The following is a 70147-nucleotide window of genomic DNA, read 5'->3' as shown; positions in this document are numbered from 1 at the left end:
TGTTCGAGATCAGGACAATGATTACCCACAGGTAGCGGAGGTGACGGGAGTTCTGGGAAAGTCGTCTGGGGGTCTCGATGGTGGTTACACACACGGGAAAGTCCACTGAGCTGTGAACCTATGTTGTGTGTACTTTCCCGTTTGTGTGTATTTCACTAGGAAGAAAAGACATGAGACGATGAGATGCATGAATAAGGATAGATATTAACCACATTAGTGGGGGGTGAGGTGAGACGTGGGTAGAATGGATGTGGGGAGCCAGGATGGAGGCAGAAAATGAAACAAAATTCCCTGAGCATCTTGAAGGGGCTGATGGCAATTTCATCCCAAGAACCGGGAAGCGTGACTAGCTAATATGCTACCCCGGAGTTTGAAGACGAAAGGAAAGATATCACCTGCGTGTCCCTCCTCAACCGGCAAGCGATCTTGGCGACCGGCCCTGTTTGGCACAAAAGGCCCGAGGCCTGGCTTGGGTAAGGCGGCCCAGGCGGCCCGACTCCTTGCCCAGTTCTGTCTCCTCCACAGCCTACTGACCACCACCCACCGGTTTCTCCAGGGGGCTCGCCTCCTCCCCGGCCACCTCCCACCTCCAGGGCTCCGCAGGCCAGGGCCCGTGAGGCAGAAGTCTGGGGCCAGCTGCAGAAGTCAAAGCTCACCCGCCCAGCTCCCTGGCCTGTGGACTCACCTCGCAGAGACCCCAGCCGGGCCGGCCCCGGGCGGGCTGGCTGAGGTGCCTCTCGGCCCTGGCGGGCCACAGGCTCAGAGCGGCAGGCGGCGGCGGCCACTTGGGGCAGAGGGGTTGTTTGGGGTGGTGTGGGGTGTCTGGCCCCAGTACAGCTGCCAGCAGGCTCTGTGAGCTGCAGCTGGGGGGCTGGCCCTCTCCGTTTCCAAACCGAGGGCCTCCCCAGTGGCTCACGTGAGGACAGTGTGGAGCGGGGTGTGAGCTCACTGGGGTCAGCGGAAGAGACGCTGTCCATTCCCAGGTCCCAATTCAAGCCTGTCCGAACAGGCGCTGGATTCGAGTCTCAGAGGAGGCACCTGAGGATGGAAAACACTTTCCTGACCGATTCCCTCGTGGGTTACTTCTGCAACTGAAATGGATGGAAAGAAATCCTGCCACCCCATTGTTTCTTGTTTAGTCGCTAAGTCATAGCCAGCATTTTTTGTGACCCCACGGGCAGTAGCCCCGCCAGGCTCCTCTGTCCATAGGACTTCCCAGGCAAGAATACTGGAGTGGGTTGCCATTTCCTTCTCCAGGGGATCTTCCTGTCTCAGGGACTGAACCTGTATCTCCAGCATTAGCAGGGATTCTTTACCACTGAACCACTTAAGAAGCCCCACAATTCAGGAAAGTGCAGTTTATTCTATTCCAGTTATAAACCAATAAAGCTGTTAAGACAGAAAATGGTTCCACATAAAAATCTGGATTGCCCATTTCTTTGGGAAAATCAGCCAGTGCTATATTGACACAACCATCTCCCACTTTCCATGCCTTGGTAGGGTCAAACTTGCCGCAGCAGCACCTAAAACTAGAGAACAATTAAGACCATGCCTACCCTAACACTGGCTGGGCCACAAGACCTATCCAAGACTACAGAGAATCCACCACATTGCATGGAAATTATTCTTTCTAAGCAAAGAGCAACCTCCTCGCGTTGAGCTCATGTGCAGTAGGACATTCTCAGACAAGGAAGCACCGGGGCATCACTAAGAAATGCAGGTCACAAAACAGCCCACACAGGTTGATTCCGTTTGGGCAAATGTATCAGTTAGAAATAGATCCAGCTGCTGGTAATGGGAAGCCAAAATGTCAAGGACCTCAATAAGCACAGATTTATTTTCCAATCATGTAAACAAGTCCAGAGCGAGGCAGGCAAGGACTGGTGTGGTTGTTGCATTACAATCAAGAACCCAGATGCCATTTATCTTTTGGTTTCACCACTCTAAGCATGTGTCTTCCAGGCTTCAATGTTTGCCTCATGTTCAAAGTGGTCCTTGAAGCTCCAGCCATCACATCTGAGCAGAAAGAAATGGGAGTTGGAGGCAAAAGGGAAGATGTCTCACAGCTGAGTCAGCCCACTTTAAGTCTTCCTGGAAACCTCACCCACAATCTCTGTTTATATCTTATTGGTCATCCCTAACTGCAAAAGAAGCTGGGAAATGTAGTCTTAGTAAGGCCACTTGCCCCTAGCAATAGAGAGGTCCCACTGTTAGGGAAGAAAGGGAGGTGGTGTGCATCAAACAGACATTTGCTATATTGAAGAAAAAATACACACAGAACAAAAATTCTGGAAGAAAATAACTCCTGCTTACAGAAGTCTCTATCTACTATCACCCTGCACAAATGAACCTGTTAAAACTTAAAATGCTATAAAGAATATTATCCTCTTGTGACAGATGGGGAAACAGACACAGCGAGATACAGTCACTTGCTCCAAGTCACACAACCAGGAAATGGTGATTTTGGAACTAGAATTTTGTTGTTGTTCAGTCACAAAGTCACATCCGACTCTGTGACCTCATAGACTGCAGCACGCCAGGTCCTCTGTCCTCCACTATCTCCCACAGCTTGCTCAGATTCATGTCCATTGAGTCAGTGATGCCATCCAACCATCTCATCCTCTGCCACCCCCTTCTCCTTTTGCCTCCAGTTTTTTCCAGCATCAGGGTCTTTTCCAGTGAGTTGACTCTTGGTCTCAGATGGCCAAAGTATTGGAGCTTCAGCTTCAGCATCCGTCCTTCCAATGAATATTCAGGGTTGATTTCCTTTAAGATTGACTGGTTAGTCAATTAATTGACTCCTTGCAGCCCAAGGGACTCTTAAGAGTCTTCTCCAGCACCACAGTTTGAAAGCATTAATTCTTCAGTGCTCAGCCTTCTTTATGGTCCAAATCTCACATCCATACATGACAACTGGAAAAACCATAGCTTGACTAGACAGATGTTTGTCAGCAAAGTAACGTCTCTGCTTTTTTAATAAGCTGTCTAGGTTCGTTATAGCGTTTCTTCCAAGGAGCAAGCGTCTTTTAATTTCATGGCTGCAGTCACCATCCACAGTGATTTTGGAGCCCTAGAAAATAAAGCCTGTCACTGCTTCCACTTTTCCCCTTCTATTTGCCATGAAATGATGGGACCAGATGCCATGACCTTAGGTTTCTTAATGCTGAATTTCAAGCCAGCTTTTTCACTCTTCTCTTTCACCCTCATCAAGAGGCTCTTTAGTTCCTCTTCACTTTCTGCCATAAGAGTGGTGTCATCTGCATACCTGATGTTGTTGATATTTCTCCCCACCATCTTGATTCCAGCTGTGATTCATCCAGTCTGGCATTTTGCATGATATAGTCTGCATATAAGTTAAATGAGCAGGGTGACAAGATACAGCCTTGTCATACTCCTTCCCCGATCTCCAACCAGTCAGTTGTTCCATGTCCAGTTCTAACCTCTGCTTCTTGACCTGCACACATGCTTTTCAGGAGACAGGTCAGGGGGTCTGGGATTCCCTGGTGGCTCAGGCGGTAAAGCGTCTGCCTGCAATGCAGGAGACCTGGGTTCAAGCCCTGGGTCAGGAAGATCCCCTGGAGAAAGGAAATGGCACCCCACTCCAGTCAATACTCTTGCCTGGAAAATCCCATGGACAGAGGAGCCTGGCAGGCTGCAGTTCATGAGGTTGCAAAGAGTTGGACATGACTAAGGGACTTCACAAGGGGTCTGGTACTCCGAACTAGTATATAGGGGCCAAATTCTAGCATCTAGGCTCTTCACCCACCGAGACAGTAATGATGTTATAAATCATTGTTATTGTTAGTGATGATGGCTATTTCTGACTGCGTGCTGGTACTGTTCTAAATATGCTGCGTGGATTAACTCATTTAACTCTCACAACAACTTTACGTGACAGGTACTATTATTATTCTGTTCTATAAACAAGAAAACAGAGGCTCGGAGAGGTAAACTAAATTCCCCAAGGCCACACAGCAAGTGTTAAGAGGGTCTGTATTTCTGAGTAGGAGAATGACAGGTGCTTTGTATTCCCTTCTCCTATTGATACCCTGTGTGCTCCAACCCTCCTACCACGACCGTACGCTATTTAGGAAATCAAGTAAGAAAACACTCCTCCTGGAGTCCAGCTCTCGCCTCCCCTCCAACCGCCTACTGCCCCCCCGGGCTGCTGGGAGGCCTGCCCACCCCCCATCAGCGCCCTCTGCCCTGCTCCCACTGCTTCCCAGAGAACTCTCCCTCTCTTGGCTGCCTGCCTCCACTCCTCCCAAGCCCCACTCCTGGCATGGCCTTCCCCTCATTCCTGCCTGCTGAACAGCTCCCCGTGGCTTCAGGCCCTGGGTCAGAGGCTCCGCACCAGCAAGGTCTCCCGGGCCCCGGCACACAGCCTCTGTGTGCCCTTCACCCACTGAACGTTGCCTCACTGAGAGGCCGAGGGACATGTCTCATCCCACCAACAAACTTGTCAAGAGCTTTCCAGGTGCCAGGCCCTGATGGGAACATCTAGCCGTTCATCCCCAGACAAGCCCTCTGAGCCTCACTCCACAGCGCTGCGTGAGGGACCCAGCCACCCCCGTCTTCCTCCCCCACCACACCGCTGGCTGCCTCGACGCCAGCCATACAGGCTGGTCACTGTTTCCCTAGCACACTGAGCTCAGGGCCTTTGCACCTGTGCTCCTTCTGCCTGGAATCCCCTGTAAACACTCTCCCCAGTCACCTTCTACCACTTTCCCCCAGGTCTTCATCATGCTCTGAAATTAGCCCGCTAATCCATCAACCAACTCCCCCAGCAGAAGATCAGCCCCAGGGGCACAGGGCCTGCCTTGGGCTCACTGGGGGCCAGCTAAGTAGGTGAACCACGCTGGTACTACTCTATGTTCATGGGGGAGGAGGCCCCAGCCCGCAATGGTTGAGGATCTTGCAGGAGGTCATCCAGAAAATAAGGGACAAAACTCGGAGGCTTTTTCCTCCCCCTGCCTCTTACTCAAAGATGGGCTAAAGAGTGCAAAACCAAGGTCTGTCCATCTGTTCCCCCACATGCAGCAACTAACTCACCACAAAGTGGCTTAGCCTGGGTCTCAGACATGGATTCAAACTCTAACTTTGCTGCTTTCTGGGCAAGTGATGTCCCTTCTCAAAGCGTCAGCTCCCCAGTCTTTGACATAGGACTCCTACCTCTTGGCCTCAGTGGGCACCTGGGAGGGGCTCAAACTGCAGCAGGCTGGAGCCCCCGGAACCTCCCGATTCCCCAGCCCTCTCTAGCCTCCGTCACCCCACTATACATGGCTGTGGTCAGTACAAGGTTGAAAACCCCTAAGGAGGGGCAGCTAGCAAGCTAGCCAGCTGGGACCACTGGGACTCCACCACTGGTCATCCAGGTGGTCAGCCAGGCTGAGAGAGGACTAAGTTTGTGGCGACGGGGCGGGTGTCAGAAGAAAAGAGCAGAGGAAAGGTTTGGGGCAGGGAGACAGAAGCAGGAGAAGGCTTCGTGCTATCACTCCCCAGCCACGGGGCCAGTGCCTTCGCCTCTCTGGGCCTGTTTGTCCAACTAGGGAAGGGGGTGTTAAACAGCACCCAAGTCGTTGGATTATCGCAGATAAAAGGCACACGTGGTGACATAGGGCGAGGGCTCTGAAAACCGAGGCTCTTCCCGGCCCCCATGCCTCACCTGACCCTGGCCTCTGCGGATGCCTCCTCCTAGGAGAGGCCTTCCCGGATGCCCCCACGCCGCCCTGCCCTACCTGCCTTCCCTCCGAGCCCTTGTCCCCATCTGTCATTATCTTGTCCTCACTGTCTGCTGCCTGTCCCCAAAACTCATCATCTCTGTTTTGGGAATGTGTCCCCAGCACCCAGCATAGGGCCTGGCACAGAGCAGGTGCTCAATAAATGCTTAAGGAATAAGTGAAAACAAAAAACAAACAAAAAAAAACAACACCTGGTATCTCAGAAACAGGGACAAAACAGTCCCAGAGAGATCTAGATAGGATTTAGGGAGAGGACCCATTCCTTAGGTGTTTAGATGGGGAAGTCCCCCTTCTCTTTCTCATCCTGAATGTCACGACCCTTAGCTGCGCAACCTGGGACAGGTCGCCTCCCCTCTCTGAGCCGGCTTGATTGGCAGGAAAATGCCAATAACAAAAGCCAGGGTCTCTGAGAGGCTGATAAGCCAGTACGTGGTGAGCACAGGGTCTGGCCCCCAGCAGTGTCTCCAGCTTCAATTTCTGACACTCACTTCTATCCCTGATAAAAATCGCCAGGCTGTGAGGCAACTGCCTAAGATTATGAGGTGTCAGTGTGTTCTGTCAACTCTCCTGTCCCAAGCAAACATTGGTCAGGGTTCCCAGCTAGCCTCACTGGTCAACCCCACTAAATGGGTCGGTGGTTAACATGACCAGGCAGCTGGGAGAGACCAGCAAATCCATCTGTGCGAAGGTCTTGCTCACTGTAAGTGCTGAGTGTGCATCCACCGTGATTCCCGCTCTTTGAGGCACACCCCTGGCCTCCTCCTGCTTCACCCCATCCTGTTCTCTCTCTCTCTCTCTCTCTCTCTCTCTCTCTCTCTCTCTCTCTCTCTCTCGTTTCCCAGCTTTTGAACAGACCCTCCCTCTTCCCTGCGAGCCTGCAGCCTGCCGATGCATATGCCTACAGTGGGTGTCCCGCCATTTATGACATCTCCCCAAGTCCTCTGGGCACAGCTCTGTCCACAGTGCCTCCACATGCCGCCTGGAGCACCATCAGAGCCCTCAACCTGTTAACTATTTCTCCAAGCCCTCTTCAGGGGCCATCAGATGGGCTCAGGCTTAAATTCCTTTAATGCTGCTTCCAAACTGTGAAACCATAAGCATGTCACTTAACTCCGAGGTGCCTGAGCTGGGGGGCAAGGATTCCTCCAGGCAGGGCCCAGGACGTGGGTGAGGGCTGGGGTTACCAATCAGGCTTTCAGCACCAAGCTTTCCCCAGAGACTTCAGAGCCGAACTTGGCTAACTGGCTCCACCCTTGTTCTTCCTGAGCAGTAACCCCGCTATCGTGGGCCTCAGTTTACTTTTGTCAAACCGGTGTAGCCCCTTCCCTGGGTGCCTATGTCGATTACAGGAGGGTCTGAGCGTGTGAACAGTGACGCTCCACACTCACTGTGCAGCAGCGCTCAGGAAACAGGAGCTTAGGGCCACTCTCTGCCCAGACTTCTCGCCTCTCACCTCCTTTGCATCCTCTGGTGACAAAAAGTGGGTGAGAAGCGGCAGTCACCAGCCAACTCTTCACGACTGAAGGAGCAGGGACTGGGGAGGTTCCCTCCTAAATGGCGACTCCCTCCCCCCACCCCCTGACCCAAAGACTGAGCTACCTCACTCCCGAGGTCAGCCCCCCACCCACTCTGCCCCTCAGCAGGTAAATCCCAGAGGCACTTGAGCTGATGCGCTGGTGCTGGTACTGAACGGACTTTGACATTGCAGCTTCCCATCAGTCTTCCGACCACCCAGGGCCCAGGTTATGTGTGCCCAGGGCCCAGGCCACAAATGGGGTTAGGGAGGTGGCATTTGCCTTGGTCCTCAGCTCCGTAACGGTGGGGGCTGAGTGTCTGTTTCCCACAGGCTTCCACGGGGCGGGGGTCAGAGGGGGGCGGGGAACATCCAGGCACCCAAAGGGCAAGGGAGAGGAAGCACACTGCCCCTTCTCAAACCACAGTATCAGCAACCGCTCCCAAGATCCCAGGCCATCCCAGGTCCTCAGCAAACGCATCTACGAAGCCCCCTATTCCACCCTCCCTCCATCCCTGAATTCCTAAAGCAGGGCTCCCCCTACAAACATAGTTCTCACTCTTAAGGGTGCGACAGCCAAAAGCAGATTCACAGCTCTCCAAGCAGGCCACGTAATGGCAGCAGCCTCTTTGAAGGTGGTTGAGATTTAGATGAGATGGGCAGGTCCAGGGCTTACTGGACACTGGCCCCTGGCGAGCGCTGGCCACACTCGCGCTGCGCTGGAGATTCAAGTGCCAAATGCCAGGAGCCTCCCAGCGAAAAATAATAACAAGAGCAAACGCTTATATAACACCTCCTGCGTGCCAGGCACCGTGGGACGCTGTACGGGTATCCACAAACCCCTCCGTCTACATCCTCAACTCTCAGGAATGCCGTCCAGGGCTGGAACGGGGGTGGAGGAGCCATGCAAAGGGGCAGGCAGGAGTGTAGCAGGGGACGGGGAACACGCAGCCTTGCCCGGGGCCACTTCTGTCACAGGGAGTCAGGGATGGCAGGCCCGGGTTCACACCTGGGCTCAGCGTCCTTGAGCAGGTGAGCCTGGGCCTCAGTGTCCACAGTAGGTACAAGCAGGACAAGTGGTACTAGGAAAGGAGTGAACGTATAGGAACCCTTCCCCCGCCTCCCCAACCGAGCCCAGATTCTGGATTCTCCCCTCCCTCTGGCCAGAACACACAAACACAAGCTCACCCACACACCCAGGCTACTCTCTTAAAAATACACATACACACACACACTATTTTCTAAACACCATGCCCTGCTTCACTTTTCAAAACAGTCTGCTCCGATTTGGGCTCAGTAGGACCAAGACCTGTACCCCTTCTTTTTCAGAGTCACAGTCCCATGGGCTGGGTCCCCACGCGCTGTGCAGAGATCAGAACCCGCAAAGCCCCTCCAAACCCAAGCCCCGGACTCAGGACCAGCCAGAGGCCCTGCAGGCCCTCCCCAAGCAGGGCTCCTAGTCACTCCTCCCCAGCACTCAGCCGCACTGAGTCACCCTCAAAGCCTGACCCAGCACTCCTCTGCCCCTCCCCCGCGCCAGGCCTGATACCCCCATCTCCAAGCACAGGCCCTGGGGGTGGGGTTGAGGGGGGGAGTAGCAGAGGAGAATAAGCAGCTGCAACACCCCCACCCAACCACCTAAAATGCCAAAAATAACAGCAGCTCTCACTCACACACACACACACAACAACAACCCCCCACACACCAGAAAGGCAAATATAAATCCAAAATAAAGGGGAAGAAAAAAAAATCAAAGCCAACTACTGCCCCCAAAAGGCTTTTTAAACATTCTCAAAAAAAAAAAAAAGTTTATTAAAAGTGTTCTTAATGCTCGAAACGGAAAAGATTCCCAAATATACAGATGCCTCTTTTTTCATAGAAATAGATTTTTTTTTATAATACAAAAAAAAAAGGCCAAAAAAAAAAAAACACCAACAAAAACAAAAAACAACATCAACAGCAACAACCCCGTAGGAACATCTTTAAGCGATTACTCAGGGCCCGGCTGACAGTTACACGTGGGTTGCGTCAGTCCCGTGTACACACGCGTTCAGCCATGTTTAAACCGATTGCATCAACTTCGAAACCGGCCCGCCCGCCGGCGCCCAGAGAGGGGGGGTGGGCAGAATGAGAGGCAAGAGTTTATCATTCATCTGTACACATAGACATCTCTTCTTTAAATAACACCACGGGCGGGCGCCCCGTCTGCACGTGCGGCTGGTGTGGACAAAAATATAGATAGATATATATAATAAAATATTAAAATTACCGACGCGCTCCCCGCGCTGCCCAGTGCCCCAGTGCCAAAGTTCTGCCGGCGCCGCCAGGGGCGCGGGCGGGCGCGCGGGCGCTCCCCGGAGTCTCGGCGGCCGCGGCGCGCCCGGCAGCGCGGGGGCCGGCCGGCCGGCCGCGGGGGACGCGCACGGGGGCCGCGCTAGCAGTGGCCGGAGGAGGCGAGCAGGGGCTCGGGCAGCTGCTTGAACAAGTTCCGCAGGGTGCTGAGCTCGCGCGACAGCTGCTCCACCTTCTTCTGGAGCCGCTCGTTCTCGGCCGTGAGCTCCAGGACCTTGTGCTGCGTCTCCAGGTTGCGCATCTTGGCCTTGTCGCGGCTTTTGCGCACCGCGATGTTGTTGCGCTCCCGCCGGATCTTGTACTCGTCGCTGTGCTTGTCCACCGTCTTCTTGGCCTTGCTCTTGACCTGCGAGGGCGCCGGCGCCGCCCCCGCGTAGCAGGCGGCGGCGGCCGGGGGTGCCTTGGCGTCGGCGGGGCTCGGCGTGCCGGGCGGGCTGGACGACGAGGACGTGGACAGGCTCCCGCTGCTGCCGCTCGGCACCGCCTGGTAGCCGAGGTAGGCGCGCAGCGCGTACGGGAAGCCGGCCGCCATGCCCGCGGCGCCGCCGCCCGGAGCTCCGGCCTCCTCCTTCCGCTTGCAGTCCGCGGGCTCGAAGCCCGGCTCCGCCTTGAGCTCCGCCGGCGGCGGCGGCGGCGGCGGCGGCGGTGGCGGGTGCAGGGGTGCGAAGCAGCCCGGGTGCAGCGCGCCCTTGGCGGCCCCCAGGCGGCCCAGGCTCACGTAGCCGTACTCGGCCGCCTTCTTGCAGTTCTTGCCCCCGTAGTCGTCGGAGAAGAGGTCGGAGAGGAAGTCGTGGTGCTGCCCGGAGGAGGCGGGCGCGGGGGCGGGCGCGGGCGGAGCCGCCTCGAAGGTGTCCGTGGCCGTGGTGGGTGCCGGGGCCTGCGGCGCGCCCAGCGGCTCCAGGTAGGGGCTGAAGTCGATGGCGCGCTCGTGCTCTCCGATGCTACCCAGCTCGCCGGCGGGGGGGCGCGGCCCGGGTCTGGCCGCCGGGGGCGCCGCGGGGGCCGCCTTGCCGCCGTACGCAGCAGCCAAGCAGTCCGCCTCGTAGTAGAAGTTGGCCACTTCCATGGATTTAAAGGCGGGCGGCGGCGGCGGCAGGGGGAGACATGCTGGGTCCCAGGCCACCAGGCGTTGCATGAACGCGGGTGCCCGGGGAGGGGGCCTGGGGCTGCCCGCGCCGGCCGGCCCGCAGGTGGCGCGGCCTCCCGGCTCCGAACAGTCGCTGCTGTGTCGCCGCCGCTGCTGCTGCTGCTGCCGCCGCCGCTGCTCCGGGGTGGCCGCTATCAGTGCGGGGGGCTGCCGGCCGGACCCTCGGGTGGGTCCCCTTCCCGGTCCCGTGCGCGGCTCTGACTCGCTAAAGTTTCTCCCGAGCCCGTTTATTTATAAAGGCGGGCCATAGCAACGGCTGCGTCACGCCCGGCGGCGGCCCCTCCCTCCCCGGGCACGCAGAGGACACGCCGCGGCCGCCCGGGACCCCCGGCCGGGCGCCGGCGGGCCGGCCTGGAGACCCGGAGCGCGCCCCCGGGGGTCCCCCGGCCTGCGGGGCCGGGGTGGGGGGCGGCCTCGGGCCCCCGCCCTGTCCACTCCCACCCGGCGGCCCCGAGATGGCGAGCGCGGAGAGGCGCGAGCCCGCCCCCGGACCGCCCCCTCTGGGCCGGCCGGCGGACGAGAAGGGAGGGGGAACCCGGGGAGGGGGCCGGGCGGCCGTCTGCTCCCACCCTGAACGCGGCCGCCGCCCGCCCCCTGCTGGAGGAGGCGCTGGCCTTCGGGAGCCGCGGCCGCCGGACCTGGCTCTCCAGGGAGGGGGCGCGCCCCTCTCCCCCCAGCCAGGGATGCTGGAGACCCCAACCCCCTCCAGCTCGGACTCCCGGAGGGGTGAGCCGCCTCCACAGCCCTCCCCCGAGTGCGGCCTCGCCGCTAAACTGGCACCCCTCCCCAGATCTGGACAGGAGGGACTCACACCTGCGGTGACTCCCCTTCTGAAATAGGAAGACCTGGGGTTGGGGGCTTGGGGAGGTGCAAACAAGGGGGCGAGCGCCCCTCCCCCGGCCCCGCCCCCCGCACCTGCCTGCTCCCTCCCCCTCGGACCACACCTGGGTCTTCTCCAGCCCCACCCCGCCCTGACCTGGGGCCCCCTCCCCGGAGGGTGGAACGGGGGTGGGGTGCCCCCCGACCACACGCTGTGTGACCTTGGACTAGTCACTTGGCTTCTCCAAGTTTAAGTCTGCGAGGGTGTCCTTACTGTTATCTTTATTAGTTGTATTAACTGTCTCCAACGCAGACTCCCAAACGCTCACCGCTCTGGGACACACATCAGAAAGAAGGGCCTCTTCCCAGTACAAAGAGGCCCAGAGGCCCACAGCACACCCAAGATCACACAGCTTCATGTTCCCCACTGTTCTCAAAAGAAAAGCCCTTATCCAGGCACCCTCAGAGCTGTTCGTCATCCCCCTCCCAAAGCACCTGTATCTGAGGCTGGTGGGTGGGGGTCCAGGCAGGACCCAGGGGGCCATGCAGAAGGGAGGAAGGAGTTCTCCTCTTTTAGCAGGCCCCTGCTGTGTGGTGAGAGGGGTCTGGACCCAGAGCTTGCTTTTTCACCCTGCCAGGAGGATGCCCTCGCGGCCCTTGGTTCACAGAGAGGGAGACGAGATGGCCCACCAGGATGGGAACGCCGGCCCCAGGCCCTCCCTGCTGAGTGGGTGCCAGCCGCCCTGGCCCTCTCCTGCACCATTCCAAGGCCATTTCGGCAGCCCCTTGGGCCTACCCTTCTGCCACTCCCAGACCCCGGCACCCCAGGCAGGAGCTCCCAGCCTGCCTGGTGCTGACCCCCGACCCACTGACCCCAGCCCTGGCCCTGGCGGGCAGGCGGGCATTGCTCAACCTTCAGCGTTATCTGCTGAGCTGGGGTGACCTCCGCTCCGGAGAGCTGGAGAAATGACATCTCTGAGTGCCCTTGGGGGTGGGGGGCAGGGAGGGACAGAGTGAAACACTGGCCCAGCCTGCTGGCTTTCTGGGCCTTCCCAGCAGCCTCTGGGCCAGGGAGGGACCTAAGGCCCTGGGGCCACGCAGCCAGGACTCCCAAGCTGCAAAATGGGACACTCAGGGCTGAGCTGAAGCGCCACTGCCCCCAGAGGCCCTCCCAGCCCCACCTGCTGGCAAACTTCCTTCCTAGCCCTTATCTCCAGCCACCAAGATCCTCGTCTTGTCTGCCTCAGTCCCCCTCCAGACTACCCGCTCTCAAATATGGGAAATCGTGGGTCAAGCATGCTCAAAATGTACTGGGGAACAGGATGCATTTGCACCTCTGGACCAAGAACAGGCTTTCCCCAGCCCTGCCCAAGGCAGCTAGCTCTGCAGGGCTCAGCCCACAGGTGGCCTCCTCTGAAAGCCCTCCCTGACTTCCGGGAGGGATTGCTCTGTTTTGCTCACTGCTGTTCCCCCAGTGCCTGGAATAGTGCCTGGCACAGGAAGGGCTCAATAAATGAAGATGGAGGAGATGGTGAGGTTCCCCCCACACCCCATTAACTGGACTGTGTGACCTCTCTGAGACTCAGCACCCGCCCCGGCCTCTCGGGGTTCTGGGGAGATGCAGTGAGATGTGGGGAGTCTGCAGCTAATCGAAGGATTCGTGTGTGATCTCCAGTCAGTCTTTCACCCTCCCTGAACCGTATTTTAAGCCCTTTGCATCTACTAGTCCGACACAACTGAGCGACTGAACTGAACTGAACTGAACTCATTTCATCCTCCTAATCATTGGTAAGAAGCAGGTCCTATTATCATCCCCACTTTACAGATGAGGAAACTGAGGCCACGCAGAGCTCAGGGTGTCTGTTCAAGGTCACATCCCTGGGGATGGGAAAGATTAATGTCTTCCCAGCCCAGCCTTCCCTTTTGGGTTTGTAATAAATCATAATGGGTCTGATGTGAGCCCCATTTTTCGAGTGGAAAAACTGAGGCTCAGAAAAGGGCAGCTGGGGGTTACACAATGAGCCAAGGGGCCACCCAGGCCCTCAGGACCAGCCCCCAAGGACAGATTCAGTCCCATCGGGGTCTTGCCGTCACCTACCAAACACTGAGCCCCTGGCTTCCCACCCTGCCACCCCCGACGCTGGAGTCAGTGGCGATTCCCACCCCAGCGCCTCCGCAGGTGTCCTGCAGGGAGGCTGCCTGCCCGGGTGACGTAAGCCCTTGTTTTCACAAGGCTGGTTGCTCAACAGGCCCTGCCTGCTGCCCTGCCACTAGCGCTCAGCCTTTCCCCGAGGAGGGGGGTGATGTGACCGAACCACTATGGTCCAGAGCGCCGGAGCACGCCCCAGCGGCCCTGCAGGCGGCGAGGGCTCAGAAAGCGGGGCCCACCTGTCACCTCCCGCGGCGACCTCTCCCAGGTACCGGTGGCGTAGGTGTCCCTAGGAACCCAGGGCGCGGAAGGGTCTCAAGGCGGCAGCCGGCGCCCAGATCCAACCTAGAGACGCGGTCGGTTTGACCCCCGCCCCAGTGATTCGCTTCAGATTTTTTTCTGTCTCGTTTTTTAATGACTGTGTTGCCAACATTTCACAAAATCAAGACATGTCACATCAAAATTCGAAATTCTAGCTTCACTTTTAAAACCGGAAGCTGAGGGCTGGGCCCGTGTGGCTGCGAATGGTGGGCAGGAGCCAGTGGGCGACTGGGGAAGAACAGGCCCTTTCCTGCCTCGGTCCGTGCCCTCCTCTGCCCCCAGACTGCTTTCAGGATTCCTTCTCCCGGTCTCTGCCGCTTTTCTTTAGCCCTGTTTCCAGGAAGAGGAAACCAAAGGTGTCCATTGTTGCTTCTTTGACAGACAGTGGTCAAGGAGTTCTCAGCAGAGCTCAGAAGTCAGCCAGCAGGTCGAAAAATAAGGCTGAAGGAGGAAGCATCAGAGAGGTTCCGGAGAGACGGTCTCTGGAGGCTTTGGACCTGGGATGCTGTGGGGCTGGCCTTCTGTTCCTGCTCTTACCCTCCAGGCCATGGCACTCTGGGGTCCCCTCTAGACCTCAGTCCCTCATCTGGTCAACTGGGGAAACGCCACTCCCTCTCTCGTGGGCATTCTGGGCCTACGGCACCCCCTCACACAGGCCCACCTCAGCACATGAGAGTGAAGGGCCTCCCCTGAGCCCTGCAAAGCACCTGACCCTGCATGTCCCGGAAACCTCCCAAAGCAGGCAGGCCTGCAGGCCTAGGGCTGGTTAGGACTGCGCCTGGCAACACAGGGAACTTGGTGCAAAAGCCAGATCGGTCCTGATTCCTGTGTCCGACGTCTGCCCCCACCACTCCTCCTCTGCCAGGCCTCACTTTCCCCATCTGCCTAGATTAGATCCCAGACAGCTTCCAGGTCCAATGTCCCAGGATCCGCAATTTTGGAATTGGTGGGAGACCCTCGGGGCTGCTAGTGAAACTTGCCTGAGCGCATGCTGCCACCACGTGGCCAGCTCTGGAAATGCAGTCAGTTCAGTTCAGTTGCTCAGTTGTGTCTGACTTTGCAACCCCATGAACCGCAGCACGCCAGGCCTCCCTGTCCATCACCAACTCTCGGAGTCCACCCAAACCCATGTCCATCGAGTCGATGATGCCATCCAACCATCTCATCCTCTGTCGTCCCCTTCTCCTCTTGCCTTCAATCTTTCCCAGCATCAGGGTCTTTTCCAGTGAGTTAGTTCTGGAAATGCAAGAGTGATTTAAATGAATCTTTGATGAAGGATCTACTGGGTACTTGGGCTTATGGGCACTGTGGATACTAATAGATGTTCACATGGCATGAGCAAGCCACCACTGAAAGAAGTAAAAATGTCCAACAAGCAGACAAAGGGTACTTTCCTTTAGTCCTCCATCAGATTTTTTTTTTTTTTTTTTGGAACCTACCATGTCTCATGTCCTAGAGATGTATTCACGAACAAGACAGAAGTGATCCCTGTTCCCATGAAGCTGATATTCCTTTTGGGGAAGATAAACAGTAAACAAGGTAAATGAGTTAAGCATACAGTGTGTTATATTCTGGGAAGTTCCATGGAGAAGAATACAGCAGAGGATGGGGATGGGGAGTGCTGGGGGATTTTACTTTAACTTGAGAGTGGTCAAATAACGGTGCCACATACCCAGTTGTGTCCAACTCTTTGCAACCCCGTGACTGTAGCCCGCCAGGCTCCTCTGTCCATGGAGTTTTCCTGGCAAGAATGGGTTGCCATTTCCTTCTCCAGGGGATCTTTCTAACCCAAGGATCGAACCCATGTCTCCTACGGGTCCTGCATTTGGATTCTTCACCTGCTGAGCCACTGGGGAAGCCCGTTACAGTTACTAAGTTTTTAGAATGGCCAGGGGAGGCCTCATTGAGGTGACAGGTGAGCAAAAACAGGAATGCAGTGAGGGAGTGGGCCGTGCAGACAGCAGCAAGGAAAACGGTGCACACAAAGGCCCTGAGTAGGAGCATACCTGGCTCATGTAAGCAGCAGGAAATGATCTTGTAGAAATAGTGGGGGCCGTGTCTCATAAGGCTTTGGAGCTCCCCTGCTGGCTCAGTGGTCAAGAACTCGCCTCCAGTGCAGGAGATGCAGGAGACACGGGTTCAATCCCTGGGCTAGAAAGATCCCCTGGAGAAGGAAATGGCAACCCACTCCGAATATTGCCGGGAAAATCCCATGGAGCCTGGCAGGCTACAGTCCATAGGGCAGCACAGAGTCAGACCTGACTGAGCATGTAACGACTTTGGCTTTTACTTGGGATTAGGGGGAGCAAAGGTGAGTTCTGAGCAGGGGAGGGACAGGAGCTGACTTAGGTTCTGATAGAATCCGTGGGCTGCCTATGGGGAATGGACTGTCCTGGAGGTAAGGGAGGAAGCAGGGAGCCCAGCGAGGAGGTGAGCAGAGTCACGCAGCCAGCTAGCCGTGGACTCCACCAAGCCATGGAGGCTGCGAGAAAGAGAGAGTGAATCCACTTTCAGGATTTGCTGACAGATCCAGTTACAAAACAACCACACAATGACCCATTCTATAGCCATTTAAAGGGACAAGGTGAAGTGAAGTGAGGTCGCTCAGTCGTGTCCGACTCTTTGCGACCCCATGGACCGTAGCCTACAAGGCTCCTCTTTCCATGGAATTTTCCAGGCAAGAGTACTGGAGTAGGTTGCCATTTCCTTCTCCAAAAGGGACAAGGTATATGACATCAAAAGCCCTAGCAACCAACAGGGAAAAAAGTAGATATATTTGATGCATCAAAATTTAAAACTTCTGGGCAGTAAAGGACCAAATCAACAGAGTAGAATGATGGTGTACAAGACAGGAGACAATATTTGCAGGTCACATTTCTGGTATTGAAGCTGAATCTCCAATACTGACCACCTGATGCGAAGAGCCAACTCATTGGAAAAGACCCTGATTCTGGGAAAGACTGAAGGCAGGAGGAGAAGGGGACGACAGAGGAAGAGACGGTTGGATGGCATCACCGACTCAATGGACATGAGTTTGAGCAAGCTCCAGGAGATGGTGAAAGAGAGAAGCCTGGCATGCTGCATTCTATGGGGTCGCAAAGAGTCAGACACGACTTAGTGACTGAATAGCATCTGAAAAGAGGTTAATATCCAGAAAATATAAAGAACTACAACTGAACAGAAAAGTTACTCAATTAAAAACAAGCAGAGGCTTAAAATAGACATTTCTCCAAAGAGGACGTGTGGATGACCAACAGGCACACGAGAAGATGTTCAAAATTACTAATTATTTGGGAAACGCAAATCAAAACCACAATGAGAGACTACTCCACACCCGCTGCTGCCCCTGCTGCTGCTGAGTCACTTCAGTCGTGCCCGACTCTGTGAGACCCCAGAGACAGCAGCCCACCAGGCTCCCCCGTCCCTGGGATTCTCCAGGCAAGAACACTGGAGTGGGTTGCCACTTCCTTCTCCAACGCATGAAAGTGAAAAGTGAAAATGAAGTCGCTCAGTCGTATCAGACTCTTAGCAACCCCATGGACTGCAGCCCACCAGGCTCCTGCATCCATGGGATTTTCCAGGCAAGAGTACTGGAGTGGGGTGCCATTGCCTTCTCTGCCACACCCACTGACTACTGTTGGAAAAAAAGAAAAGAAAGAAACAAGTGTTGGTGATGATATGGAGAAATTGGAACCCTTTTGTGTTGCTGGTGGGAATGTCAAATGGTAGAAGCACTGTTAGGAACATTAAGGTACTTCCTCAAAAAATTAAAAAGGGAATTACCATATGATCCAGCAATTCCACTTCTAGGCATATGCCCCAAAGAACTGAAAGCAGGGTTTTGAAAATATATTTAACACCCATATTCACAGCAGCAATTATTCACAATAGCCAAAAGGTGGAGGCAGCACAAATATCCACTGATATAAGAATAAATAAACAAAACGTGGTCTATACATATGAGGGAATACTATTCGGCCTTTAAATAGAAGGAAATTCCGACACAGCCTGCAACATGGATGAAGCTGGAGGACATGATTCTAAATGAAATAGGGAGGACACGAAAGGACAAACACCGTCTAATCCTACTTACACTCAGTGCCTAGGTCAGTCAGACTCAGAGACAGACAGTAGAATGGTGGTTGGGGAGAGGGGAGTCGTTTATCAGGTACAGCGTTTCAGCTCGGGAAGATGAGACAGTCCCAGAGATGGATGGCGGTGTTGCTTGTACAACTGTAAATACACTTGATGTCCCTGAACTGTAGTTGTGTGTGTGTGTGTGTGTGCACACAGTCGCTTCAGTCGTGTCCGACTCTGCGACCCTGCGGACTGCAGCCCGCCAGGCTCCTCTGCCCATGGGCGTCTCCAGGCAAGAATACTGGAGTGGGTTGCCATGCCCTCCTCCAGGGGATCTTCCTGACCCAGGGATTGAACCCAAGTCTCCTGTGTCTCCTGCATTGGCAGGCGGGTTCTTTGCCACTAGCGCCACCTGGAAGCCCAAACTGCAGTTAAGATGGTTCATTTTTTTGAACTTTTTAAAAATTGCTGGTTAATTTTAACTATTTACCTGGTAACAATTTTCGGTTTCTAGAAGAGCTGCAAAGTCAGTACAGCATTCCCATGAAGTCTTTGTACAGCCTCCTCTAATACTAACATCTTACTAGACATGACACATTTATCAGAACTACGGGATTATAAGATGGTCAACTTCATAGAGCTACCATATGACCCAGCAGCCCCATTCCTGGACATGTGTCCAGAAAAGACGAAAGCCTCAGGACTTCCCTGGCGGTCAAGTGGCTAAGAATTGGCCTTCCAGTGCAGCGGACATGGGTTTGATCCCAGGCTGGGGAACTAAAATCCCACATGCTGTTGAGCAACCAAACCTGTGTGCTGCAATCAAGACCAGTGCAGTCTAAATAAATAGATAAAGTTTTTTGTTTTTTTTTAAGTCAAAAACCTCATTCGCAAAGATTCAGGCAGGCACCTCACTAGTCATAGCAGCGCTGTTCACAAAGGCTAAGACAGGGGAGCAGCCTAAATGTCGGTCGACATGGATGGATAGAGAAGAGGTCGGAGATAAATATTTATGTGTGTATATACAATGACTCTGCCGGCAAAAAAGAACGAAGCAATGCTATTTGTGGCAATGCGGCTGGACCTAGAGAATATTACACTTAGTGAAGTAAGTCAGACAAAAAGGCAAATACTACACAGTGTCACTTAACAATACCAATAAACCTATACACAGAACACAAATAGACCCGCAGACATAGAAAACAAACTTACGGTTACCAAAGGGGACAGGGACAAGGGGTAAATCAGGAGTATGGGGTTAACAGATACAAACTACTGTGTGTAAAACAGATGAGCAATAAGGATTCACTATATAGCCCGGGGAACTATAGTCAGTATGTTTTAACATACTGGTAACAGAAAACCTGACACTATATATGTATATATACCTGAATCACTTTGCTGTCTACATGAAATTAACACAATATTGCAAATCAACTCTACTTCTGTTTTTTTTTTTTTTTTAGTGATGGCAAACTTTATGCTATGTGAATTTTATAATAGCACACTTTTTTTAAAGGACAAGGTAGCTTTTCATGTCAGCATGGAGAGACACCCAATGGGACTGTTGAGTGAAAGAAGGGCCTAGCAGAGCAGCTTCCTGGTAGAGTCTTGCTTGTTGTGAAAACCTTCACCATTAGTTAAAAAAAAAAAAAAAATCTGAATTCCACATGTGTTGATGAAGCAGCTTTGGGAAAACAAACAGGCTTACGAGCTTTTAGTGGCTTTGCAAAGGGGCTCAACGTCTAGTACCTTGACCATAGCTATCAAAATGGAAGACTTCATCGGGCCCAGAAGTGGTGGGCATTTATCCTACTGCACAAAGACGAATGGGCTCTGCAATAGCAAGTCTTGCGCTCTGGTGTCAGTATTTCCAGGAAAGACTCTACAGCTGCTAAAAATAACAGCGCAGTGCTATGGGGGGTGGGGGGGTGGGGGGAATCCAGACCAGCACTGCCCTGCAGGACTCCCTGGGCTGGGGGGAATAGCCCACATCTCTGCTCTGCCACGTGGGAGTGAGCTGCCAGCTGCAGGAGGCCACTGAGTCCCTGAGAGGCGGCTGGTGTGACTGGGAACTCAGTGTTTTTATTTCATCCAATTTCACTCCCATGGCTAGTAGCTACCGTATGAACCGCACGCATCTAGGACCATCCCTAAGGTCTAGGTTAAGAGAAAAAGGCCAGGGACTTCCCTGGTGGTTCAGTGGTTAAGAATCTGCCTGCCGATGGAGGAGAAACGGGTTTGTTCCCTGATACAGGGAGATTCCACATGTCGGGGCGGGGGCAGGCAACCAAAGCTGGGCACCTCAATTCCTGAAGCCAGTGTGGCCTGGAACCCACGCTCCCCGACAAGAAAAGCCACCGCAATGAGAAACCCGAGCATCACGGCTAGAGAAAGGCAGCGCAGTCGTAAGGAATCGATTTTTTAAAAAAGAATGTCAATAAACAAGCGAATGACTTTTAAAAAGAGAGAGAAAGAGAAGGGCCAGGCCAGGACGTGTGGTGCACGAACCCCCACCTGAAGGCGGACAGACACGGAAATGCACTCTCGTGTGTCTGTGTGAGGATGTGGTCTCCTGCTGGGAGGGCCGGAAGAAACTCGAGGTGCTCGGAATGACGTGAAATAACTCACCCCACAACTTAGCAGCCTGCCACCAACCCCCATCTGGTTTGCTGACACCCCTGTGGGTCAGGACTTTGGACAAGGCGCAGGTGGGGGCAGCTTGTCCCCGCTACAGGGCTCATCCCCGCGTGTGGGGCCACCGCTGGCTTGGCCTGAACGGCGGCTGGCTGCAGGAGCCAGCTGCCCCGAGTCCTTGGTCCCCACTCTCCATAACGTAGTTCCCCCTCCACCCGTGGCCTCTTCCACTGGCCTGTGGACATGTCCGTGATCATCACGGGGCCTTCTCGCTGGCCCCTGCACAGGTCTAGCTCCCTGCTGGAATGCTCTCCCGTGGCCCCCAGGTGGCTCCTCCCCGCAGACTCGCTGCCACAGTGGCCGTGCTCCCAAGCGCAGAAGTGAGAGCTGCTGGGTCTTCTCAGGCGGAAGCCCCACACTGTCCTGCTGGACGGGCCAGGCGCAAGGCCAGGGGGCTGCACAAGGGCGTGCCTTCCAGGAAGCTGGTTCGTGGGGAGCCAGCCCCAGAGGACGTCTGCTACGGCGGGCTGGGGTCCTGAGGTGCGAGAAGAGGGGGAAACCACGTCCTCTTCTAACTTGAAAATGGGCACCATAGATAGGCATTGTTTCTGCTGCTTAGCCTCTCGGTTGTGTTCGACTCTTTGTGACGCCACGGACTATGGCCCACCAGGCTCCTCTGTCCGTGGGATTTCCCAGGCAAGAATATTGGAGTGCATTGCCATTTCCTCTCCAGGGGATCTTCCCCACCCCGCGATTGAACCCCTGTCTCTTGCAATGAAGGCAGGTTCTTTCCCGCTGAGCCACCTGGGAAGCCCTGGCCGCCTGCTGCCTTGTTGCTGTTTGTGTCTAGAAAGCCGCGCCGGGCATGGTCCCGCACCACGCCTGTGGCTCCCTCTGCTGCTAACACACCTCTCTGCCTCCAGCCGAGAAATGCCCCGAGAAACTCCCCCTGAATGCCCAAGTGCTCTCTGCTGCCTCTGTGCTCCCTCCACCTGCTGACTCCAGGATCTTATTCTGACTCTACTGGAGTTAGTTTCGTGTAACCTCCCTCTCCTTCTGTTCAGTTCCGCCGCTCAGTTGTGACCGACTCTTTGCGACCTCATGGACTGCAGCACACCAGGCCTCCCTGTCCATCACCAACTCCCGGAGCCCACCCAAACTCATGTCCATTGAGTCGGTGACACCATCCAACCATCTCATCCTCTGTCGTCCCCTTCTCCTCCTGCCTTCAATCTTTCCCAGCTTCAAGGTTTTTTCCAATGAGTCAGCTCTTCATATCAGGTGGCCAAAGTACTGGAGCTTCAGCATCAGTCCCTCTCCTTGGACCCCTCACAGTTCGCCTAATGTAGGTCATCTCTGTATACACACACTCACACAGGACTCAGGCCGGTGCTGAATAGGTACTTAGTGACTCAGAGGCACAACCCTGGAAAAGACACAGTGATCTGACCCCCAGTCTCCCCACCCAGCTGGGCGCAGGGCTGGCATCACTGGCTGCACTTATCTAGAATGACCACTAGGTGGCGAAAGAGCCTAGCCTCCAACTTGCCCCGTTGAGCCCAGACAAGAAAGCAGGTGTAGTGGCGAACTTGAAAAGTCAGACATTCCAGGACAGGAGGCTCCAAGCCCAGCTTCGAAAAGAAATTTCCCATCCTTATTGCCTAGCCCCCTCCTCCTCAACTTCAAATTTTGCTTCCCCCTCAAGCAAATTGACTTTAATCAGAGGTGTGCCAACCTAGGTGCAACCACCTGATCAAACCATTCAATCCTAAAGGAAACCAATCCTGAATGTTCATTGGAGGCACTGATGCTGAAGCTGAAGATCCAATACTCTGGCCACTGGATGTGAAGAGCTGACTCATTAGAAAAGACCCTAATGCTGGGAAAGATTGAAGGCAGGAGGAGAAGGGGACGACAGAGGATGAGATGGTTGGATGGCCTCACCGACTCAATGGATATGAGTCTGAGCAAACTCCGGGAGTTGGTGATGGCCTGGCGTGCTGTGGTCCATGAGGTTGCAAAGAGTCAGACACAACTGAACAACAACAAACCACTTGGCCATCTCTAAAATCTTGTGCCAAGTGAAAAACACCAACACGAAAGAATACATCCTGCCTGATTCCACTTACATGAAGCTGTAGAACAAGAAACATTAATCTATGCTGGAGAAGCGGGATTTCCTCTTCTGAAGGGTGGGCAGGATTTTGTAGGAAGGCAGGAGGGTACTTTCGGGGGTGATGGTAAATGTTCCATATCAGTTTTCCCAGGCTGTCATCACAAAGCATCACAAACCAGGGCACATAAAACAACATGCATTTACTCTCCACCAGTTCTGGCAGCCGGCAGTCTGAAATCAGCCATGCTGGTGCAGTCTCTAGCACTACTTGCCTTGCAGCCACATCACGCCATACTCTGTCTCCCTCTTGATGGGGACTTCTTTCCCTTGGGCATGTCTATATCTACATCTCCTCCTTTCTCTTATAAAGACACCAGTCAGTGGGTTGAGGGCCCACCCTCATCCAGTATGAGCTCTTCTTAATTTGGTTGCATCTGCAAAACCTTGTTTCAGAAATAACCCAAAGTATTCCTAAGATCTGTACCTTTCACTGAATGTCAGTTTTACAGACAAGAAATATTTCATCTATCCCAAAGGAAAGATCTTTGGGGTGCATATTAGGTATGTTAAGATCAGAAGAGCAATGGCCCCTGAATGGATCACAATGAAACAATCTGGCAGTCAGAAGTGCTTTACAAAGGAGAGGAACACTCTGATAATGAACATGTCCGGAGCAGCTCCCTTGGACCTGACACCTCCAGTTCTAATTTCCCCTACAGGAGCCCTGGAGAAGGAAATGGCAGCCCCACTCCAGTATTCTTGCTTGGAGAATGTCATGGACAGAGGAGCCTGATGGGCTACAGTCCATGGGATCGGAAGGAGTCACACACGACTGAGTGACTAACATTTATTTGTTGAACTCCAGCTTCCGGTGTCCATGCTGAAGTATTTAGGGGTGAGGTGTCCTGGTGTCTGCAACTCACTCTGCATTCCATTGCCCTATCTCTTTGGTGTCTGGGAAACAGTCCCTGGGTCTGTCTTTCCTAAAAATTGATGACCTTGACGCTTTTGAAGAGGCCTGTTATTTCACAGAACGTCCCTCCTATGGTCCTGTCCGAAGCCTCCTCACGGTTGAACTCAAGCTGTGCACCTTCATCAGAAGCTGCCCAAGTGGTGTGAGTCCCTTTCGGTGTCCCCACCAGGAGGACCTGGTAGCTACATGTGCCCTTATTGGTGATGCTAATATCGATCACTTGGCCGAGTGACGTCAGCCAGGTTTCACCGCTGCCAGAGAACTGTATTTTCTCTTTGTAATGAATAAGCATCTCATGGGAAGATATTTTAAAACTTCAATATCCTATTATTCCTTCAGTCTTCACTCATTTTTTCACAATTTCACTACCTTTAGCATCCATTATGATGCTCGCCTCAATCAGTCTATTGCTATCTGTATAATGACCCCAACACTTAGCAGCTTAAAGTAATAATCATTCATTTTCTCACTGGTTTTTGAGAATGGTTTTCTCACTGGTCAGGAATTCAGCATTGTTTGGCCCAAAGGTTCTCCTTAGAACCTCTCAGAAGACTGAAGTCAGGCTGTTGCCTGGGGACCTCCCTGGTGGTCCAGTGGTTATGAGTCCACCTGAAATGCAGGAGACACAGGTTCGGTCCCTGGTCTGGGAAGACGCCACATGCCTCGGAGTGAGGAAGCCCGTGTGCCACAGCCCCTGAAGCCCGCACCTAAAACCCGAGCTCTGTCCACGACAAAGAGTAGCCCCCGCTCGGCATAACTGGCCGGAGACGAGCTGCAGCGCTGACCAGCGCCGCCAAAGATAAATGAATAAAGAAACCTTTTAAAAAAAGAAAAGAAAAAAAAAACATGTTGGCTAGGACTAGAATTATTTGAAGGTTCGGCTGGGGCTAAAGCATCGATGTCCAGCGGGAAGAGCAGAATGAGAGCCAAATGGAAACCCCATGGTTAATGATTGATTGTAGTGATATATTTTACCAAGCCCACTATATCTAAAATCTTATCATTTCAACATATTGTCAATATAAAAAGTTGTTAATGAGATATTTGACATCTTTTTTTTTTTTCAGGCTTCTTTGAAATTCAATGTGTATTTAACACAGCACATTCCAATTTGGGCCAGTTACACTCAAGCCTTGAACAGCCCTTTGTGGCTGGTGGGTGTCACAGTGGACAGCTCAGTGCTGAGGGATCTGCTTCCAAATGCCTCTCTTACGTGGCCCTTGGTGGCCTCGGCTCCCAGCATGGGCCGATTGCTAGGGCTGCTTGAGTGTCCTTGTGACGTGGAGGTTGTCCTCCCCCAGGCAGAAACTATCACAGCCTGGCTGGGAAGTTCTCGTTCATCCACCATATTCCCCAGACATTGCACCTTCAGGCTACCATTTATTTCAGTCTTTACAAAATTCTCTTAATGGGGAAAAAAAAAATTCAATTCCCTGGAAGACTGTAAAAGGCACCCGGAACAGTTCTTTGTTCAAAAAGAAAAAGTTTTGGGACAATGGAATTACGAAGTTGCCTGGAAAAGCGGCAGAAGATAGTGGAACACAATGGTGAATGAAAGAAAGAAAGTGAAGTTGCTCAGTCGTTTCCAACTCTTTGAGACCATGGACTGTAGGCTACCAGGCTCCTCTGTCCATGGAATTTTCCAGGCAAGAGTACCGGAGTGGGTTGCCATTTCCTTCTCCAGGGGATCTTCCTGACCCAGGGAAGATGCTGCATTGCAGGCAGACGCTTTACCATCTGAGCTGCCAAGGAAGCCCACAATAGTGAATACATCGTTCAACATGAAAAGGGGTGAAAATGAAAAATGTGTCTTTCATTTTTACTTAAAGACCAAAGGCACTTTTTGGCCAACCTAATGTTACCAAGTTTCCCGATAGTTTCCCTTCTGCCGTATTCTGTTTGTTAGAATTGAATCGCTGAGTCCAGCCCCTACTCAGGAGGAGGTGCATTTGGCTCCGCCCGTTGAAGAGTGGCAAAGAACTGGTTGTTGTTGCTGCTGTTCTTCAGTCACCCAGTTGCGCCCAGCTCTTTGCAGCCCCATGGATTGGGATTTTCCAGGCAAGCATACAGGAAAGAGTTGCCATTTTCTTTCTCCCGGGGAGAAAGAGCCCTTCCCAAACCAGAGGTCGAACTCAGGTCTCCCGCCTGCATCTCTGTACTGTAGACAGGTTCTTTACCACTGAGCCAGCAGGGAAGCCTGAAGAGTTGGCAGCCATATCTTCAAATCACCTCACCCCCAATTATCTGTTTATTCGCTTACGTCAATATGGACGCGTGGATTTTATTTTATTCCATTTTTATTGTCTGCCATCATTACTATTATTTGATCTGGTGCTCAGACGGGCCCTGGTCTGGCTTCTGTCAGCCCCTTTCAGCTGGCTCCTGTGTCTTTTTATCACATCCTCATTATTCTTGGAGCATGACGTTATTTTCTGACACAGCGATTTCTGATTTTCTTATCCCAGCCTCGATCCTTTCGGGGGCGAAAATCCGGGAGCCGTCCAACTTGAATTCTGACTGAGGTACCGTGGCAGCTCTTCTTTGGGTTTCCTCTTGCCTGTGAGCCTGGGCCTTCCTCCCATGCTTGCGGTTTTCCTCTTCTGCAAATTGATCTTCCTGTCCCTTGCTCTTTTTCCACTGGGGCTGCCGTCTTCTCTGCCGTTGTTTCCAGAAGTTTCTCGTACGTTCCAAGCACTGCAGTTTTAGACACTGTGATTTGTTCACACTCAACATTTTTCTATTAACTTTGTCCATAGGGTTCTTTGGACAGAATTCCTTCATTTGGACATAATCAAAATAAATTTTATTGGGTTTTTTTTTTTTTTGCCTTTATACATCATGTTTTTTTATTCTGGTAAAATATAGATAATATTAAACTAACCATTTTAGTCATTTTGAGGGTACATTCATCATGTTGTACAACCACTATCATTGCCCACATCCAGAGCTTTTTCATCCCAAACAGAAACTCTCTCCGCACTGAACTCTACCCCTCCTCCCATCCTCTCCCCAGCAGCCCCTGGAAACCGCTGATTTGCTTTCTATCTCTATGAAATTGACTATTCTAGGCATCAGAGAACTCGTACATTTCCCTTTTTTGTGACAGGCTTACTCCACTTAGCGTACTGTTTTCAAGGTCCGTCCACATGGTAGCACGTGTCAAAATGTAATTTCTCTTTATGGCAGAATACTATTCCATTGTGTATATATAACTTCTAATTTTTCTAATTTTGCACTTCATATTGTCTTTAATCCATCTAGAACCCATCTTTGTCTTTGGTATGAATGAAAGATCTGGCTTTAGGGACCTGCCTGGTGGTCCGGTGGCTAAGACTCTGTGTTCCCAGTGCAGGGGGCCTGGGTTCAATCCCTGCTCAGGGACCTGGATCCCGCATGCTGCAACTAAGGGTTTGCCAGCCTCAATGAAGATCGAAGATCCTGCCGCAACTGAGACCCTTTACAGCCAAATAAATATTGGTTTGTTTTTTTAAAAAAAAGGTCCAGTTTCATTGGGGGCCACTTGCCCAACACCATCTTCTGAACAATTTCTCCTCTCCTCACCGGGCTGTGGGGCTACTGTCCTTGTGTCTTTATTTCTCGTATCCGCACAAGATAAACTCTCATATATCCACGAGCTCCCCTCTCCCTGCTGGCCGGTGGTCCTTGCACCAGCAGCCCCATGGCCTCTGTTATGATGGCTACACATCTTCTAACTGCTGATGGGGACGTCTCCTCTCTACCCCTCGTTTTTAAGGTTGTGGCTAAGCTCTTTCCACATCACATCTCGTCAAATCCTCAAAACGCCCTGTGTCAATGGGTTCCACCCTGATCCTCACGTGACAGGTGAGGAGCCGGAGGCCTCAGGGAGGGCGCGTGGCCTGATGGAGTTTACAGAGCTGACAAAGGGCAGAATTAGGCCAGAGAGAAGCTCACCTGACTCTAGGGCCACCCTGTGGTCCCCGGAGCCCAGCTGCCTCGCCTGATGCAGTCTGCCGGGTTCTTATCTGTAAAAAGGGGGAAGGCACTGGAAAGGCTGCTGGGCGGGCCACTTGCCAGCCTGCTTTCATATCAGGATGGGAAACCACTGAGCATTTAAGCAGAGCCTTTCCAACTGGGAACAGGTTACAAAGATGATGCAGGAGCCCAGAAGCCAAGCAGGAAGTGGCTTAGAACTCACAGCTCCCCCTCCTCCCCGCCCGGCCGCTGCCTCCTTCCCCCCACCCCGGGCCCCCTCTCTACGGGGATAATACAGTCGCCTGCGAGGATGCCCCAGTACAGGACATGCCTGTGAGTACCTTATTGAAACATTCAATGACAGTTCACATAAGAAGCTCTTCAATGTACCTACGCGGAAGCACCAAGAACGGAGTCATCAACAGTCCACTGACTGGAGTTGCTGACCAGGGCGTGGTTTGCCCTGGCTTGCGCACCTGCCCTCTTGGCGGACCTCTGCAGGCGCCTGATCGGAATCAAACCTTTCACTGAAGCCTCAGAAGAGTGAACTTGGCGGAACCCCAGGGTATTGGATGAAGCCCTGACTCTACTGACAACTGAGTAACTTTCTCAACCAGGCCAGTGAAAGAAAGACCTATTTGGAAGATTGAGTTAGATCATTCTTTTCCAACTTTTCAGTGAAAAGAGAAATTAAATGCCTAAGCTACTGCAGTTCTGGAGGGAGGTTTTCCTCAACGTTGGGTGTTTTATTTTTTTCTTCTTGCATTGGTTAAGAAGATTGCTTTTGATTTTTCTATAAATTTTGATGGGGTAAGTGTTCTGGACTAGCAGTATTTTCATGTATATTGTGAGAAGATTAAGGTATTTTAGAGTGTATTTTGGAGAAGATCCCTATCTTAGAATTAGGTTGCCGTTTAAAAATAAACATTTCACCAAAAAGACACCAATAAGAAAAGAATTCACAGCAGCGGAAGGTCATTGCCATCTCTAAGCTGGAGGGACCAAAGGAGGAGGTGATATGACAGTAGTCCAGGGCCTGTGGTCACTCAGCAAAGCTGGAAACACAGAGGACTGTCCTGTGGGAGCTCGAGCTGTGGGGGAGACTCAGCTTGGAGATGCAGCCCAAGGTGTGAGGAGACAGGGGAAAATACCCTGGCTTCCCCTTCCTCAAACTGCCAATCTGCCCCCAAGACCTCCCGTTGGCCAATGAGAAGTCTGCAGACCTGGAGCCTGGGAAGTGCAGCCTGCAGAAGTCAGCCCCTCTGCAACTCAGAGCAGAGCCAGGGAAGGGCAGCACAGGGATCTGAGGGCAAAGAGGACAGATCCCTCCCCAGCAGGACCTCCCTTCCTGGTCCCAGTTCCTCCCAGCAGTCCCCACCCATCGCGGCTCCAGCCCTGGCTTCTTAGATCTAGAGATTCCACATGCCCCTGTGTCTCCCCGCCCTCCAGCTGTAGCTCAGCCAGGGAAGCCTCCTCCTGCCTGTTTAGCATCTCAGCTCTTCCATCATCTGTATAAGCAACTCCTTGTTTTGATATCTCACCTTCTGTGGGAAACGCCTTAGAGTGGTCTCCATTTTCCAGACCGGACCCTCGCTAATACAGCCATGCCACATTTCACGGAATGGCCACAGTGCTACCTGCTAAGTCTCTGGATCAACTGATTAATGAGCCAGATGGGAGGGCAGAAATCCAATGAGCTGAGTCCTGCAGGCAGGGCCCATCCCAGTCACCGCATGGACCTGGCTGCGGAGGAACCGCAGCAATCCCACAGCCGACTTTGGTTTCTACCAAGATGCCGGGATTCACAAGTCAGGACTCGGGCACGGCTGAGAGGCTCTGCGTGGCTCTGGGCCAAGCGAATCAGCTTCTGTTAAGGGCCTCAGGGTGCCTGTCTGTATTCATATATCACCCTGTGTTTGCTTGCCAGGGCTCCCCAAACAAAGCACCACAGATTGGGCCTTTTAACCCACAGAAACATCTTTTGTCACAGTTCTGGAGGCTGGAAGTCTGACAGCAAGGTGTCCTCAGGGCCGTTTCCTCCTGAGGCCCTCTCTCGGCTCATAGATGGCCGTCTTCTTCCCTCTGTGCATTCTATGTGTCGTAATCCCCTCTTCTTATAAGGTCCTATTGGATTAGGACTCACCCTGTTGACCTTGTTTTAACTTCATAATCTCTTTAAAGACCTCATCTCCAAATAGAGTTCCATTCTGAGATGCTGGGGGCCAAGACTTCAACATATGACTCAGGGCCTGGAGAGGGAGGGGAGCGGTAGGTTTACAATTCAGTCCATGACAACCCCAATCTCACAAGGTGGACATTTTCAGCCCCATTTTCCAGATGAGGCGGTGGAGGCCCAGACAGCTATCTGCCCAGGGCCACCTAGAGCTGGGTCAGCTCTCCATCTGTTGGGCCCCACACACACTTCTTTCACTCTCTCTGATGGCCTCAGACCCTGGGAAATGCATTCCAGTCTCCCCTTTAACTCCTTTGTGTCATAAGACAGTGGTCCACCATGCACTGAGCATGTATTGTGGACCAGGCTCTTCCACTGGAATTTTGTACGTCTTCCATGAACACAAGATGCCCTTTCTGCTGGCCTCTGCTCAGACTTCCTCAGACACGCCACCCCCCCCCCCAACCCCGGAGCCCCTCATTTGTAATAGCGCCATCTCCCACAGATCCATCTGCTGCCTTATTTTCCCTTACAGTGTCATCTGTACCTGAAAGTATCCTGCATGTGTGGGTTTTGTGGGGGTTTGAGGGCAGGATCCAGGTCCTGGCATATCTTTATTGCCTGAGTGAGATTCATCACAGTCGCTTAATGTTGGCTCAGTAAATAATGAGTGACCAGTAAAGATGAGAGCCGTAGGATTCTCACTTTATTGAGGAGGAAACTAACCTCAGAGAAGATCCCAAGCTCACTCAGGCAATAGGTAGTGAAGCTGGAATTTGAACCAGGTCTGTATTCTCAACCTCCCCAGCCAGGCCAACCTCCTTGTCTTGGCCTTCCTTCTAAATCGCTCCTTGCTCTGTGGCTTCCCAAATGACCATCACGGATGAACCTCTTCTGGAAATTCCCAAATCTTCACTGAGCTGAGCTGCAGTATCATTTTGTGCCAGCAGGTGTCATAAAAGAAGTCATCATGGCCACAAGCAGCTGTCCAGAACTCCCCAGCAGGAACCTGTCAGAGCTTATTTAATCACCTTTAAGGACAAACATCTATTTCTGCTTTATTGACTATGCCAAAGCCTTTGACTGTGTGGATCACAGTAAACTGTGGAAAATTTTGAAAGAGAGAGGAATACCAGACCACCTGACCTGCCTCTAGAGAAACCTATACGCAGGTCAGGAAGCAACAGTTAGAACTGGACATGGAACAACAGACTGGTTCCAAATAGGAAAAGGAGTGCGTCAAGGCTGTATATTGTCACCCTGCTTATTTAATTTATATGCAGAGTACATCATGAGAAACACTGGGCTGGAAGAAGCACAAGCTGGAATCAAGATTACCAGGAGAAATATCAATAACCTCAGATATGCAGATGATACCACCCTTATGGCAGAAAGTTAAGAGGAGCTAAAAAGGCTCTTGAGGAGAGTGAAAGAGGAGAGTGAAACAGTTGGCTTAAAGCTCAACATTCAGAAAACAAAGATCAAGGCATCCGATCCCATCACTTCATGGGAAACAGATGGGGAAACAGTGGAAACAGTGTCAGACTTTATTTTTGGGGGGCTCCAAATCACTGCAGATGGTGATTGCAGCCATGAAATTAAAAGACACTTACTCCTTGGAAGAAAAGTTATGACCAACTTAGATGCGTAGTGAAAAGCAGAGACATTACTTTGCCAACAAAGGTCCATCTAGTCAAGGCTATGTTTTTTCCTGTGGTCATGTATGGATGTGAGAGTTGGACTGTAAAGAAAGCTAAGCGCTGAAGAATTGATGCTTTTGAACTGTGGTGTTGAAGAAGACTCTTGAGAGTCCCTTGGACTGCAAGGAGATCCAACCAGACCATTCTAAAGGAGATCAGCCCTGGGTGTTCTTTGGAAGGACTGATGCTGAAGCTTAAACTCCAGTACTTTGGCCACCTCATGCAAAGAATTGACTCATTGGAAAAGACTCTGATGCTGGGAGGGATTGAGGGCAGGAGGAGAAGGGGACAACAGAGGATGAGATGGCTGGATGGGTCACTGACTCGATGGACGTGAGTCTGAGTGAATTCCGGGAGATGGTGATGGACAGGGAGGCCTGGCGTGCTGCAATTCATGAGGTCGCAAAGAGTTGGACACAACTGAGAGACTGAAGTGAACTGAACTGAAGGACAAACTTTTGCTCCATAATCAGTCTGCAGCTACATCCTTACACCTGTGTTTATGGGCTGTCAGGTGAGAATTCCTCTGGGAATAGATTCCTAAAAAATGGAATTCCACAGAGCTATGAACACTTTTAAACTGCATAGATTCTATGCAAAGCCAGGAACTTAGAGTCTGGTTTACAAGCCAGGAATGCGGGGCCCAGAGAAGGCATGTGGGTTATCCAGGGGCACACAGCAAGCTAGCACAAGGGCCAGGCTTGGAGTTGGCTCCACTGGCTTCCACCTAGGCTCAAACGCCATCTTTGTGCATCTTTCTGTGTTTGTGGGCCTAGATCTGGCTACCCCTTCTGTCATTCAATCATCCATTTGTGCATTTAACAAATGCGTCGGTGAGATACAGGCTCAAATAACAAATGTCTCCTGGACAAGAAAAAATAGTTTATTTTCTGCTCTCACATCAATCTGAACAAAAGCTGTTCAGAGCTGGATGATGCCTTTATGGTTTTAGAGGCTCAGACTCTTTCCAGCAGTTTCCATCTCATGGTCCAAGATGGCTGCCCTAGCACTGCCATCACATCTACATTACTGCTAGTAGGTAGCAGAGAAAAAGCAACAAAAGTCAACCTCTTTAAGGGCACAAACCAGGGTATTTTGTGCCACTTTCATTCTCATCCTATTGGCTGAAACTAGTCATATGTCCTCGGAGAAGGTGATGGCACCCTACTCCAGTACTCTTACCTAGAAAATCCCATGGACGGAGGAGCTGGTGGGCTGCAGTCCATGGGGTTGCGAAGAGTCGGACATGACTGAGCGACTTCCCTTTCACTTTTCACTTTCATGCATTGGAGAAGGAAATAGCAACCCACTCCAGTGTTCTTGTTCAGGGACGGGGGAGCCTGGTGGGCTGCTGTCTATGGGGTCACACAGAGTCGGACACGACGGAAGCGACTCAGCAGCAGCAGCAGTCATATGTCCTATACTGCTGCAAGGGAGACCACGAACAGCAGTCATTAGCTAACACAGCTAGGCAGCCATCATGTTTTATTCTAAAACTCAGGGCTCTATTTCCAATGAATTATGCTGTCCTTTCTCTGCCACTCACACATTTTCTGAGTGCCTACCGTGTGTGGAGAAGGTACAGCAGACTGGAAATAACAGACTTTGAAATCTTACTCCTCTTGTTTGAATCCCAATTTTGCCTTTCCCTGCTGTGTGGCATGACCTCTCTGAGCCTGTTTCCTCATTTAAAAAACGGAGACAGGAAAGTGAGTGTGCTAATCCCATGCGGGAGTCTTGTGAGAGTCACAGTATAGGCTTAGCGTTGAACCTGGTCTATACTTGGCACTAAGAAAACAGCAGCTGCCACAATGTGTACTGTATGCTTGCAGTATATCTCAATTCGGACTACCACATTTCAAGTGCCCAGTAACCACTCATACTATTCCTAAGGTCTAAACCAGCAAACAAAAGGATAAATGTTTTGAAAGAAAAAAGGAAAAGAAATGGCAGCTGCTTTTAAAATGAGTCATACCCAGAGCCAGCCTCCCACGACCAGAGGTGACTCAGCAGAGGCCCTGCCCTCCATTCCAGTGGGGAGACGTTCCAGGGCAGCCTCCTGTCAATAAAAGCTTGGAGACATGTACACGCATAATCCCAATACATCAATCATGCATGAGTCAGACAGTGATGCCCATAGTCACAAAGCAGCAGCTGGGCCTAGGATTCCTGGCATCCTTCCACGCCCAGAAAGCTTCCCTGGTAGCTCAGCTGGTATAGAATCTGCCCGCAATGCAGGAGACCTGGGTTCCACCCCTGGGTTGGGAAGATCCCCTGGAGAATGGAACAGCTACCCACTCCAGTATTCTTGCCTGGAGAATTTCATGGACAGAGGGGCCTGGTGGGCTACAGTCCATGAGATCACAAAGAGTTGAACATGACTGCGTGACTTTGATTTTCCAAGCCCATCTCCCCAACCCCATTTTACAGAGAAGCAAACAGAACCAAGGGCTTTTCAGGTGGCGCTAGTGGTAAAGACACTTTCTGCCAGTGCAGGAGACGTAAGAGACACAGGTTAGTTCCCTGGGTGGGAAGACCCCCTGGAGTAGGGCATGGCAATCCACTCCAGTATCCTTGCCTGGAGAACCCCATGGACAGAGGAGCCTGGCAGGCTACAGTCCATGGGGTCGCACAGAATCGGACACGAGTGAAGTGACTTAGCATGCACGCAAACAGAGCCAAAGGAAGCACCATGTGACTACACCGTTTATCAGTCTCCTCCTAATGGGCCATGGGGGCTGGTTCCAATTTGAAGCCATCGCAAACAGACTTGGCTGACCCTTCCTATGCCTATAGGAGCAGAGTTTTCCAGGGTAGCTGGGGAGAGAGAATTGCTGGGGTGAACTGTAGATCTGGAGGGTACTCCAATTACAACTGAGGGAGGCTTCTATCCCCAGTTTACCCATAGGTCACAGTTTCTCAATCTCAGCCCTACTGACATTTTGGGCCAGAGAATTCTCTGTTCTGTGCCTGGTAGGGTTCGGCAGCATTCCAAACCTCTACTCATGAAATGCCAGCAGCGTATCACCACGCCAAGGTGTGACAGCCACAAGTGCTCCAAGGCATTACCAAATGCCCCCTGGGGAGCAAAATCATCCCAGTTGAGAAGCACTGCTCTCCACGCACAGAGCCTATAAGCAGGGTTTATGAGCACAGATTCTTTCAGCAGATCCATGGCTGTCATTGATTTTCTTCTCTTTGGACAGGTGCACGTTTTATCTCTTTGGAAGAGATCCATGACCTTGGTAATCACTAGTGTAAGAAAAAGGATTTCAGATAGATAACTAGTAGGAAGTTGCTGTATAACATGGGGAGCTCAACTCTGGGCTCTGTGACAACCTAGAGGGGTGGAATGGCGGGAGGGAGGGAGTTTCAAAAGGGAAGAGATATATGTATACTCATGACTGGTTCACGCTGTTGCACAGCAGAAACCAACACAGCATTGTAAAGCAATTATCCTCCCATTAAAAGTGAATTTTTAAAAAAGAGTAAGGATTTCAGGTCCTATTGGGATAATTGGTGGAATTTGAACATGGACAGTAAGAATGGTGCTATAAGACTGTATCAACATTAAACGTCCTGATTTTGGAAACGATATGGCGGTCCCGTAAGAGAATGTCCTTGTTCTTAGGAGATGTGCACTGAAGTAATTATCAGTAAAAGGACACTGTATCTTGTTTATGTAACTGACTCTCAAATGGTTTAGAAAAATTACACAGAAAGAGAAAAAATGATAAATGCAGTAAAGAGTTGACAATTGAGGGATATGGATGAAGGTGATATACAGAAATTTATTGTACTGTTTTTGTAACTTTTCTGTAAATTTTAAATTATTTTTTAGAAATTATTATTTTTAAATTTTTTTTTAAATCATCGATGCTTTACTCTAGTTTTTAAAATATAGTTTTCATCTGCTATTCCCACCTGCTCCCAGGGAAGGGAGGCAAGATTCTGCCTAGGAACTGGGCCCCAGGAATCTCCCAGAAAGGGTTCTATTTGCTTTTATTGGTGTCTGTAAAACGCCCAGCAGGGGGATGACCATGGGAGGCGACAAGAAGCGCGGCTGGAGAGTCAGCACGGCCTTGAGAGCCAGGAGAGGGTGTGGACCTCCCCCCAGCACCCTCATAACCACATGCAACGAACGTTTCTGCCAAGAACCCCACCTCTCTCGGCGCTCACTGGGCACCTTACAACACGCCTATCACGTGCTATTCTTTCCATTTCGAGGAAGGAAAATGGACCTACAGAGGCTCAGAAACACAGCTGTGAGACTCCAAGCTTCAAAGACCAGGCTTCTTCCACTGCCCGTCGCTGCCCCTGGCCTTCGTCCCCATCTTAGGTGTGTAATTCTGTGTCTTCCCTCGTTTCTGGCTTTGCTCTAACTTGATGACCAAAATCATGTGTCATTCTCTAGGTCAGAAATAACCACTTGATGCCGCCGGACATCACTACTTGGGTGGCTCAGGCTAGAAACCTGAGAGTCATCTTTGACCTCTCTCCCTCACCCCCCACGACATCAACCAGCAGGTCCTGGCCACTCCACCTTCAAAATGCATCCAGAACCCACCACTTCTCCCACCTCCACAGTCACTCTAGTCTGACCTTTCAACTCCTCCTACTTGGGACTACTGCAGTCACCTCCTCTCTGGTCTCCTGATTTTCCTCAGTCTCTGAGCCCACCTCCCACAAACAGCCCAAGGATCCTACTAAAATGTAAGGTCAAGGTCACTGTACAATTCTTTACTAAAATTTGCCCAATAGAACTTTCTGCAATAGTGGAAATGTTCTATACCTGCACTAATTCATTAGCCTCCAGCCACGTGTAACTATAGAGCACTTGAAATGTGCTAAGTATAACTGGACTGAAATTTTAATCTTAACTTAATTAGCCACCCTCTCTTGGCAAGACTGTGGGAAACAGGCATGCTTGAACACAGCTAGTGGGAATATAAATTACTTATATGATTCCAATGGCAATATCTGCTTACCTACCTACCAATCAGTTCAGTTCAGTCGCTCAGTCATGTCCGACTCTTTGCGACCCCATGAATCGCAGCACGCCAGGCCTCCCTGTCCATCACCAACTTCGAGTTCACTCAGACTCACATCCACTTAGCGCAGGTGGCTGCGACCGGCACACTTAGCGCGGCCGAGAGGAGCTACCCCACATCCGAGATCAGGGGCAGAAGCCAGGGGGACCCCACGCCTGAGGGGCGGCGGCCAAGAGGAGTTACCCCACGTCCGAGGCCAGGGGCGGCGGCCGGGAGGAGCAACCCCACGTCCAAGGAGTGGCGGCTGTGGTCCACGGGCCCAGGAGGGACTAGAAGAGCTATTCCACATTGAAGGTCAGGAGGGGCAGCAGTGAGGAGATACCCCTCGTCCAAGGTAAGGAGCAGCGGCTGCGCTTTGCTGGAGCAGCCGTGAAGAGATACCCCATGCCCAAGGTAAGAGAAACCCAAATAAGATGTTAGGTGTTGCAAGAGGGCATCAGAGGGCAGACACACTGAAACCATACTCACAGAAAACTAGTCAATCTAATCACACTAGGACCACAACCTTGTCTAACTCAAGGAAACTAAGCCATGCCCGTGAGGCCACCCAAGACGAGCGGGTCATGGTGGAGAGGTCTGACAGAATGTGGTCCACTGGAGAAGGGAACTGCAAACCACTTCAGTATTCTTGCCTTGAGAACCCCATGAAAAGTATGAAAAGGCAAAATGATAGGATACTGAAAGAGGAACTCCCCAGGTCAGTAGGTGCCCAGTATGCTACCGGAGATCAGTGCAGAAATAACTCCAGAAAGAATGAAGGGATGGAGCCAAAGCAAAAACAATACCCAGCTGTGGATGTGACTGGTGATAGAAGCAAGGTCCGATGCTATTTAAAGAGCAATATTGCATAGGAACCTGGAATGTCAGGTCTATGAATCAAGGCAAATTGGAAGTGGTCAAACAGGAGATGGCAAGAGTGAACATCGACATTCTAGGAATCAGCAAACTAAAATGGACTGGATTGGGTGAATTTAACTCAGATGACGATTATATCTACTACTGCGGGCAGGAATCCCTCAGAAGAAATGGAGCAGCCATCCTGTTCAACAAAAGAGTCTGAAATGCAGTACTTGGATGCAATCTCAAAAACGACAGAATGATCTCTGTTTATTTCCAAGGCAAACCATTCAATATCACAGTAATCCAAGTCGATGCCCCAACCAGTAACGCTGAAGAACCTGAAGCTGAACGGTTCTATGAAGACCTACAAGACCTTTTAGAACTAAAACCCAAAAAAGATGTCCTTTTCATTATAGGGGACTGGAATGCAAAAGTAGGAAGTCAAGAAACACCTGGAATAACAGGCAAATTTGGCCTTGGAATACCTACCAATAGGTTTATCTATATCTACCAAAATGGCTAAGCAGTTAACATTTGTCAAAGCAATCCCACTTCAGGAGTGAATTCAATAGACCTACCTTTACATGCCAAAATGACATTAAGCAAAATGTCTATAACATTCAAAGACAGGAAATGACCCGTGTCCATCAAAAATAACTAGTTAAATTAATTATGATCTAGCCACACAATGGAAAACGATGAAGTTATTTTAAAAATGAGGAAATAATGACCCCTAAAGCACAAAGAAAAAAGTAGGTAAGACTTCATCAAGAGTAAAAATATTTTGTTTATCAAAGGACACCACCAAGAAAGTGAAAAGACAATCACAGAATGAGAGAAAATATGACAGTCATATTCCCTGCTCTTTCCCTGCAGCAACCTGGGTCAGGTTGGTGCTTAACAAGTGTGTTCCCTGAGGAAATGAATAACCTGTCTGTCCATCACCCATCTTGTGCTGGCCACTAGGGGAGCTCCCGACACCAGCAGGAACCAGCCTGGGACACAGGCAGAGCTTGGAAGGGTGTGTCCCTGAAATCTGAGATTGAGCCGATCCCAACACAAGGCACCTGAATCTCCTGGATTGAAAATTTGAACTGTGTAAAGTACAAGAAGGCAAAGCCAGTCAGTTTTGCCAGAATTCAGCAGGAGGTGAATTGCATACTGCAATCTCTCCCTGCCAAGGAAGCACGCTTTTCTTTCCTGGGAGGTGGTATATACAAAGAAACAGAAAAGGGGCGTGGGTCTGGCAAGGATTGTAGCCGCCCAGGGTGGGAACGCCCAGGAAACACTCCTGGGGTGACTGACTTTTCCTAGCACCCGGACAATCCAGGGCTTAAACCTTGAGAACAAGGATGGAGCCTCCAAGAGACAGAATGGGGTCTTAACCTCCCCTCCCTGTTCCCCCACCTCTTGAACACTCTTAGCTCCCATTTGGCGGGGGACGCGGTGTGGAATTTATGTGAGCAATTACTGCGTACTTTGTAGTCGGTTAGACCGGCCGAGTTCCTGCTGAGGTAATAAATTCATTTGAGACTTAATTCACTCCATAAGCATTTCCTCGAGCCCTTTGGGAAGATCTCCTTGGGGAAGGAGGAAGCTACCCACTCCAGTATCCCGGCCTGGAGAATTCCATGGACTGTATAGTCCATGCGGGTCTCAAAGAGTCGGACACGACTGAGGGACTTCCACTTCACTTCACTTAGGCTGACAGGGACGTGGGAGAACGGCTGTGAACTCAGCAAGTCTTAGCCCTGGGGAGCTTGCTTTCTGGGGAGGGGGGAGCCTGGCACCGTCCGTTCCGACGAGCACTGGGAAGGCGAGGTGATGTCACAGTGACCGGAGAAGGGGGCACCTCCGGGCGCTGCGGTGACAGGGGCCTCTGAGGAGGCCACCCAGCTCCGGACTGTGAGTAAAAAACACCCTGCGGTCGAGCTCTTGGCCCGGCGCCCAACAGATAGTCAGCGCTCACCAAATCTGACAGAGACTCTTATCACTTTCCTGTCTCCTCCCTCCGAGGGACACTGCCCCCACCCCCTGGTCAGGCTTGTCCCCGGGGGCACCGCGCGAGCGGGGCCCACGGTGAGGGGCGACGCTCGGGGTCTTCGGAGACCCTGAAACCGGCCCCGGCCAGGGACCCTCCAAACGGGGCCTCCCCTCCCCGGCCAGGGGACCCTCCCCGCGCGTCCCCTGCCCGTCACAGACGCCGGCCTGGGAGTGCCCAAGAGACGGCCGCTCAGACCTCGGCCCTCGGCACCGGGGGCACCGCGGGGGTAAACACAGCCCTCCCGGAGCCGTCAGCGCGCTCGGACCCACAGTGCGGCGGCGACGTGCAGAGAAGCGCGAGCAGCCGAGACGCGCCGCAGCCCGGCTCTTCCGTACGCTGCGGACCCGCCCCTCGCGCGCCGCGGTTGGCTGCGGCTCGGCGGCCGCTGATTGGCTGGCGCGGCCCCCGGCGCGCGCCCCCATTGGCTGTGACGCCCGGCCGGGCGAGACCCCCGTCGGCGCCGCGGCCGCGCCCGGGGCCGGGCCGTCATTGGGCGGCGTGATCTCGCCGCGGTTCCGCGGCCCTGCCGCCGCCGCCAGCGGAGCGCACCGGGCTGGCCGGGCGAGGGGCTATGGCGGGCGCCGAAGACGGGCCGGGCCAGCAGCCAGAGCTCGAAGACGATGAGGCGGCGTCCTGCCGGCGCTGGGGCGCGCAGCACGCCGGGGCCCGCGAGCTGGCCGCGCTCTACTCCCCAGGTAGGACCTCCGGCCCCCTCTCCCGGCCCGCAGTCACCAGCCAGCCTGGGCTGCGGGGCCGCGATCCTGGGTCCCCTGGATCGGAACCCCAGCCTCAGCCCCCAGTGCAGAGCTCCAGGCGCGGCTCCTAACTTGCAAGTAGCGCCCCTAAGTCTTGGGACCCCACCCCAGCGCCCCTTCCAAGCGCAAACCAGAACCCCAGCCACGGGGCTTTCTGGATGCAAAGACAGCCCCCCGGATCAAGGAGCTGCCATATCAACTCCTCGGGCTACGGACAGCTCCCATCACGCTGTCGGATCCCAATCCTAGCCCGGGGTCCCCGCGGCTGTAAAGAGCCCCTAGTCTTGGGGACCCACCACGCCAGGACCCCAAGCCGAAGGCACCCCCCCCCTCAGTGACATGTACTGGCCCCCCTCCTAAGAGTTACACCCTATCCCAGGTTCCCCAGATACAGATTTCACACCCTAGGGCCCTATCTGCACCCCTGCCGGGGCCCTGGGCTGTAGTGACTTCACCCCCCAAATCTGAGCATATCAGGTCTGCTCTGGGAACCTTAACTCAGGGGGCCCCACGTACCGAGTGCCCCAGACGCCCTTCCTCCAAAGCCCCATCCTAGATTTATAGCTTCAGTTTATAGACCCTCCCCCCTCCCCCCGCACCCCGCGAATTAACTCTCACCCTGTATTTTGAAATCCTGGGTGGTGAGGGCCTCCCTGCACACCTTCCAGTTTAAGCTTTCTCTCAAAATTTAAGCCCCAGTCCCAGCCATTTCCTCTCCCCCATGTAGATGTTTATATTAACCTCCTCCATAAGGACTTGGGGGTGTCCACAGACCAGACCGCAAACTTAGAGACCCTTGCTCTGCTTCTGCCCCCCGACAAGGTCCCGGTGTCTGCCTGCTGGGCCTACCGTTTCTGCTCTAGCAAGCAATGACCTCCACCCCCTTCTCTGACTTCCACTTGAGCCTCAGGAATCTCATTGCCAGGCCCCAGCAGAGCCAAGTGTCCCCAGGGGTAAAGAAATTGCCTTTGAGAACTCCAGAGTCAGGTGACTGGGAGGCCCCTTTGCTTGGGTGTCGCCAGCTCATCCAGCTTTATTTATTTGTCAAACATTGTGACATCTTTCCTTTTACCCCGGGGAGGGGGAGGGGGCCACCACGCATAGATATCCCTTGCCTGAGGTAAGAACGAGTCTGCCACCACCTTTGGCTTTCTGCCCTGACTGGCCAGGGTTTGCATACCATCTCTGCCATAGCTGCCTGTATGACCTGAGCTGTAGATCACCAGAGGCTTTCTGGATTTGCAGTTTCATGTTCTGAGTCTTTTTTTTTTTTTTTTCATACCTAACTTGGGCACCTGGCCCATGATGCCATAGTGCCTTTAACCTGTTCTCCCAGCACCCAGCTTGTGGACCTAAAACCTCTGGTGCTGCCTGGGGCAGCCTGGACTTAGCATCCTGACTCTGCTTCTTAACTATGTGACCTGGGCCAAGGTGCCAGCCCTCTCTGAGCCTCAGTTTCCTCACCTCTAAAATGGGTACATGATAAAGCTTATCGGTTCCTTAGTGTCACTGGGAAGGGGAAATGAGATCATCCATCTAGTGCAGTGCCTAGCATACAATAGGGAATGCCTGTTATTAATGCCATAGCCCAACCTCTCCTGTGAGTCTTGGGGTACACTGCCTCATCTCTTTGGTCCTCAGGCTCACCACCTGGAAATCCAGGGTAAGATTCAAAGGCCCCTTCCTTTGGTGTCCAGCTCCACCCGCTCAAGTAAACCCTACAGACCTTGAAATCAGAAGGGTGTTCTGAGCCTCCCCTGTGAACTCCGCTTCTCATTCCACCATGATTGCATCTTTGTCCAGTTCTGGTTTCCCCAAGTGCCCCTCACCGTCTAAAGGACAGCCCCTCAGGGATTTAAGGGAGCAGACAGTCTCCCGGTCCCCCAAACCTGCAATCAGAGGCCTTGCCTCCTCCCAACTTGGAGTTTGGGTGGGGCAAGGGGAGAGCCTGGGGAGGAGGAGTGAAGCAGAAAGAGACTGGCTTCTCTAAATTCCATAGGCCTCCCTCTGCCTGCCTCTGTCCCTTGACGTTGGGGAAGTAACTCCATCTCTCCGGGCCTGGCCTATGACGTAAGGGACCAGGGACACATGCTGAGCACTGGGACCCTTGTCCCAGTGCCTGTTCTAACCCTTGGGGGAACAGTGGTGAACAAAACAGGGAAAACAGAGTTGGGCTTTTGCAAACCCAGTAAATAAGGGAAATAGCTTACTTGTCCAGTGGTGGCAAGTACTGCGGAACAAATAGCCAAAAAGGGAGAAGTTGGGGACAGTCACATTTTAGGGGGGGCAGTTAAGGCCTCCCTGAACAGGTGACATTTGACCCAAGACCAGAAGGGAGGGACGCCTGAAGATATTTGAGGAAGGATGGGTCCAGGCCAGGGACACAGCAAGTGCAGAGGCCCTGAGGTTAGGAGCGAGCCTGAAGTGTTTGCGGGAGACTGAGGCGGCCCGCGGGCTGGAGCAGAGGGAACCAGGGCTGAGTCGGGAAGGGTTCTGAGTTCTGGGACTGGATTCCTGAGATTCGCGGGTACAGAGGTAGGTTGGTACCGTGACAGCTGGCAGCAATAATGAGGCAGTTAACATAGTTGACATTTATTGGTCCCTGACTGTGTGCTGGGCGTTTCCTTCCTATGCTCTCATTTCAGCCTCCCTACAGTTGTCTCAGGAGTATCCTGGTATCAACTCCATTTTACAGGGGAGGAAACGGAGACCCCTGTAGCCTCCTCATAGCCCACCCCCCACACGTGTTCTTCCCAGTGCTTGTCCTGCCTGGGACTTGGCGTGCTTCTGCTCACCAGAGGCGAAGGTCAGCCTCGCCAGGGACACCATATGTTTGGCTGGCCTGGAGTGGCTGCACCCTGCCCATCTTTAAGACCTTCCCTGAGGCTTAGCAAAGAGTGATGATCACGGTCACACAGAGAGTTAGCAGGGCCAGAACCTGAACACTGTTCTGGGGTGTTCTGGGTTCTGTGTTCCGAATCTTTGCTGTGGAAGTGAGCCTGCCGAGGGTGGGGGTGCGGGAGGGGGCCCATGTTCCAGGGCGGCCGGGCAGCATGCCTGCAGGGCTGGCGGCAGACACGGTGGGCCTCATGTCGGCTGAGAGCTGTGAGGGGTCTGATGGGGCCGCTTGGGTTGAAGAGCCTCAGCCCAATCTCCTGGACCCTGAGAGTCTGCCCCAAGGACGCGCCTGGGGCCTGGGAGCCATAGAGGGTCCAAGTTTGGGTTTTGCAGACCCTCTGCCAGGTGCAGCCCTTGTGACGGGTGGGCAGGCTGGGCAGGCCTCCCCCAGCCTCACGGGCAGGCCCAGAGGCGAGGTGGGTGTCCCACATCCTGACAGGTACTAGCTGACCTCTGGCTATGTGGATACGCCGGCTCCAGGGGTGGATCTTGGCAGGTTCCCGGAGCTCCTGTTCAACCCCCAGCCTGTGGGACACAGGCACTCAGCGTGGGTGGGGGGGTGAGGTGAAGGGTGTCAGGAGTGCCAGGTGGAGGTCCTGGCCTACCATCCTGGAGCTGAGCTGGGCTTTGTCCCCAGAGGGCCTCCCGAGGCCCCTTCCTGGCCAGGCTGGTCCATCACACCCCTGGCCCGGGTTTCTGTCTCCCTCGTTTCCATGTCTTTGTCTCTCCCTCTCTCTGGCTACACTCATTCTCTCCATCTCCGTGTATGTAGAGACCCCCCATCTCTCTCTTTCCTCCTTTTCTCCCTGTCTCTCACCTCTCTGTGTCTCTGATGCCATTCTCTCCCATCTGTCTCTCCTCCTCTGTGTCTCTCTGGTCCCTGCCTCCCTGCTACCTCCTGTCCCCCCACCTCCCTGAGGCCGAGGGTCTCCTAGTGGCCCTGGACCCACCTTAAGGGCAGGTTCCAGGGCTTGTCTGACTGAAACAAGAGGCGGGCCCAGTGCCAGGCCTCCGGCTGTGACCTGTCCCCAGGAAAGCAGAGATGCCCCCCGCCCCGCCCCTGCACAGCCACCATACGCCAGCTTAGCCCTTCTGCAGGCCAGCAGGCATCACCTCTGTCCCTCGGCTCCGATCATGGTCAGGCCAGGGGCTGGCTCAGGGAAGCAAGGCCCAGTGCTGTGCTGGAGGTGGCCCGAGCCCTCTATGCGGATGAAAGGCCTTCCCCTCCCCGGCCTCAGTCTGCCCATCTGTGATGTGACCCCATTTAGACCCCTTGACTGTGCGGTCCCGGCCTGGCTCACTGTCCATGTTGACTTTGGTGACTCTCAAGGGACTTCAGATACCTCCTCTCTCCAGGCCTAGTTTCCCCCTCTGAAGGTTGGGGCAGATAGCCCCCAGCTTTTGGTGTACGGCAGGCCGGGCTGGCTGGGATCCTCCCTGGCAGTGTAGCTGGTATGGAAGAGGTGCTCTGTGAAAGCTTATTATAATAGATGAGTTTTTTCTGGGTCATAGTTGAGGCACTTGTTCTGCAGAAGACTCCAGAGCCTAGAGGACAGTTTAGATGGGAAAATATTCAGATTTCGGGATGTTGTCCATGGCAAGGGGAGAGAGTTGGGCTACCTTTGGAATCAAGACAGTCCCAAACGTCCAGGCTAAGGTCTCCCACTTACAGGCACAGGATCCAAACCCAGCTCTTGGTTTTTACCTGCTGAGCCTCAGTTTCTTCATCCAGGAAGTGGGATCACACAGTTCCTCCCTCGAGGCACTGAGACTTGAATGAAATACTGTGCCTCATCTTTGAAAACCCAGATGACTGCAGGGGCCTGGCCAGCACTGCCACCAGTGGAAGCCCCCCAGGATGAGGCCTCAGGGAGGAGAGAGGGCTGGGGTAAGCCAGGAGCTCTGCCCCCATCTGAGGGGGGCTCAGACCTGGGGTGGCCAGAGCCTGTGTTCTTAAAGGAAGCAGGAAAATAGGAATTTAGGGTGGTTTTTTTTTTTTTTACGTGTAGCTCCTTTTTTAAAAAAAACTAAGAGCAAAATATGGCAGAGGGGGGGACTTCCCTGGTATTACAGTGGTAAAGTATCTGTCTGCCAATGCAGGGGACGTGGGTTCGATCCCTGCTCCGGGAAGATCCCACATGCCACAGGGCAGCTAAGCCCACACCCCACAACCAGAGAAAGCCTGTGTGTCGCCAAGAAGACCCAGTGCAGCCGTTTGCTGTTCAGTCGCTCAGTGGTCGCCGACTCTGCAACCCCACAGACTGCAGCACACCAGGCTTCCCTGTCCTTCACCACCTCCCAGGAGCTTGCTCAGACTCATGTCCATTGAGTCAGTGATGCGAAGCCATCCAGCCATCTCATGCTTCGAAAGACCCTGATGCTGGGAAGGACTGAAGTGCAGCTATAGATGGATAAATGAGACAAGACAGAGGGAGTAGGTCTGCAGAGTCTGTGGCGTGGGCTGCACGCTGTGCCCAGCCCGCGATCGGCCTGGTTATTGTTCCTGTCACTTAATCTCATTGCTGGCGCTGCAGGCCGGGGGGCGGCAGATCATACTGAGGAATCTCCCGTCCCTGACCACCGGCCCTCCCGGCTTCCTGCTTCTGAGCCCCGAATCCTGGCTGCAGACCAGAGCCACAGAAGGGAAGGCCCTTCAGGGTCCTATCATGGTGACCCCAGGTTGGGGCGCTGGGGTGGCAGGGCCCCGGGGTGCCAAGGAAGCAGCCCCTGACTGCGGAGTGGGCGGCGAGGGGCTTCTGCACCTGCCTCCATGTGAGGCCTGGAGGATCCTGGCCCTGTCTGGGTCCCAAGGTCCTCGTCTGTACAAGGGATACGACCCTGGGCATGTCCTTCGCCCACTCGGAGCCTTGGTCTTCTCACAGGGTGGAAGTTCTGGCTCTGGCTTGGAGTGCAGTCTGCTTTGTGCAGCCCGGACAAGGCCCGTTCTCTCTCTGAGCCTGGTCCTTGTCACACCGCTTCAGAGAAAGGTGCCCAGAAGCAAAGCCTGGCGGTTTTCCTCTAGGATCGTGGTTAGGAATTTGTTATTCCACAAGCATTTATTAAGCACCAACACGTGCCAGGGCCCTGCTGTGCAGGGCAGGCACAGTCCTAGGCCTCCTGAGTTGACATTTAGGGAGAGGAGGATGGAGGTTATGCAGGCAGAGTTTCTCATGATGGGCCCCATGGTCGGGGAGCCCAGGCGTTAAAGGAGGAATAGTGGATGGCTTCCTGGAGGTGGAGGTTCCACAGAGAGACCTGCAAGAGGAGATCTGTCCTTGAGACCAGCTGCCTGAGAAAACAGTGTTCCTGGGGACCATGTCACATGCACCCAGGCGGTGCTTTTATTTCCTTTTGCGTTTTTAAATTTTAATTTATAATTATGAGATTTTTGCTAAGATATCACATTCATAAATTTTAAATTCAAAAGGAGGTGAAAAGACAGTCTTAACTCTACAGTTGTTTGGTTGTCTTTTCTCTCTTTTTTTATGTAAATGGATGTTTGGCACTTTGCTGTTTGCACTTACCAGTTTGTCCTGAATATCCAGTCCCTCCGTCAGCCACATAGGAACAGTCACCCAGGCTTTTTGCCTAGCAACAGAGACACTGTAAACCAAGTTAACTTGTCTGATTCCCCAAGCAGTGGACACTGAGGTTATTCTCAGTGTTTCGATACAGTCAACAAAGCTGCAGTTGAGTGAATCAGCCTGTCCCAGCCCACAGGATATTAAAAATACGTGCCAAAATTATATAGATGGTTTCATACCTGCATCCTGATTTCTGGCTCGTCTTGAGAATTAGAGCCTCTGACCTGCCTGGGCCCACACTCCCTGTCCTGGCAGTGGTCAGCCAGTTAGTGCCTCCCGCTCTAGGAGGGGCACTTGTGTTGCGGTGTCCCACTGCTCCCACCCAGCCCACCTCACTGCTTCTAACTGCCTCTCCAGCCCCTGGCGATGTTGAGCTTGAGACCTCCTCATCGGCCCTGTGGCTGAAGCCATGGAAGTGATAACTGTGGTTGGTTTCTCCTGAATTCCTGACTCATTGCCTGGAGCCCCGCTTGATGGACGTGGGACAGGGTCTGAACGTGCATAATTAAAAGCTGTTTGTGGGGCTTCCAAATAATTGCCTACCAGATGGGGGCAGGTGATAGGATAATGAGAATTAAAAAAAGAAGCTCATTAAAATTCCTTCATGGGTCTCCAGAGAGAGCCCAAAGGGGCCCACGAGATCAACGTTCTTGTCCTGTCTGCCAAAGACTCGGCACATGTAACGCCAGCCTCGTGGGCAGCAGGCCTGTGTGCAGGAGGGTTTGGTTTAACACAGCCGGCCTGGAGTATATGACATTGGACAGACCTGTCCCAGTCTCTAGGCCTCAGGGACACTCTGTGAAATGGGCATGCATTCAGCCTGCAGTCTGCACTGCGGACTCATGGAACACAGTCAGAGAGCCGTCCCTAGACCGGCCCCGCCTGGCTCTGATCCTTGATCCCGTGGCCTTGGCCCGCCGCCCTGCACTCACTCTCGCCCCTTCTCCCTGCAGGCAAGCGCTTCCAGGAGTGGTGCTGCGTGGTTCTGTGCTTCAGCCTCATCGCCCACAACGTGGTCCACCTCCTGCTGTTGGCCCGCTGGGAGCAAACGCCCCTCGTGATGCTGGGCGTGGGTGAGTGCCCACAGCCCCGCTGCCTGCCTTGGTTTCCCCAGGGGTCAGGGACCTACCTAGTGTCTGCGCCACGCTGATGGCGACTCACACGTCGTGCGTGCACAGGAATGGGGTTCGGGCTGTGGAGACCCTGTCGCCCATCGCACACACGGCAGCTGTGTCCGTGCTTGGCCCAGAGACCTGGGCGTCATCCTGAATTCCTCCCCTCTGTCACTCCACATCCACACCATCAGCGAGTCTCCTGGCTCTGCTTCTGAATTGTATCCAGCATCCACCATCCCCTCCCTGGTCCAGCACCATCCTCCAGGCTGGACTGTGGCAGAGGCCTCCTCCATGGTCTCCCCACCTCCACCTCAGCCCTCCACTGTCCACAGGCAGCTGGGAGGATCCCATCGGATCCCACATGAGGTCACACCACTGGTCTGTTGTCCCCAGTCTACTTAGAACAAAACACAAGCTCCTTGGCACAGCCCCCAGCCCTCCTCCTATCACTTCCCTCCTCCTGTCGGCTCATCCCGCTTCTGCCACACCAGCCTCCCCGCTGTGCCTCCCTGGGCACCGTCAGACACGCTGCTAGCTCAGGGCCTTTGCACGTGCTCTTCCTGAGCTTGAACTCTTCCCACGGAGCCCTGCGTGGTTCACTGCCTCGTCCCCCTCAGGGAGCTCCTCCCTTACAACAGCAGTCCTGCCGTGTGCCCCGCACCCCACTCTGTCCTATGTTCTGTTTGTTTGTCCCCTGCCTCCCCCAGTCACACATCCGCTCCCTGAGAGTCAGGACTTGTGCGTCTTCGCTGCTGTGTCCCCTGACGCAATGCCTCACACAGTAGGTGCTCTGTAAACGCTCACCAAAGCGGTGAGTGAATGAATGGACAACCTGCGCCCATCGGTGCCTGCCAAGCGGTTTCCGCCGGTCTGTCCTCAGGCTTCCACGGCCTGGGTGACAGGCACTGCCATCGTTGGCATCGTTACACAGAGCAGGAGACTGAGCCTCAGAGCGGGGACCGGCCGGAGTCACCCCTCAAAATGGAAAGCACTACACGATTTCTAATTCATTGTCTCCACGCCCAGGTCCTGGAGTGACGTCATTCCTTCCTGCCTGCCCTCTGCCCCTCCGCTCTCCCTCTAATTCCAGTGCTTGTCGCTCTGACCCCAGGGTCGGTGGCCGCTGTGCCCTTGGTCCAGCCAGCCAGCCCGAAGTGTTCAGCTTCCACAGTCTCATTAAAAGCATTCTGGCTGCTCAGGCCAGTAGCACTCGGGCCTGCTAATTGAGCCATCAGGGTTTGCGGTAGGAGCGGGCATGTGCTGGGGGGCTGGACCAACTGGAAGGGAAAGAGGGTAACGCATTAGTGCTGAGGAGCCAGGCCCTGCCCACAGAGCCGGACATGCCCCCTCTCTCCAGGGGCAAGAAGGACCTGCACCCCCGGGCTCTCTGCCTCGGAGCAGCACATTCAAGGGCGGGGGTGTCGACAGTGTGAGCCCCGACACCCGTCTGGGGGCGATCACAAGCAGACTGCTGTATCCTGGACTCACATCAGCTCTGCCACTCCTGGGCTCTGTAGCCTTGGGCAAGTGTCATTACACCCCTGAGCCTCTCTGCCACATCTGGAAAGTGAGGCTGCTTGTAGTACCTGCTGGCTGGGGCCACTGTGAGGGCCAGATGCATCCCTGCTGAGAGGGCAGCGGCTGGGTCGAGGTAGGGAGGGGGCACTGCCCAACATTCCCCTCCCCGGGGCTCAGACCTTGCCTCTCAGTGGTCAGTTTAACTGTGGATATTTCCGGAGACTGCTGCATGCCAAGGGCTTCCCAGGTGGCACGAGTGGTAAAGAACCTGCCTGCCAGTACAGGAGACCTAAGAGCCGCGGATACGGTCCCTGGGTCCAGAAGATCCCCTGCAGGAGGAAATGGTAACCCACTCCTGTGTTCTTCCCGGGGAAATTCCATGGACAGAGGAGCCTGGGGGGCTGCCGTCCATGAGGTTGCTAGAGTCGGACACGACTGAACGACTATACAACAACAAACACCACCACGTGCCAAGCCCCACCCTGGGCTCTCTGCACTGTAGGCGGCAACCGAGCGAGAGTTTCGGGCACCTGCTCTCGGACCCGGGTGGTTTCCCTGTCGGGCAGCAGCAGGGTCTGGGATGGTGTATCCAGACCTGCCCATCTCCTAAACCGCAGACTCCCTGACTAGGGACTGTATGGCCTCCACTAGGAGGGAGAGTGTGTTCTCAGCAGCGGGCCCACTCTGGGCAAAGAACCCATAGCACCAGAGCCCCCGTGTGGGTTGAGTGAGCCAAGAGGTTGGACACCCCAGGTAGGTCACCACCTCCCTCCCCCGACTGGGGCCAGATCTTCCAGCCCTGGGGTCAGGAGATTTCTCACCTGCTTATCAGCCAAGCTCTTCCACCAAACACCTTTGCCTCTGGACTGATAACAGCCTACAATCCTCTGATAGCAGTGTTTGCACAGTTCCTGATCGATTTAAGTAGTCATCCTGATTTCTGTGTTGACACACCGGAAGGAAGGGTACTGTGCCAGCCTACAGAGGCCACCCCTAGCCTGCTGCTATCTCCCAGGCATTCTGGTGCCCCTGGCAGGCCCCAGAAAGCCAAGGAGCCAGAAGCCTTGAAAAGGTGTCCAGTTAATAAATACAGATAGATGATGCCATCCTGGGTGGCAAAGTCAAGATTGGCAGAAACCGGCAGGGAAGATGAGAGGTAAGAGGTCAGGAAAGGTCTCTCTGGAAAAGTGGCATTTGCACGGAGACCTGAAGGCAGTGAGGGAGCTGGCCAGGTGGTTCTCTCTGGGGTATTCCAGGCAGAGCGAGCAGCAGAGGCAAAGCCCTCGAGTCTGGGGCAAGCCCCACGCGCTTGGAGAAGAGAAAGGAGGCCAGTGTGGCTGGAGAAAATTGACCAAAAGAAAAGTAGTCGGAGGCAGATCAGAGACCCGTGGGGACCAGCCGCACAGGGCTTTAAAGGCCATGGTCTGAACTTGGAGTTTTATTCTGCAAGCCGTGAGAAGGCACTGGCGATTATCCCCTTGGAGCCAGTTCAGTTCAGTTGTTCAGTCATGTCTGACTCTTTGCGACCCCATGGACTGCAGCACACCAGGCCTCCCTGCCCATCACCAACTCCCAGAGCTTACTCAAACTCATGTCCATTGAGTCAGTGATGCCATCCAACCATCTCATCCTCTGTTGTCCCCTTCTCCCGCCCTCAATCTTTCCCAGCATCAGGGTCTTTTCCAAGGAGTTAGTTCTTCAAATCAAGTGGCCAGAGTACTGGAGTTTCAGCTTCAGCATCAGTCCTTCCAATGAATATTCAGGACTGATCTCCTTTAGGATGGACTGGTTGAATCTCCTTTCAGTCCAAAGGAATCTATAGTCTTCTCCAACACCACAGTTCAAAAGCATCAATTCTTTGGCACTGAGCTTTCTTTATAGTACAACTCTCACATCTATACATGACCACTGGAAAAACCATAGCCTTGACTGGATGGACCTTTGTTGGCAAAATAATGTCTCGGCTTTTTTAATATGCCTTCTGGGTTGGTCATAACTTTTCTTCCAAGGAGTAAGCGTCTTTTAATTTCATGGCTGCAGTCATCATCTGCAGTGATTTTGGAGCCCCAAAAAATAAAGTCTGCCACAGTTTCCCCATCTATTTCCCATGAAGTGATGGGACTGGATGCCATGATCTTCGTTTTCTGAATGTTGAGCTTTAAGCCAACTTTTTTGGCTCTTTGGTTCTTCACTTTCTGCCATAAGGGTGGTGTCATCTGCACATCTGAGGTTATTGGTATTTCTCCCGGCAATCTTGATTCCAGCTTGTGTTTCATCCAGCCCAGCATTCCTCATGATGTACTCTGTATATAAGTTAAACAGGCAGGATAACAATATACAGCCTTGACATGCTCCTTTTCCTATATGGAACCAGTCCATTGTTCCATATCCAGTTCTAACTGTTGCTTCCTAACCTGCATAGAGATTTCTCAGGAGGCAGGTCAGGTGGTCTGGTATTCCCATCTCTCAGAATTTTCCACAGTTTGTTGTGATCCACACAGTCAAAGGCTTTGGCATAGTCAATAAAGCAGAAATAGGTGTTTTTCTGGAACTCTTGCTTTTCCATGATCCAGTGGATGTTGGCAATTTGATCTCTGGTTCCTTTTCTGGTGCCTTTTCTAAAATCAGCTTGTACATCTGGAAGCTCACGGTTCATGTACTGTTGAAGCCTGGCTTGGAGAATGTTGAGCATCACGTTACTAGCGTGTGAGTTGAGTGCGATTGTGCGGTTGTTTTGAACATTCTTTGGCATTGCCTTTCTTTGGGATTGGAATGAAAACTGACCTTTTCCCGTTGGAGCCGACATCATCTGATGCAGCAGGGTGGGCGGGTGAGAACGGAGAGGTCTGGAGGAGAGGCGAAGGTGGTGGCCCAGACCCCAGAAGGGCAGCGGAGGTGTTGAGAAGTGGTAAGAGCCCGGTGCGCTGTGAAGGGTGAGCTGTCAGAAGGTGCTGACAGGTTGGCTGTGGCGGTGAGAGGGAGACGGGTCAGCGGCCTGAGGGAAGTGACCGCCAACAGCCGGGAGGGAAGTGGAGGAGCCTCGAGAAAGGAGCTGCCTGGGGAAGCAGGAAACCTGAACCGGAAATCCCAGTGTCCCGGGAGGAGAGACGCTGTTTGAAGCCTTGGTGCTGGCGGAGGGCCCCCAGGAGTGCTCTGTGCGAACAGAGAAGAGGCCTGAGACCCCCAGAGTTTCCAGAGTGGGAAGAGGAAGAAGAGCCAGCCAAGAGGGAAGATGGGGACCTGAAACACGAGAAGACTTGGGGGTCAGCGAGGAGCACCCACCAAGCAGAGCAGCAAGACGGGGCCACGAGGGACCGTCGGAGTTGTCCCCCTGGAGGTCTTCAGCGGCCCGCACAAGGACGGCGTTGGCCACAGCGGATGAGTGACCCAGAGATGACCGCGGGAGCCCTGAGCTGTTTGCTGCACTTGGGGAAAGGGCAGGGAAAATGGGGGGGGGTGGTGAGCTGGTGCCCGAAGGAGGGACTAGAAATTCCTGGCAGAGGAAGGGGGGGTTCCAGATGGAAGGCACAGTGAGTGCAGAGGTCAGCAGTGATCCCACAGTCACAGGGCCTCGGGTCGTGGTGGCCTCTCAGGTCAGGAGTCTGGCCTGGAGGAGGAGTCTTAGCTGGATTTGAGCTGAAAGGTGGTAAAGACAGGATTTGGCCCCAGGACCGGAGGGACCAGGGCTTCCCTGATGGCTCAGCAGGGAAAGAATTTGCCTGCATTGCAGGAGACGCAAGTTCAATCCCTGGAGGAGGAAATGGCAGTGCACTCCAGTATTTTTGCCTGGAAAAGTCCATGGACAGAGGAGCCTAGTGGGCTACAGTCCATGGGGTCACCGAGGGTCGGACACAACTGAGCGACTAAACACACGCGCTGCTACACCGTAGGGACCAGCCCTCTGCAGTGTCTGTTTCTGTCTCAGCCCCGTCTCCACACCAGGCCTCAGGGTGGGCGGGGCGGAGAAGTCCCAGCGCGTGGCCTGTGGGGAAGTGGAGGCCCCAGGGAGCGGTCTCAGGGTCTCAGGGTGGCTGGGGTGAGTCGTCATGGTCTCCTAGCCTGGCCCCGTGTCCTGCAGGCAGGGTGGTGACCAGGCTCAGGCCGCCCCCAGGGTGAGCCAGCCACCAGGCGCTGACACCAGCCCTGGGACAAAGAAGCTTCTGTGTGCCCGCCTCTGCCAGCCCTGCTCCCGTTAACGAGGACTCGGGCAGCAGGCCTGGAGGCCTGGACTCACAGTCTGGAAATGGCCTCGGCCCATAGATTAGAGCCATTTCCTCCCGGCGGGGGGCGGGGAGGACTCTTTTCTCTCCAAAAATAATTCCTGGCATCTCTGTAAAGCCCACGTTCCTCCTCCTTGCTGGGCAGCCAGAAGAGGCCAGGGGCTGGTCACTGGACAGATGACACCACAGAGGCTCCGAGAGGGGAGCGATATTTAACTACTAACTGTGGCTGCACTGGGGGACCGCTCACTGTGTCCCACGGGCCTGCGCTGTGCCCTCGATGGCTCCTTTGTGTCTGACTTTTTTCAACCCCACGGACTGCAGCCCGCCAGGCTCCTCTGTCCATGGGATTTCCCAGGCAAGAATGCTGGAGTGGGTTGCCATTTCCTTCTCCAGGGGATCTACCCACCCCAGGGATGGAACCTGCGTCTCTTGTGTCTCCTGCACTGGCAGGCAGATTCTTTACCACTGCGTCACCTGGGAAGCCCTTAGGACCTGCATTCGCCTGTTACTAGCTAATGGTATTTAAGCGACGTAAATACCGTTCCTGTCTCAGACCTGGACATGGAGGCTCAGCATCATCATGAACAGCCCTCTCTGGTCCCTGGCCACCGACCAGCAGCTCTGACCCCTCCTTACCCTCCAGGTCTCATTTCTTCCTCTGGCAGGTGGGATGTGGTGGGGCCTATCACAGTGGACATGAAGTGAGATGATACACTTTTTTTTTAATGGACTTTCTTTTTTTAGGACAGCTTTAGATTTACAGGAAATGAGCAGATAGACAGTACAGCAAGTTCACATATAAGCCCTGGCCCCAGTTCCCCTTATTAGTAACACCTCATATTGGTATCATATGTGTGTTACAGTGAATGCACCAATATGCATACATTATTATGAAGTAAAGTCCATAGTTTATCAGAGGTCCTTAAGTTTTTTTCAGTTTTTAACATTTTTTTAGGTAACAGCTTTGTCGTCATATCGTTTCACACAATATTGCATTCACCCATACAAAGAGCACAATTGAGTAGTTTTTAGTAAATTTATCAAGTTACCTAATCATCACCACGCTCAATTTTAGAACACTTTCGTCACCCTGCAAAGAAACCCTGTACCTCTTAACCATTAAGTCCTAACTGATCTCCGTTCCGTATCAGTAGATTTTCATATTTTGGAGACCTCATGTAAATGGAACCCTGAACGGTGTGGTCTCGGGTGTTTTTGTTTGGTTGGTTGGTTGTGTCTTAACTTCTTGTTTTATGCTGGAGGATAGCCAGTTGCCAGCTTTGTGATGGTTTCAGGTGTGCAGCAGAATGGCTCAGCCACAGAGATCATCCTTCTCCCCCAGACTCCCCTCCATCCAGGCTACCGCTTATTGAACAGAGTTATCTGCACTGTGCGGTAGGTCCTTATTGGTTATCCATTTTAAATGTAGCAGCATGTACAGATGCCCTTAATTCTTAGTTACTGCCCTTTTTCTACCCCAGGATCCCATCCACGATCCCACATCACATTTAGTCGTCGTGTCCATTGAGGTTCCTGAGCTGTGAGTTTCTCGGATCTTCCTTGTTTTCAGTGACCTGGACAGCTTGGAGGAGTGCTGGTGTCTTGTGGGATGCTCGTCTGCTGAGATTTGTCTAGTGTTTTTGTTAGTGGGCTGTGTGTCTTGGGGAGGAAGAGCCCAGAGGTCAAGTGCCATTTTCATCAGCATCTATAGCAAGGATATGTACTATCAGCATGACTGATCCCTGTGACATTGACCTTGACCACCAGGCTCAAGTGGTGTTTGTCAGGTTCCTTTAAGGTTACTCTCACCACCTCCCTTTCGTATTGTTATTCCCCTGGTAGAGAAGTCACTGCACAGCACACGTTTAATCTGTGGGGATTTATATTCCCAATAATATACTTTTTTAACACCTTTGACAAAGGACCCAGCACACGGGAAGCACCCTAGTGTTAACTGTAATTATAAAACATTTTTCTAGTATTGTTTTTATTATCATTATCATCTGTAAGGAGTTTCTTAGGTGGCGCTAGTGGTAAAGAACCCGCCTGCCAATGCAGGAGACATAAGAGACGCAGGTCTGATCCCTGAGCTGGGAAGATTTCCTGGAGGGGAGGGTATGGCAACCCACTCCAGTATCCTTGCCTGGAGAATCCCATGGACAGAGGAGCCTGGCGGGCTATAGTCCGTGGGGTCGCAAAGAGTGGGACATGACTGAAGCGACTTAGCACGCACACATCATCTGTAAGGATTAAGTGCTTAGGACGATTAAGGAGATGAGATCTGTAACCGGCTTAGGACTGGCCTTGGTACAGTTTAGGGATTAAGAGAGATAAAACATTTAAGGTGCTGGCACAGGGCCTGGTAACTATAGTGCTCAATAAATATCAAGTAAAACTAAATAAGCAAGTGGGTGGGTAGATGGATAGGTGGGCAGATGGCTGACATCTTTACCCAAAAAAGATGAGGGCATATGTCCTCACACAGGCTTGTGGATGACAGTTCACAGGAGCTGAGTCGTTCCAGCCCCAACCTGGAAACAGCCTCGTTGTCCACCAGCAAAATGGATAAATGTACTATGGTACATCCAGGTGGTGGAATACTATTTGGCACTGAAAAGGATGAACTCCTGAGACAACCACATGGATGCCTCTGGAAGCATTATGCTAGGGAAGGAAGCTAAACCCAAAAAAGCACATCCCATAAGGATCCATCTATGTGAAGTTCCAGAATTGGCAAAACCAGTGTATAATTATGGGAAGCAGATTGATGGTTGCATGGAACAAAGGTGAGGAGGAAAACGGCACCATAAGGGAGCCTGCTGGAGGGCTGTGTTCTCCTGAGGCAGCCTTAGCTCAGGCTGACGGGACAGGGGCTCAAGAGGCACCTCCGCCGACCCTTTGCTGGCAAAGGGAAGATGCTGAGGCCCAGAGCAGGCAAAGAGTTGGCCCAGGGTCACACAGCAGTGCCTCCAACTCTTGATCTAGCTCCCCCTTCGCTTGGCCCCAATGCCACTATTCCCTCGTGGTAGACACAAGGCAGTGTGTACACAGCATCCTGCGTATGCAGCAGGAGCTCTATTAATGCCCCTACACTGGTAGACTAACCTCAAACCAGGTCTGCCACTCAGGGAGGTGGTTCAGCCTCCCTGAGCCCCTTTCCACATCCGAGGAGTGGGGAAAATAAACGAGGCTGTCCCCTCAGATGGTGACCAGTGCTGTGAAAGAAACAAAGCAAGGAGACGTGACCAAGAGCATCGGCCTGGGAGGATGGCTTTAGCCGGGGGCTTCGTGATGTTTACCCTGAGCTAGAAGACGGAGGAGGAGCCAGCCCTTCAGGGGTCTCAGGGAGGGGGTGGGGCGTCAGATAGAGGAGTAGCAAGTGCAAAAGCCCTGGGCTTCCCAGCCTTCGCCAGCCTCTTCCCTAGCCCAGCCCGCCCTCCCTGCACCGCCCTGAGGAGCACGACTGCCCAGCCCTGTGCACCAGCCTTAGAGCCCCAGCACGGCCTACCCCTCCCCAGCGTGGCCCCCAGGCAGCATCACCCCTTCCTCACCCTGTGTTTTTTTTTTCCTTTTTCTGGCTGCCCTGGGTCCTCACTGTTGTGCGCGGGCGGGCTTTCTCTAGTTGTGGCGAGCAGGGGCTACTCTCTGCTTGTGCCCTGCGATATGTGGGATCTTCCCAGACCAGGGACCAAACCCGTGTCCCCTGCACTGGTAGGCAGATTCCTCTCCACTGTACCCCCTGGCAAATCCCCCTCCCTGCCCCTTATTTCTCTGTCCCAATAACATGAGCTCAGCCAGTGTCCAATGCATCTCTGGCTCTAGTGCAGGGCACACAGTAGGTCCCTGGCAGAATGTCGCCTTTATGGACTAAATGAACAACAGCAAAGATAATAACAGTATTGAGGGCTCCCTCTGCACTACAGATTGTACTTAGCGCTTCCCATCGATTCACTCAACACATGTACCGACCCATATTGTGTGCCGAGAAGTGGGATGCAGCCATAAACGAAAGGCGAAAATTCCTGACTTTGTGGAGCTGACATTTTTATAGGGGAAGACAGTAAACAGAAATGAAGTCCAAGGTGATAGGTGCTTGGAGAAGAAAAGAGGCAGGAAATGCTGGGAGATGGGGGTGCTTACGGTTTTAGATTAGGTATCCTCCGGGGAACTTTGAGGCAAAGATCTGAAGGAAGTGAGGGAGTGAGCTGCGTTACATTTTGGGAAAGAATGTTCCAGCAGGGTGAAGAGCAAGTGCAGAGACCCAGAGGCTTGTAAGGGGGTGTAAGGGAAGGGGAATATGCCAGCAGGGCTGAGACGCAGGTGGTGGGGAGCAGGATGGGGGTGGTACTGGGGAGCAGGATAGGGGTGGTACTGGGGAGTCACCTTGGGCAGCGGGCTGGCCACTCTGCCTTGGTTTCCCCGTGTGGACATTGTCGTGGTGCATCCTACCGAGATACTTGGACCCCAAGGTAGCTTAAGAGCCTGGCTCTGCCACTGGCCATGTATGCGACCTCAGTCTAGTTAGTTCTGTTCTCCAAGCCTCAGTTTCCACCTCTATAAAGTAAAAATAAAGATCATACCAGCTTCTAATGGTGAGAATTCGTGAAGATCGAATGTGTCTGGCACTGAGAAAGTATTCAGTAAATGGTAGCTGCAGTGTTCTTTTTTAATCCTCCTCATTCTCATCTGGCTAGAGGAAACTGGGGCACAGAGAGGTTAGGGAACATGCCCAGTGTCACACAGCTGGCGAGTGACAGCTGGCATGTGAGTCCAGGCGTAACAGCACTTACCCTCTGGATTATACTGAACCCTCAAGTAAGCATGTGGTTTCGGGGCTGAGGGGTCTTTGTTCCGAAAAGGCTACTGGGGGCCCAGTGATCACATTGACTGTTGGTAAAAGCTGGGTTGCAGGGCTGTGGCTTCTGTCTGGACCTTGGGTCCTTCCTGACACCAAACCTCAGAATGACCTTGCCATCTATCACCAGTAGCACTGGAGTAGAGCAGGGCAACTGTGGGTCAGAGAGCAAGTGCCAGCCGGCTCCTAACAGGGAAAGGCCGGGCAATCTGAGCCCAGTTTACTCTTCCAGACTCAGCTAGGAAGTGAGGCCCCGCGTGTCCCTGGGGATGATCAAGTAAAGGGACAGACTACAGCTCCATTCACAGGGAGCAAAGTGTCCCAAGGAGAGAAGGGAGCACCCTAACCTGAATGACTGAGCGAATGACTTCCTGAGTTGGGGTGGGGAGTGGGCAGGGATGTGCCCTCGACCCCCCATCCCCACCTCCAGCTCACCCTCCTCTTGTCCACAGTGGCAGGGGCTCTCCTTGCTGACTTCCTGTCCGGCCTGGTGCACTGGGGAGCCGATACCTGGGGTTCCGTGGAGCTACCCATCGTGGGGAAGGTACGTGTGTTGGCCCAGCCCTGAAGCCCAGCCCGTCTCCTCCAGGAGAAGGTGGGGCTGTCTGACCTGAGCTGAGTCCCCTTTCCTCTCTGAGCCCATTTTCCTATCTGTAACGTGGAAACCGTGGTTCCGGTCTGACCCCCGCTCCCCCGCCTTCAAGACCCCTGTGATTTCCTGGAAGCAAAAGCATCAGGCCTGGGACAGAGAGCTCTGATACATGTCCACCTCACTGGACCCCCTTGAACTTGGGGGCCATACCACATCTTGTTCTCCTTTGCCTTCCCTGCTGCACCTCACTGTTCGTTAACATTGAACTTTATCTGGTGTCAGTCAGACGTTTTGATTGCGATAGAAAATCTGGTACACACTTAACCACAGAAAGGTACCGATTTGTGTACTAAAAATTTTAGAAGCCACGTTAGGGCGTGGTTGGGTCCAGTAGGACAAACGGACTGTATTCTCTGGACCCTGTCCCTCTCCAATCCTGTCTCTGCTTTCCCCTCCGCTGGCTCCACACTCATGCGGGCTCTCGCCTGGTAAGGTGGCCGGGATGACCATCCACTGCCTCAAGGTCCATCCTCCCAGCTCAGCTCTCCACGGAGACCGCCCCCTTTCCCATAGTTAGTACCCAAGTCCCACGGCTCATCCCCATTGGCCTTGCTTGGGTCACGTGGCCGTCACACAGCCAGTCACTGTGGCCAGAGGAATTGGACGCTCTGATTGGCCAGGCCAGGGTCCGAGGAGGCAGCCTGATAGGAGCAGCTGGTGCTAAGAGAAGAAGCAGAGGCTCTTACCAGAAGGAAGGGTTGGATACTGGAAAAAGTAAAAGGGTCCTGCCTGTCAGTGTGAGGGGTCTCTTCAGTTGCCTCAGGGTAGGAGAGGAGGGTGGAGGTTGTCACCAACCCCCTCCTCCATAGCCCAGGTCTGGAGACTGAGGCCGACAGAGGGGCAAGCAGCCGGAGGTCCCACCAGGTCGTTTCCACCCATCTGCTAAAGCTGCTAGACCCGGAGCCTGACCCACAGCAGTGCCGTGCTGGGGCAGCATGCCAGAGACAAGGAGGCGCTCCCGCGCGGAGTGTGTGTGCAGGAGGTCAGGGAGAGGGGCTGACTGGTCGGCTGTGTCCCCTCTCCCATCCCCCCACCTCACCTAGGCTTTCATCCGGCCATTCCGGGAGCATCACATCGACCCAACAGCCATCACGCGGCACGACTTCATCGAGACCAACGGGGACAACTGCCTGCTGACGCTGCTGCCACTGTTAAACATGGCCTACAAGTTCCGCACCCGGAGCCCAGGCAAGCATGCCAGCTGGTGGCGGGGGAACCTCCAGGGAGCCCTGGGACAAGCACACCACCCCCCCCCCCCCAACCACGAGCCTCCCATAGCTTGTGTGGCTGTTTCGCCCCTCAGTGTTATAAAAGTTTAGTTAGTTGCCCTCATGTAAAATTGGGATATTTGACATAAAGATCTGTTTCCAACGTCTCTTGAACAATCCAACCTGGCCACCTGTGTCCTGGCTCCCATTTGGCTGCACTGGGCCGGAGCTGAGCTGTGGGGTCCCCCGACACAAGATGCATGCTCTGCAGTTTGCCACAGTCCCCGCTGCTCCCTGCAGTCCTAATCTCCGCCCCCTCCCTACCCCCGCCCCCCACCTTGTTCATTTGAATTCACCTGCCTGGCCCTAGGGGCTTCTGATCTTGCTGCCTGGGCTTAGTGGAAAGAGTATGTATTGCCTGATCCAAACTCACTCCTGAGTTCAGATCTCTGCCCTGCCTATGTGGGGAAGGGAACTTGTCCCAAGGCGAGTCCCATCACCTCTCTGAGCCTCAGTGACCTCAGTACGGGGGAAGATGGGGGAAGACCCCTTCCTCTGAGCCAGCTCTTGTTCTAACAGCTTGACACCTTGCTGGTCTTCAGAGCGGCCCCTTGTGGGGAGATGGCTGTGTGTGTGTGGTGTCTGACCACATCCTCTCCCTGCTGCTCTGAGTGGCTGTGAGCTCCCTTCTGAGAACTGCCAGCACAGGTCCCGCCCCTCCCCTTGGGATAAGCCTGAAGTCAGTGACCCAAAACAGCAACAAAAGACCAGCCCCCTGCCTCTGAGTGAGACCAACTCTGTGGAGTCATCAGCATTTCAGAATCCACCCTCCGCGCCCCCCCCCCCCAATCAGGCTGAGACAAGACTCCCCCCATCCCATCTTTGCTTAACTCTTCCCCTGCCCTGTCCTGCTTTCCTCACTCCCTTGGGTGTTTTTCAGAAGATTCCCCTCCCCAGTCAGATAAATCACGTGCACATGAGTCCTTGTCTCAGAGAGGCTCTGCTTCTAGGGAATCTGGACCAAGATTTATTCCCATTTCATTGATGAGGAAGTTGAGATGTAAAGAGGTAGAGTCGCTGACCCAAGTTCACACAGTCAAGAAATGTCACAGCAGGGACTTGCACCCAGCCCTGCCTCACTCCAAAGCCCACAGTCTCAACCATTATTTCTACTTATTCCTATTCTGCCTACTGAGCAGAAGGGAAGACTGAGGCCGCAGGAGAGTCTGAGCCTGCCAGAGGGCATGTGGGAGGTTAGAAGGAGCCCAGGGTGCCTGCCATCCCGGAAAGTTTGCCGCCCAGGGGCAAGGGGTGAGGGCCAGGCTGGCAGTGGGCCCCTGCCCTATGTGACAGCTGTTTGGGGCCCATGGGCACCCACCCTCTCCCCACCCTGCAGAAGTCCTGGAGCAGCTGTACCCCTGGGAGTGCTTCGTCTTCTGCCTGATCATCTTTAGCACCTTCACCAACCAGATCCACAAGTGGTCGCACACGTACTTCGGGCTGCCACGCTGGGTCATCTTCCTGCAGGACTGGCACATCATCCTGCCCCGCAAACACCATCGCATCCACCACGTCTCCCCCCACGAGACCTACTTCTGCATCACCACGGGTGCGTTCACAGGATAGCAGGGGCGGGCTGCCCCCACTCCGACTGCTGCTTCATCCTTAGGGTTGGGGGCAGAGGTCACAGGGGGAAGCGGCACAGTCCTAGAGGAACTTTCTCTCAGAACACACATTTCTTGGGTACCTACTATGTGCCACACACCCTTCTAGGTGCCAGGGACACAGCCATAAATAAGATAGACACTCAGACACCCTCTTCGTAGAGTTGTGATGCCAGCCACCCATCATCTAGCAGATATTTATTGAGTGCCTACTGTGTGCCATGGCACTGAACAAAACACAAAAATCCCTACCTTTATAGCATTCTAAGAGGGGACAGCCCAGGCGATAAGTACTATATCTGACAGTCCTAACTGCCAAGGAAGAAAATAACACAGAAGACGGTAGCAGAGGGAAGTAGGGAGCTTTGCCCCTTTAAATGAGTTGGTCAGGGAAGGCCTCCTGGAGAAGGTGGCATTTGAACTGAGGGAGAGTCATGAGACCTGGAGGGAAGAGCTCTCCAGGCAGCAGGAGCAATAGGTGACAGAGGCAGGAACACACACGCCTGGTTTGTTTCAGGAGCAGTGAGGAAGCCGGTGTGGAGTGAGGGCCAGGATAGGGGAGCTGGCAAGCTCCAGGTGGGAGAGATGCCATGGGGACAGACAAAGCAGGGCGAAGAGCAGAGGATCGGGGGAGATCAGAAATCTGAAAACTGTGAGAGGGGCCCTGCGGATAAATGACAGATCAATCCAAGCAGAGGGAATAGCGAGGACAAAGGCCTTGAGGCCAGAACATGTGCCCCGGGGGCAGTCGGGAGGCCCACATGCGGAGCCAGTGAGCCAGTGCCAAGGAGGTGAGGCAAGTAGGTTTTCCGGGGTCCGTGGGTATCTTTTTAAGGTTAAGTGTATCACGGGTGCTGTTAAGTCAGGCCAACTTGGGTAACCTTCAACTCCTCCATATGCAACTTTCAGAGGCTCACAAGCCTCCCTGGTTATCAGTTTTCTCATTCACAAGATGAGGCTACAGCCGCTCCTTCACAGACCACCTGCCAGGGCTGCGGTATGAATGGTCAGACGGCAGATGCAAAGTGCCTGGCACGTAGCAGGTACTCAGTAAGCTACACGTATGGGTTTGGAGGAAGGGTTGGGTTTTGCTTTGGTTTGGTTTGGTCAAGTATTTTGTAGGGTTTTTTGTTTTTGCCTTTCTGAAAGCAGAACTGAGAGCCACAGAAAATATTTTTTTGTACATCCTAAAGTCAAGGGTAAATTTTAGGCTCTTCTGGAGATCACTTAATTGTTCAGCCAGGGCTGGGGTCAGTCTTGGTTTGGCCAGGTACTAACTGGGAGACTGCCCTCCAAGACAGTCTTCTCATGTGGAAAATTGGACTCATAGTAATACCTAGTTCAAGGTTCAGGTGGGAGACTGTAATACAGATTAAATAAGATTATGAGACTTATTTAATGGAAATAAGACTATTCACTTAGCTACCATGCCAGGCATCATCCTAGGCCCTGGGATCCAACAGGATCAACAGTGAAAGAACATGGGGTTATGGTTGGGAGCTGGAGATCAAAACCAACACTAAACAGGGAAGTGACAAATTAATGAGGATGGTTACAGGTTATCATGAAGGCTGTAAAGAAATAAGGATGGGTGATGCGACAGGCCTGGAGGGCTGCTAAGTGGTAGTCAGGGAAGGCTTCCTGGAAGAGGTGGCGTTAGAGCCAAATGATAGGAAACACTGCCTCCGTGTCTGGCATATAGTAAGAGCTCAGTAAGAAGGTGAGTGAAGGGATGAAGGTGTATGTCTGAGCAGCCCCTCAGCCCATTGATGGGGAGCCCCCATCCCCAGATTCCTTGGTCAGCCCTTTTCCCCTGCTCTCTGCAGACCCTACTTACTCCCAGTCCCTCTGCTACCCAAGGCGGGGCCAGCTGTCTCTCTGCTCTTACTGTTGCTCTCCCGTTCAACCCCTCCTCACACCCCCTGCCCTGTCTCTGCTGCAGGCTGGCTCAACTACCCTCTGGAGAGGATGGGCTTCTGGCGACGCCTGGAGGACATTATCCAGGCCCTGACAGGCGAGAAGCCTCGGGCAGATGACATGAAATGGGCGCAGAAGATCAAATAACTCCTCCAGGCACCACCTCGTTGCCAACCTTCCCCAGCTCCCCAAAACTGAAGCCATCTGCCAAATTCCAGCTGCCTCGCGCTGGCCACTCCAGGTGGAGAGGACACCTCCTGGGCTGGGCCCGGGCACCTCTAGCCCACCCCCACCCCTTGTGACACAATACTTGAGCCACTAGTTTTTTTCATTTCCTTCATTTTTTTCCCCCTTGGCCCCTCCCTAGCCACCTGAGCTGCTCTGTCTGCCAAGCCTGACTGCAAAAAAAAAAAAAGAGCCCCACCCTTTCAGCCATCCCTTGGGTTCAGGACAAGCTCACCAACTCCCCACACACCCACCACCCCCTACCCCACTGGGCAGCCCTTCAGCGTGGCTGGTATCGGAGCACTGAGTCATCTTACCTGTTCCTGTCTGTCTGCCCGCAGGGCTCTAGGAGCCCCCAGGCACAGCTGAGTGTCCCTGGACCGTCACCCCGCTATGGCCCTGCAGACTTGACTCCAAAGGCCTCGGTGAACAGCCTGCCCAGTCACCACCTTCAGCCTAGCTTGTCCACCCAAGGGCAGCAAAGTGCAGCAAGGGTCTGGGGGCAGCTGGCCAGATGAAGCCGAAATTTCCTGATCGAGTGGACTCTGTGCTCCCCAACCCTTCCCCCATCTGCCTGTGTGATTCCACCCAGAGCTGACGTTTCTAACTGGAGAATGTCTTCGAAGGGCACAGCCCCTGCAAAGGGTCTTGGTCATTGGAAAGGGACACTGTGTCTCCTCTGACTTAAGGTTATGTCAGAGAAGGAAGAGTGGGGCTTTTTTGTTTCGGTTATTTTTTTTTAACGGTGCTTGCTTGTTTAATGTAAATAATAGAAAGCCTTAATATCTTTTCTGTAACACGGAGTAATATTTTAATGTCATGTTTTGGATGTACATAATATATTTATAACAAAGCAGCAAGAGTCTACTTAACCTGGGCTGAATCGGTGAATCGGTGTTGATATCTGCTCCAGACCCTTTTGGAAGGGGGCCCCATGATTCCGTGAGGAATTTTCATGTCAGAGATCATGGGGTAGAGACATGGAGGCAGAACCCTACTGAGGAATCCCTTCTGCAAAGATTTACTGGCGCCAAGCGTGGAAATGAGCCAACAAACAAGGACCTCCCTGGTGGAGTCGACTTCCTGGGGAGAGACAATAAACATACATAAATGCACACGGACATTCAGATGGTGATTTGTAAAGAAAATGAAACGCTTGGGATGACATTGGAAAAGCGGGGTGAGGCTGCTTTGGCAGGTCAAGGAGGGCCTCTCTGAGCAGGTGACATTTGAGCTGAGACCTGGAGGAGGAGATGGAGCCAGTTGGGGAAAGAACTGTGGGAAAAGCCCTCCTGGCCAGACAGTAGTGCAAAGGCGCTGAGGCAGGAACATGCCTGGGGTTTTTAAAAGAATGTGGCTGGACTGGAGTGAGCAAGGGGACAGTGGAAGATGAGGTTTGAAAAATAGGGACGAACTATATGGACAGCTAAATGGGGAGACTGGACATGTTAAACAAGTATCTTGCTCATTTATTCATTGAACAAATACAAGGTACCTCCTATATGCCAGGCGCTGGGATCCAGCAGTGAACACATAGGCATTTACAATTAATCTAGTCTGGGCTAAATAGTTTCTATAATGTTAATAAGGAAAAACAAAAACCTTTTGGGGACAGAGAATGATAAAACTCTAGAGCAGTCACAGATAGAGTTTTTTTAATGTGACCCATAACTTTATTTTCCTTAAACTTTGCCCACCACTAGACTTTTTTAAAAAGTTTTTATTTTGAGATAACTAGATTCTCCTGTAGTTCTAAGAAAACCACCAGTGTAGACTTTTGATTTGAGACTATCTGAGAGGACCACAAAAGGAAGGGGTGTTAGAATTTATCAACTCTAAATGACAGAAACTATAACTGTCAGGCAAAAATGAGTAGTGAAAATAATTCATGTAACTGAAAAGTTTAGAGGTGTTTCTGACTTAAGGTTTGGTGGGACCCCGGGGTACACATGATTCATCAGAACTCGGTCTCTCTGTCTAGCTCTGTTTTCTGTCAAGCGAGTCGAGGTTGACATTGGACCAGCTCCATATCTCAGTAGAAAATGTTTTCCTTCCCAGCAGATGCAGCCAAAGTCCCAGGGCAGGCTCTTACTGGCCTGGATTGGGTCAACCAACCACGTTGGAGTGGGATGGTAAAGTGTTCTGATTGGCTAGGGCTGAAATACCCACCTAGAGTTGAAGAAGTGGGATCAACATTTCCCAACCACAGGATGAGAGGAGGGAAGGATGGTTGCTGAAAGAAAAGGTGTTAACCAGTGGAGGTGATGGAATTCCAGTAGAGCTATTTCAAATCCTAAAAGATGATGCTGTGAAAGTGCTGCACTCAATCTGCCAGCAAATTTGGAAAACTCAGCAGTGGCCACAGGACTGGAAAAGGTCAGTTTTCATTCCAATCCCAAAGAAAGGCAATGCAAAAGAATGCTCAAACTACTGAACAATTGCACTCATCTCACACGCTAGTAGAGTAATGCTCAAAATTCTCCAAGCCAGACTTCAACAATATGTGAACCGTGAACTTCCTGATGTTCAAGTTGGTTTTAGAAAAGGCAGAGGAACCAGAGATCAAATTGCCAGCATCCGCTGGATCATGGAAAAAGCAAGAGAGTTCCAGAAAAACATCTATTTCTGCTTTATTGACTATGCCAAAGTCTTTGACTGTGTGGTTCACAATAAACTGGAAAATTCTGAGAGAGATGGGAATACCAGACCTCCTGAGCTGCCTCTTGAGAAATCTGTATGCAGGTCAGGAAGCAACAGTTAGAAGCGGACGTGGAACAACAGACTGGTTCCAAATAGGAAAAGGAGTGCGTTAAGGCTGTATATTGTCACCCTGCTTATTTAACTTATATGCAGAGTACATCATGAGAAACACTGGGCTGGAAGAAACACAAGCTGGAATCAAGATTGCTGGGAGAAATATCAATAACCTCAGATATGCAGATGACACCACCCTTATGGCAGAAAGTGAAGAGGAACTAAAAAGCCTCTTGATGAAAGTAAAAGAGGAGAGTGAAAAAGTTGGCTTAAAGCTCAACATTCAGAAAACGAAGATCAAGGCATCTGGTCCCATCACTTCATGGGAACTAGATGGGGAAACAGTGGAAACAGTGTCAGACTTTGTTTCTTTGGGCTCCAAAATCACTGCAGATGGTGACTGCAACCATGAAATTAAAAGATGCTTACTCCTTGGAAGAAAAGTTATGACCAACCTAGATAGCATCTTCAAAAGCAGAGACATTACTTTGTCAACAAAGGTCCATCTAGTCAACGCTATTGTTTTCCAGTAGTCTTGTATGGATGTGAGAGTTAGACTGGAAAGAAAGCTGAACGCCGAAGAATTGATGCTTTTGAACTGTGGTGTTGAAGAAGACTCTTGAGAGTCCCTTGGACTGCAAGGAGATCCAACCAGTCCATTCTGAAGGAGATCAGCCCTGGGATTTCTTTGGAAGGAATGATGCTAAAGCTGAAACTCCAGTACTTTGGCCACTTCATGCGAAGAGTTGACTCACTGGAAAAGACTCTGATGCTGGGAGGGATTGGGGGCAGGAGGAGAAGGGGACGACTGAGGATGAGATGGCTGGATGGCGTCACTGACTCGATGGACATGAGTCTGAGTGAACTCGGGAGTTGGTGATGGACAGGGAGGCCTGGCGTGCTGCGATTCATGGGGTCTCAAAGAGTTGGACACTACTGAGCGACTGAACTGAACTGAACTGAGTGGGTGGGGCAGAGAGCCAAAATCAGGGCCAGATAAGCAGCCTTGGGGCTACAGGGCTTGCTTTCCTATTCCCTGCACCAATCACTGCAGATGGTGCAGTGCAGACAATGCAGATGGTCACTGCAGGCGGTGACTGCAGCCATGAAATTAAAAGACGCTTACTCCTTGGAAGGAAAGTTATGAACAACCTAGACAGTATATTAAAACGCAGAGACATTACTTTGTCAACAAAGGTCCATCTAGTCAACGCTATTGTTTTCCAGTAGTCTTGTATGGATGTGAGAGTTAGACTGGAAAGAAAGCTGAGCGCCAAAGAATTGATGCTTTTGAACTGTGGTTTTGGAGAAGACTCTTGAGAGTCCCTTGGACTGCAAGGAGATCTAACGAGTCCATCCTAAAGGAGATCCTAAAGGAGTCCTTCCTTCCAGTGAAGGGCTGATGCTGAAGCTGAAACTCCAATCCTTTGGCCACCTGATGCAAAGAGCTGACTCACTGGGAAAGACCCTGATGCTGGGGAAGATTGAGGGCAGGAGGAGAAGGGGACGACAGAGGATGAAATGGTTAGATGGCATCACCGACTCAATGGACATGAGTTTGGGTAAACTCCAGGAGTTGGTGATGGACAGGGAAGCCTGGCATGCTGTGGTTGATGGGATCACAAAGAGTCGGACACGACTGAGCTACTGAACTGAACTAATTCCTATTCCCAGGCCCTGCAGGCAGTATATTTCTAGAGCCTCCCAGAAGCCAGCAAGAACAAACACCCGAGTTCAGAGAGTGAAGTGGCTTGCCCGAGACCACACAGCTAGTAAGACACAGCCAGGCCTCAGACTCAGGTGGTCTCGCTGCTCCTGAATCCCAAGGACTGGAAACATATTTTTCTAAACCAGAGTGAAGTATGTTTTGTGTCACGTCTGGGAAAGCTGGGGTCATTTGTGAGATGGGAGTTTTTCCACAAGTTCCCACTGAGAAACGGGGCAGGAAATGCTGACTAATACCCACTGCACACTTAGCATAGGCCAGAGGCGGAGAGCCCCGAGTGAGAGTCCCTTTGGGCGGTCCCTGCAGCTCTGAGAGGTCTGTACACTTAGCCCCATTTTTTTGCAGATGAGGAAACTGAGGCACAGAGTCAAATAACATATCAATGTCACACAGATGGTCGATGGCGGGACTGGAATCTGAGCGCTGGTCTGACGCTGAGCTCCGGCAGGTTTCACACACACCTGCAGCCCCGGTGGAGGCAGGGAGGTGGGAAGGCAGGGTTTCCAGTGTGTCTTCCATGGGAAACCAGCAACATCGCAGGATGAGAAACAGCCGCTGACACCGAAGAGTGGGGTGCCCCGGAGACATGAGACCCCAGAGGGCAACGACCACTCACATCAATTGATTAAAGAAGAGCCAGAAAATCCAGATGCTTTAAAATGCTGGCTCCATTACCATGGGCAAAATAAAACAGGTGTCTAGGTGAACGTCTGCCCACAACTTCCCAGCTGGTGGGTGCCCAGTTGCTCAGTCGTGTCCGACACTTGGTGATCCCAGGGACTGTACCCCCCCAGACTCCTCTGTCCATGGCATTTTGCTGGCAGGAATGCTGGAGTGGGTACCATTTCCTCCTCCTGGCTGGTGCAGGCACCACCGCCTGACTTTAGTTGGGTGTGTGCTGCTATCTGGTGGTGGACCGGGGCAGGTGGCAGCGCCAACGACGGGTTCCCAGCTCCACTGGGAAATGTTATGCATTCCCCTATGCTGACTTGTCTTTAGAGGGGTTCTGGGCACCGTGTCTGCCCCCAACATTAACTTCACCCCCTTCCGATAAACCTAACAATTTGGAGCTACCCTTTTAAACATAATTTTGTAATGGGTAAGCTATGAATAAGGTAAAGAGTAATAGGGGACTTTCCTGGTGGTCCAATGGTCAAGACTCCACACTACCAATTCAGGGGGCCTGGCTTCAGTCCCTGGCCAGGGAACTAGATGCCACATGCCAGCAACTGAAAGATACTGTATGCTGCACCAAAGATTCCACGCGCCTCAACCAAGACATGGCGCGCATGCTCAGTCTCTCGCTCACGCCTGGCTCTCTGCGACCCCATGGGCTGTAGCCCGCCAGGCTCCTCTCTCCGTGCGATTTCCCAGGCAAGAATGCTGCAGTGGGTTGCTATTTCCTTCTCCACCAAGACCCAGCACAGCCAAATAAATAAATATAGG

At 52.9% G+C, this 70147-nt stretch overlaps 2 protein-coding genes across 3 annotated transcripts; one reads left to right on the top strand and one right to left on the bottom strand.

The window, feature by feature from the left end:
* Positions 1 to 9048: 9048 nt before the first annotated feature.
* On the bottom strand, positions 9049 to 10960 carry CEBPB (CCAAT enhancer binding protein beta). Its single transcript, XM_004014883.5, has one exon. The coding sequence runs from the start codon at positions 10739 to 10741 to the stop codon at positions 9689 to 9691; it is 1053 nt and encodes a 350-aa protein (XP_004014932.3). The 5' UTR covers positions 10742 to 10960; the 3' UTR covers positions 9049 to 9688.
* Positions 10961 to 40095: 29135 nt separating this feature from the next.
* Positions 40096 to 65336, top strand: PEDS1 (plasmanylethanolamine desaturase 1). 2 transcript variants are annotated; one of them, XM_004014882.5, is made up of 6 exons: positions 40096 to 40302; positions 47798 to 47917; positions 59008 to 59099; positions 60251 to 60395; positions 61812 to 62024; positions 64022 to 65336. In XM_004014882.5, exons 1-6 carry the CDS (start codon positions 40179 to 40181, stop codon positions 64141 to 64143), a joined length of 816 nt encoding a protein of 271 aa, XP_004014931.4. In that variant the 5' UTR covers positions 40096 to 40178; the 3' UTR covers positions 64144 to 65336. The 2 variants fall into 2 exon arrangements, with proteins under 2 accessions (XP_004014931.4, XP_060253071.1); XM_060397088.1 differs by lacking the exon at positions 40096 to 40302 and having other exon boundaries at positions 47888 to 49821.
* Positions 65337 to 70147: the final 4811 nt, after the last annotated feature.

This window comes from Ovis aries, chromosome 13 (genome assembly GCF_016772045.2).
Source record: "Ovis aries strain OAR_USU_Benz2616 breed Rambouillet chromosome 13, ARS-UI_Ramb_v3.0, whole genome shotgun sequence".
Taxonomy (NCBI): domain Eukaryota; kingdom Metazoa; phylum Chordata; class Mammalia; order Artiodactyla; family Bovidae; genus Ovis; species Ovis aries.
This window is presented reverse-complemented; position numbering and strand designations above follow the sequence as displayed.

Coding starts and splice junctions, on each gene's coding strand:
- CEBPB (XM_004014883.5), bottom strand. CDS start 10,741: ATGCAACGCCTGGTGGCCTGGGACCCAGCATGTCTCCCCCTGCCGCCG.
- PEDS1 (XM_004014882.5), top strand. CDS start 40,179: ATGGCGGGCGCCGAAGACGGGCCGGGCCAGCAGCCAGAGCTCGAAGAC. Junction 47,918..59,007: donor CCTCGTGATGCTGGGCGTGG/GTGAGTGCCCAC, acceptor TCTTGTCCACAG/TGGCAGGGGCTCTCCTTGCT. Junction 62,025..64,021: donor CTACTTCTGCATCACCACGG/GTGCGTTCACAG, acceptor TCTCTGCTGCAG/GCTGGCTCAACTACCCTCTG.